General features: G+C 50.4%; 2 protein-coding genes across 2 annotated transcripts; one reads left to right on the top strand and one right to left on the bottom strand.

Moving 5' to 3' along the window:
* Positions 1 to 5312: 5312 nt before the first annotated feature.
* On the top strand, positions 5313 to 22214 carry CSF2RB (colony stimulating factor 2 receptor subunit beta). The gene is made up of 13 exons (XM_059934835.1): positions 5313 to 5548; positions 6523 to 6646; positions 9231 to 9421; positions 12924 to 13075; positions 13158 to 13326; positions 13880 to 14015; positions 14177 to 14334; positions 15492 to 15631; positions 16604 to 16766; positions 17800 to 17890; positions 18111 to 18168; positions 19044 to 19147; positions 19809 to 22214. The coding sequence occupies exons 1-13, from the start codon at positions 5473 to 5475 to the stop codon at positions 20935 to 20937; spliced, it is 2691 nt and encodes an 896-aa protein (XP_059790818.1). The 5' UTR covers positions 5313 to 5472; the 3' UTR covers positions 20938 to 22214.
* An 8512-nt stretch (positions 22215 to 30726) lies between these two features.
* Positions 30727 to 51913, bottom strand: LOC132373794 (cytokine receptor common subunit beta-like). The gene is given in 16 exon segments (XM_059937395.1): positions 30727 to 30794; positions 30797 to 31494; positions 32156 to 32259; positions 33136 to 33193; positions 33414 to 33504; positions 34538 to 34700; positions 35673 to 35812; positions 39413 to 39570; positions 39732 to 39867; positions 40421 to 40589; positions 40672 to 40823; positions 44527 to 44547; positions 44550 to 44695; positions 46412 to 46535; positions 47510 to 47736; positions 51833 to 51913. Coding segments are annotated over 15 exon segments (2304 nt in total). The 5' UTR covers positions 47586 to 47736; positions 51833 to 51913.
* Positions 51914 to 70422: the final 18509 nt, after the last annotated feature.

The following is a 70422-nucleotide window of genomic DNA, read 5'->3' on the forward strand; positions in this document are numbered from 1 at the left end:
TGTGTTGACTGAGTGGGGGGCGTCGGGGGGTGTCTGCCTCCGGGTGTGTGCACTTGCCCTGTGGATGGGAGGGCAGGTGTTTCTGTGGGTCCCCACGGGGGTACAAGCCTGTGGACACTCGCCAGACAGGCTCCAGTGACAAGTTGCAAATGTGTGATGTTAAGTCTTCAAAGGCCCCACTGTTATACTTTTGTATAAACAGATTCTAAGTTTCTCTACTTATCATCTTCCCTGTTTTCTAATGGTTTTATAATGAGTAAAACCTTTCCTATTAATTTTTGGTCACCCTTTTTTTCATTCATTAGTTTTACTTATGTTGTGCTATATCCACTAATACTACAGGATACTTCATGAGTTCTTTAATGAACGTATTTAATACTAACCAAGTAAATATATGGATATCTTCTTTGTTAAAAATTTAAAAATTGGGAGTACATAAATGAGATAATAACATACATATTGTTCTATGACTTAGTTTTCCACTTAATATTACATTTTAGACAACGTTCCAGAATAACACATGGAGATTTAACTCATAAATTAGCCCCAAGAGATGCATAGCATTTATTAGTATAGACACCCCACAGTTTACCCAATCCCATGTTGCTAGACCCTTACGTGATTTCCAATTTTTCCGCACCTGTGAAAGTATTTCTGCAGCCCAGATTCCTAGAAGCAGAATTGCTGGGCAAGAGATTGCACGTTTAAAATAGTAATAGATATTGTCAAACCATCCTCAAAGTAGCTGAACTAACATACACCTCACAGTCGTGCATAAAAAAGCTGATTTCTCTTTAGGGAAACAATCTTTTAATTGTGTCCAATGTAATGGATGAAAATTATCTGGTTCTTGCTCGGTTATGTCCTTTCCCTGATGATGGGTGCCATAGCCTTCAATGTTCCCTTCAATTCCTCATTTGCCAAGGTTTATTTCTTTGCCAATGTTCCCTTCAATTCCTCATTTGCCAAGGTTTATTTCTTTGTTTAATCAGGAATGGCTTTTGTATTACCAAAAATTTAGGAGCAACTGTCAAGATAGACTTATCCTTTTTTTCCTTTTAATCTGTTGATCTATTTCTTTTAATCATGAATAGAGTTGATGCCTTCTTAAAGTCTTTGTCAGATTGTCCTATGAAATTGTTTTTGTCTGGAGTGAATTTGTGCTTTGATTTTTTTTCCCTTTTCCAGTTTTTACTTTTATCATTAAATTTCTTCATGAGTTTGGGAATTTTTGTGTTACATGTTTATTTTATTTTGAGTGAGAAAGCTTTTGGCTTTTCTCACCTCTTTCTCCCTCTCCCTCCTTCTTCTTTGCCCCTCCCTACCATCCTCTTACTCCCATGTTTACCCCTCACTCTTAGTGATTTTTAACCCTTACATTTTAAATACACATATTTAACTTATATTTTCCATCAGCATTTGGGCTTACTTAGAATATATACGCTCCTCCAAAACCAGACAAGATCCTTAGCAAGCTTTCAGTTCTCCTCTGCTTTTCACCCTTAACCTCACAGCCAACTCCCATGTTAAAATCATCTTAGTTTTACTTCAATATTGTTACCATACATTTATTTATTTTCACTTTATACAGTAACAATTCTTCTTTACTTAACTATAAGTCTTATTGGTTTCTTCTCTCAACACTGGTTCCAGTATCACATGCTATCTTTCTTTCCTAGTCTGAAATCCACACTAGACTAATTTTCTTAGAAAACATCTGAAAAGCTTTCATTGTCCTTACATTTCCAAAATGTTGTGGGTTTTTGCCCTTGAACTTCAAAATAAGCTTGACTTTTTAAGATTCTAGGTTCAAACATATTTTCCTCTCAGTATTTTCAAGACATTACTATCTGTTTAGAGTTCCAGGTCACTTGTGAGAGAATCTTGCCAACCTGATCTTTTTTCATTGAAAATAACTTGTTTGCTTGTCTTTTTCCTTCTGGAAGCTTCTAGGATTACCCTTTTACTCTTTGATGACAGAAAGCTCATTAGCATGTGACTGAGTTTGGTGCTATTAAAAAAAATGAATGTTGCTTTTCACTTAGTGGATTATCGTCTCCTTTAAAGCCCTGTGAATTTTTCTTCTGTTTCCAAGTGTATCTCTTTGGTTGCACGTGGAAATCCCCAAATAACAATGGCATAATAATATAGAAGTTTATTTTTTCCCTCACATAGCAGATGTTCAGAGGTAGGCAGTCTCAGACTGGTATGGCTGTTCCACAGCGAGAAGAGGGATCGAGGTTCCTCTTTGTCTGTTGCATATGACTTCCACTCTCAAGATAATCTTATAATCCAAAATGGCTGCTGGAGCTCCAGCCATCACTTCCAAATTGCAGACTAGAGGAAAGAAAAAAAGCAGGAGGGCAAAAATGGATTCCTCCTACCTGAGCCAACTTCCTTTAAGCAGCCTTTCTTGGAAGAGACACCCAATGATTCCACTCACATCTTCTTGGACATTTTGTCACATGACCACACTTAGCAATAGGAGAGTGTAGGAAATATAATCTTTTATTCTGTGCAGCAATAAACCTAGCTAACACTTGAGCTTCTGTTACCAAGGAGGAAAGGGACAGCTAGGTAGCTGCCACTGTCTGCCATATCTGCCCTCAATTCTCTCTGTCTTCTGCTTCTAGATGTTGGAACTCCTGGATTTCTTTTCTAGGTCTCAACTTTTTTCTAAGACTTTCCATCTCCTCGCTTATTTGCTGTCTTCAATACCTACCTTTGTAACATGACGGTTTATAGTGTTAATTCTGTGATTTAGCCCATTATTGAGTTGTGGTGTTTGTTTCTTTGTTTGTTTGTTTTTTATGGATCTCATACCTTCAGATTCCAAGAACTCTGTTTATTTGTTCTTTGCATAGCAGTCTGTTCTTAAATGGCTATGATTTCTCAAATTTCCCTGAGGATGTTAATTAAGATGTTTTAAAGTTTTGTGTTGTCTTTGCTGTATCTGTGCATGTCTGTAGAAGTGTCTACTGGGTCAGTATATGTCAGAATAGACACATATGATATCAATATTGGGAAATACCACCACTATTGGCATAGTGGTTAAGAACATAAACTTTAAAGCCAACCTGCTGTGGGCTTCAATGTCAGCCTGTTCCTTACTCGCTGTATGATCATGGACCCTATACCGATTTCCTCAAGTACAAAGTGGAGATTTTAACCTACACATTGATGTATTAATATCTGTAAAGCCCTTAGTACAGTGCCTGGCTGATGGTAAGCATTTTATAATTGTTAGCCACTAATATGAATTCTCTGCATGTATGTGTCTTTTAGACGTGTGTCCTTTGATGCCATTAATTTGTTCGAACTATTTACAGTGTAAAGGTAGTCATCTGTTCTCCATACTTCTAACACATTTATTTTGTGATTTGTCCTCTGCTTTACGGCTCAGTTATTTTTATAAAATACAGAAGAGTTCACTTTTATGCACTTCTGTCAGCCTTTGTCTCTCTGATATCTTCTAGTGCTTTGAAGCTTAAATAGTTCAAAGATTCACTTCTATGGTTTGCAAATTTCATATGATTTAACTACATACATTTCATTGACCTGATATGTGGAGAATGGTGTGAGGTAGGGATTTAGGCTGATATGTTCTATGTTGTTATTCAATTGTCTCAACACTTTTTATTATTCCATCACTTCACACTGATTTGTGGTTCCTCCTTCATCAGAGTACATTCTCTGGTGAAATAGAGTTTGTCTGGTCAGTATGTCCATTGATTTATCATATGTGTGTGTGTGTGTGTATGTGTGTGTGTGTGTGTGTGTGTGTGTGTGTGTGAAAACCCATTGCTTTACTTAGACCTTTGCAATAGATTTTGCCATTAGGTGGAGACTCATTATTTTTATTGAAGTACAGTTGATTTACAATATTTTGTAGGTTTCAGGTATACAGCAAAGTGATTTGGTGGTACATATATATGTATATATCTATATTTTTTTACTTTCGATTCTTTTCCATTATAGTTTATTACAAGATATTGAATATAGTTCCCTGTGCTATACAGTAAATCCTTGTTGTTTATCTATTTTATATATGGTAGTGTATATCTGTTAATCCCATACTCCCAGTTTATCCCTCCCCCACGTGCCCTTTGGTAACCATAAGTTTGTTTTCTATGAGACTCCTTATTTTAAAAAATCTCATTAACTGTCCTCACATATATATATTTTTTCTTCTGAGTTCCCACACACAAAAAAATCTTGTTAATTTTTGATTAGAATTGTGTTAAACCTATAACTGACTTTCAGATGAATTGACCTCTTTGCATGTGCAGTATTTACATTTGTGCTAAGACCCAAAGAGAAGCTCTGAGTTTTTAGGCAAGTTACAGGTAGGCAGAGCAAGCTGCACCAGCTCACACAGACTCTCCCAAGCCTGCCATGGCATTGCCCCCTGCAGGACCTAAAGTGGACAATACTGTCCCCCAGCTCCAGACAAACCCGCTCTTCCTTCCTGAGCATTTCCTGGACTAACCACCCTGTAAACATCATTGAGTTTGGTTCCCCTCATGACCACCATGTGGGATACGTTGGGTTGTGCTTATTTTACAGATGCAGAGAGAAAGGTTCAGGGAGCATTGGTGAGTCAGCCAATGCATGGGAGGGGCACAGCCTGTGTTGAAAGTCAGTTTGGCTGAGCCCAGGGCCATGCTTTTCCCAGCAAGACAACTTCTGGTGTGCATGTGTACAGCTTGAGTGAAGTTTTAGACAATCTTACGGGCGGAAAAGGAGTCACAGTCGTCTCTGTTCTACTCTCCTGGTACTTCCCAGGGCTGGATGAAATGAAAAGAGGAAATCCCCAGTCTTCTGCGGAGAAAAGGGAACTGGCATTTCAGGGGGTGGTGTGGGAGGAATGAGGTAAATGGAAAAGGGCGGGGAGAGCCCCAGGCCCCTGCGTGTGTGTGAGCGAGCGTGTGTGAGCGTGCATGTGCTCACATCCAGAGGAGGACCACACTCCCAGCACCCAGTGACTCCCCCAAGCAGATGTGGGTCAGTTCCAGGGGGACCTGGGGACAAATCAAATACCAGGCCTCCCTCTTAGATTTTTCTCAACACCGGTGCACAGGGTACCCAATGTGCGATCCAGCAGGAACCCACATCTTCAGAGGCCATTAAGTGCATCTCCCTCACGGTCACGTCCCAGGCACTGAGGCCGAGGAGAAGGCACTGTCCCAGGTGCCAGGCTGAGGCAGCAGTGGGAGCTGGAGCCCAGGCCTCAGGGCCACTCCTGGGTCCGCCCCACCACGTGGGCCGAGTCCCAAGGGCTGACGCTTCCTTCCACAGGCCTAGAAGAGGCAGGGTCCTGGAGAGAGGATCCCCAAGGGCCGAGGACATGGGTCTGGCCTGGCCCCCAGCTGGGGAGGAACACAAGATTCTAAAGCAGTGAGGAGCCCAGACCCTACCCAGACCTGGACCCACCTGAGCCAGCCTCCTGCTCTTCCAGAGCCGACTCCAGAGATGGCGCTGACCCGGGGGCTGCTCCCCCTCGCCCTGCTGGTGCTCTGCTGGGGGCCCTGCGTGGCAGGGGCCCAAGGTGAGCCCGATCGCTCCCTCCCCCTCTCCCTCCCCCTCCCCACTGCTGGGCCCCATCCCAGAGGAAGCTCCAGACCCTATGCTCCAGCCTTCCCTCCCTTCCTTCCTTGCCCCCCGCAACCCCTGCTGGTTCTCTTCTCTCCTGGTCGTCCCCGGAGTCCCCTCTTCCCTCCTCCCACACTCCCGCTCATTCTTCCCTGGCCTCCTGTAAAGGCCCTCTCCGGTTGTGTGGCTTCTCTGCCCACATTTCTCCCTGCGGCATTTGAGGCCTCTGACCTCCTGGCTGGCCATTCCAGTCCTTTCCCTGACCCTCCTTCGTCCCCAGACACCAGCACCTAGACGGCCTTAACCAGTTCCCACCTGGGCGCCCTTGCTCCTGGGGACCCTCGACCTGGGGGTCTCTCCTCCTGCCTGGAGGCCCTGCTGAGATGCTCCCCGGGCTCTTCAGGCCCGTGAACCCCCCTCCCCAAGGGCTCGCTGAGAACTTGGCTCCCCTGATAGCGCTGGAGACCACGCTCCCTTTCCCAGCAGCTGACCACGAGAGCAGGGTGGGGACGGCCCAGAGGGGGGCCCTGCCACACCGCCCCTTAGGGGCGGGTCTGTGTCTCTGCTCCCAGGCTGCACGCACCCAGGGGCCCAGGGGCAGGGCCTGTGCCTGATGCACGTCCCCACCCTGGGGGGGGAGGGACCCTGTTCCAGGAGCAGGGCAAGGCGGGGGCTCAGGACGTATACTGTGAATCAACCAGACTATGTGTTTCTGTGCAGACAGGAGGGTCCGCGGCTGGCACCCTCACAGCTGCAGAGCCCCCAGCCCCGCCCAGGGCTCCTGGGGACCTCTGTCTGGCCTCCAGGAGCCTCTACGGGACTCTGGGAGATGCCTCCCCAGTGCCACACACCAGGAGGGGCTGGGAGGGGCGGTGACAAGGGACATCTGGAGGGGAGAGGTGTGACCCCCTTTCTGCCTGCCCCTGTCAGGGACCTTCCCCCTGCAGACCCTGCGCTGCCATAACGACTACACCAGCCGCATCGTCTGCAGGTGGGCGGACACCCAGGACGCCCAGCGGCTGGTCAACGTGACCCTCCACCGCAGGCTGAACAGGCGAGTGAGGTCGGGCCTGGGGCCGGAGGGCAGGAAGGGCCTCTGCTGTGGGGACTGTGCCGGGGTCAGGGCTGGACGGGGGGCGGGGCGGGGAGGCCCCTGCCCAGGAGCTGCTGCCCCACCAGGCGGCCTGCCAGGCCCGCGGGCTGGTGTCTGACGTCAGGTTTGGGGGAAGAGCCTCCTGTGTTAACATGGTTGTTATGACGGTGATGGTGATAATCTTCTCTTGTTTTGTCACAACTGAACAAGATCACCAGGCAGCAATCGATCTTGGTTCATCCTCCCTGTGAGGTGGGCAGAGATATGATGCCCAATTCACAGATGAGGAAACCGAGGCTGTGGAGGTGAGGTCCCTCTCCCAGGCCACACGGTGGGGAAGTGGCCTGAGCGGGACCAGTGTCCTGCGTCCAGCCTGCATGGCTGGGCTCCACGTGCCCCCTGGGCCCTGCCACCTCCAGAGTGGCGGCTTCTCCTCTCTCCTCACCTGGTCTCCGGGGCCTACCCCATTAGGGAATGTGCTCCCACCATTCTGGGATTTGGTGAGAGTCTGACTCACCATAACAGAAATAGTGAAACAGCTGGCATCACAGGGTCTGGGGTGTCCCCTGGAGGCCGCCCCTGGGAAGGCGCCGCTCTCACCCCACGGCGTCACTGCCCTTCCGCTCTCCCTCCTGCCCTCCCGGGAGCCTCAGTCTTCCTTGTCCGCTGTCCTCTGCCCCCACTCCACCTCCCACCCTTAGCTGTGACCCACTTCCTTCTGCTCGGGGACAGCAGATCCCCCCACCCCGACCCCTAGCCCCCCACCTCACATGTCTGCTGCCTTCCTGGCCCCGCCCTGCAGGATCTGCCCTGTCCCAGGCTGTCTGAGGCTGCAGTCGGGCTGCCACCTGGTCTTGCTGCTCAAGGACATTGCTGCCACCACAGTCTCCACTGTCCCCATGCCATTGACAGGCCGCTCCCAGGATCCACTTTCAGATGCCAACCAGGCTGCAGCTCTGGAGCCTCCTGAGCCCCATCTCCTGCAGCCGGGCCCTTCTCTCCTCTGCTTCCCTCTGAGGCAACCTCCTCTAAAGAGTTGTCTAGACCCCTGTAGCCAGTGTCTCTCAGTTACACCCTCCTGAACCCACTCCCCCAGGACTCTGCTGCCCCCACCAGGTCACTTAAACTGCTCCTGCTGGAGTCAGCGCTGCCCTTCCTGGTGCTAAATCAATTGTCAGTCCCGGCCTTCTCCCTACGGACCTGTAGGCTGCACCTGACTGGGACTGACTGGGCCTGAGCATGGGGTCCTGCTGAGGCACCTCCCTGCCCCAACCCCGGCCAGCATCCTGGTCCTTCCCCATGTCTCCCTGGCCCACCCTTTTCCATCTCCTAGTCTGTTCTCTTCTTGTGTCTCTTCCCTGAAGCGTGAGATGTCCCAGGGCTCTTGGACCTCCACTCTTGTATCTGGATCCAGTGGCAGAGATCCAGCCTCAGACTATGGCTATGACCCTTACGTGCTCTCTCCAGCCCAGATCTTCCCCCAAGTTCCAGACCCGTAGGTGCACTTGCCTCTCCACATCATCCCTTATAGGTGTCTTCAACCCCAAATGTCCCAAACCACATTCCTGCTCTGCCTCCCAAAGAAGGTGCCTGTTCCAGATCCTCATCTCAGTTCACTGGATGGGAGCTCCTAGGGGCTCAAGCCAGACAAATGGGAGGGTTTTTATTTTTTGGTTTTTGTTTTTCAGTCACCTTTCCCTCCTTTCCTTCTCCACCACAGCATTCAATCCATCAGCAAATGCTGTCAACTTTATCTTCAAATAGAATGTGAATCTGGCTAACACCATGGTTCAAAACACTTCCTATCACTGAGATAGTCCAAAAGCCTCCTAACTGGTCCCTCCACTTCCAATATTGCCACCCCCTGCAACCCAATCTATCCACAGCCCAGGAGCCAGAGGAATCCTTTCAAAGCATGCCAAAATGTCACTCCTTTGCTCATAACTCTGAGTTTTCCCCAGTTCCAGTGAAATCAAAATAATCAAATTTCCTTAAATTCCTTTTGAGCACTGGCCTCCCATCACCTCCCACAACTAGGCTTCTAGACCTCCCACCCTTACATCTCTACTCTGTGCACACTGGTTAACTGCTTAGTTATACAGCACTCCAAACCTGTGCCTACCCCAGGGCCTTTGCACTTGCTGTTCCCTTTAACTGAAATCCCCTTTCAGAATCCGCATGGAGTCCTCTCTCATCTCCTTCAAGTTTCTGCTCAGATGTCACCTTTTCTAAGAGACCTTTCCTGCCTCCCTTATTTCAGATTGTATCCCCAACCCAGACCTTCTGGCCTCTTCACACCTCTTTTCTTCTTGACTTGTCTATGCACAGTTTTCTCCATTTGACACATGACCTAGTTTCTTCAGTTGTTTCATGTGTGTCTCCCTCTATTAGGATGTCAGCTCTGTTGACAGGGATTTGTGTGTGTTTTGTTCCCTGCCAGGCCCCCTGATCCTAAACAAAGCCTTACACATGGGAACCACTCAATAATGTTTGTGAATGAGTGATTCTTCTTCTCTCTGGGCTAACCTGCGTCTTCTCCTGACAGGGGCCTTCCACAGCCAGTGTCCTGCGATCTCAGTGATGGCATGCCCTGGTTCGATGGCCATTGTCCCGGCTGTGTGCCCAGAATATGTGTCATTCCCTACGAAGTTTTTGTCATTGCTGACCATGACTACTTCTCATTCCGACCGGACCAGCCTCTGGGCGCCCAGCTCACCGTTACTCTGAGTCAGCATGGTGAGGCTTGGGGGCCCTGGCCGAGGGTGGTCCCCTGTGTGGACAGGGGTGTCCAGGCTGCAAGAGATGGGCCAGGAAGGGAGATCCCTCAAGGGGTGTAGACACCGGCTTGAGTTGGGTTTGGTTCTTCGGGGAAGAGGATACGGTCTCCTTAGATGGAGGCATTGGGGCAGGTTCAAGGTGAGGAGCCCCAGCCAAAGGTACCCACCCCCTCCCCGATGCTCCAGCACCTGCCAAGTTATTGCCTTCCAGACCTGAGACTTCCCCTCTAGAAGAACAGTCCTTCCTAGTCAGATACAAACTTTATTCTTTCATCAATTTGGTCTCATGGAACTTCTGTGACAACCCATTTAATAGATGAGGCATTTGAGGCCCAGAGCAATTACGTAACTTTTCCAAAGTGCCACCATGAACCATCATGACAGTGATGGGCCGGACTTCCCGAGTGCTCCCTGCACATTGGTGATGGAGGTCATCCCCTTACTGCCCTCGCTGCGTGGCCCCCACTGTGTGCACTGCGCGTCCACAGAGCCTAAGAAAGTCAATGGTCTTGGGTGGGAGTCGATGATCATTTTATATAAATAGTCGGGCTTCATTTAACTGTACCTCAGACAGAAATATAACCAGCACTTTCATCACTTTAATTCAATTATATTTGTGCTTAGAATGACCCTGAAATAAACATGGGGTCATTTTTTTTTTTAATTGATTGATTGATTGATTGATTGATTGCTATGTTGGGTCTTCGTTTCTGTGCTAGGGCTCTCTCCAGTTGCGGCAAGCGGGGGCCACTCTTCATCGCGGTGCGCGGGCCTCTCACTATCGCGGCCTCTTTTGCTGCGGAGCACAGGCTCCAGACGCGCAGGCTCAGTAATTGTGGCTCACGGGCCCAGCCGCTCCGCGGCATGTGGGATCCTCCCAGACCAAGGCGCGAACCCGTGTCCCCCGCATTAGCAGGCAGACTCTCAACCACTGCGCCACCAGGGAAGCCCGGGGTCATTTTTAAAAATTAGAAATCTGCAGGAAACATGACTTGATCTTATTTAATCATTACAATAATGTGTGGTGTCATGCACTACTTTTTACCCCATTTCACAGATGATGAAACAGGCTGAGAGAGCAGGAACTTGCCCAAGGTTAGGTACTCAGATGCTAGTGTCTGAATTTATTGTCCTGGATCCCAAACCCTGGGCCACCTGCTGCTCCTTGCAAGTGTCGGATGGGGAAGGGGCTCCAGCCTTTGTTTCCTGCCTCTGATCATCACAGCAGCACAGAGCTGTTGCCTGGAGGAGGGGATGGGTTAGGCTGTGATGAATTCACTCCAAACAATATCTCAAAACATGTGTCTGATGGATGAGAAGGAGTCCCGTCCCGGTGGAGCTCAGAGCGTACAGGGCAGGGCACACCAGATGTTGTCGGGTGTGATCACTTACTGAAGGTGGGTGCATGCCACGTGCCGAGGGGCAGTGGACAAGGAGCCCCTGGGAGGTCAGGACAGGCTTCCCCAAGCAGGGAGCTTTGCAGGGAAATCTGCAGGATGGGAGGGAGGAGAGTGGGAAGAGCATCCTTGGCAGAGCAAAAAGTATGTGCAAAGGCTGGGCGACTCGGGAGGACGAGGCAGGTTGGGAAAACCGTAAATAATTGTGTCTCAGAAGCATCAACTTCAAGAGGACTGGGCAGTGGTAAGGAGGGGGGCAGGGAAGGCAGGGGCCTGACCTGGAGAGGCTTCTGTGTTCTGCAAAGGAGTTGTTTAGGGGTCAACATTTAGGCAATGGAGAGCCACTGAAAGGGCATGTCATGATCAGATGTGGGTGTGAGGACGTCAGAGGTGGGTGATGTACAGTGTAGATGGCAGGGGACAGGAGGGGGTGGGAGGATGGAGCTGAGAATGTGGCCTAAGGTACCCATCCCAGAGAGAAGTGGTAGGGATTCAATTGCCTTATGGCCAAGGGATGGGAAATTGGAGGGATACAAATCAAAGTTAGGATATACAAGCAATTCATTCATTAAACTGCTCTTCAATAGAACACTTGCACATACAGGAAAGCAGTGAAAAAGTCGTCAGTGTCCCTGGCCCTGTGAAGCTTATGGGGTGATGACAGGTGTCATGGTTGAGATGGGGACCACTTAGAAATGGGGAGGGCAGTGTGGCATTTGCCTGCTGGAGCATATGTTGCGTGGGAAGTTCAGTTTTAGCCCAAACCATTTAGGCAATGAATCAGGGAGGCCTTGAGGTGCTGGGGAACGGAGAGATGTGCATCTGATCTGCTCTGAGGTTGCACATGTGGAGATCTGGATATTTCACTTCCTCTGTCACCTCCACCTGTGAAATGAGCTCGTGGACTACATCTCTCAGGTTGGATGAATAGGTTTTCCATTGGTTTCCCAGTCTGTTCTGTTGGGAGCAGCTTCCTAGAGCTTCAGGCTGACAAGGAGTCCCACTGCATGACAGGCTCAGGGGCTAGGAGTGCATGATTGATTAGGGATGCCTGCTGTGGCTGGGGCTGGGGCAGCGGTGCTCTGGATCTGCCATTCTGGGCTGAAGATTTTCTGAGGCTCCAGCTCTGACACGCTCTATCATGCCCTGTCCCCTGTCCGGCATAGAATATTGACATCTTGTTTGGCTCTTGTGGAATTTTTTGTGTTGGAAAGTCATCTCTCAGCATTCAGATATAGAAGCTTCAGGAAGTCTGCAGCCATGCCATTCATGGATGAATCTGCGCACCCAACCCTGTAGGTCCCAGCAGGTGTCTGCTTGCTGTTGGTGATGGAATGATTTCATGAAAAGTCTCTGAAGGTGGACCTACATGTACTCATTCATTGATTCCTTCATTGATTCATTCATTTTGTCCCCATATTCGATGAACCACTCATCTCAGGCCCTGGGGAGAGGCAAGGGGGTCAGGACCCCACCCCTGACATCCACAAGCTCCTGGACTACTTGAGGGGACAGATGTGGAACCATCTATATCCTCCAGGGTTGTTAAGGATCATACAAAGGGCTACAGTGGGGCAGGAAAAGGAGCAAGGGATTCTGCCTGGGGGAAGGGTCCAAGAATGTTCTAGAGGAGGAGACGTCTGCTGGGCACTGAGAAGTGCAGGATGACACTGGACACTGGAAATAAGAAAGTGTGGACAGGAGAGAGAGTAACATGAGTCACAGCGCCCTCTGCTGGGAAGGAGGCCACACAGAGCTCCTCAAGGGCAGCGGGGACAGAAGGAAGCCCCACTTGGAGTGTAACTGCCGGCACTTTGTACGGAGCTTATGTTCTGTGCGCCCAGCAATCTGCACATCTTCATTCACATGCACATTGAATCCTCACAATGTAGCAGATGAAGGTCTGAGGCCCACAGAGGTGAGGGGTCTGTCCAAGGTCGCTCAGTCCGTGGGGGCCGTGCTTGGCCTGGAGCCCAGGTCTGTCCACACGTGGGCCCTGCAGGCCCTGAACCTCCCACACAGTCGTCCAGCCCCTTAGGGACCCTCTCCTTCCTCTCCCTGCAGTGCAGCCCCCCGCACCCAAGGACCTCAACATCCGTGCTGCCGGGGACGGTTTCCTGCTGTCCTGGAGTGTGGCCCATGGGGGTTCCCAGAGCCACTGGCTGTCCAGCCTGGAGTTTGAGGTGGTCTACAGGCGGCTTCAGGACTCCTGGGAGGTAGGGACGCCACCAGCTGTGCCCTGCGCCCACGGGGACCTGGCCCAGCCGGCCCTGCTCCAGCAGCCCCTCTCTCCCCCAGGACGCGCCCACCATCTACTCCAGCTCCTCCCGGGCCATCCTGGGGCCAGAGCACCTCATGCCCAGCAGCACCTATGTGGCCCGAGTGCGCACCAGGCTGGCCCCGGGCTCGGGGCTCTCGGGACGGCCCAGCCAGTGGAGCACGGAGGTTCGCTGGGCCTCCCAGCCAGGTAACAGAGTCGGAATAGGGATGGCGCCCCCCTGTGGGGAGGGCAGCTCCTTACAGCTCCTGGACAGAAGGCGTCCAGGGGTCCGCACCGTGGGATCCACGGAGGCTCTGAGTCATGTGTTCAGAGTGACTTCCCTGGCCCACCCCGTCCCTGCTGTGACTCTGCAGAGGCAGCGGCCGCATCTTACTCACTTCTGGGCCCCAGTTTGCTGCCCACTTTCTGTGGAGGAACAATTACAATTTAATCACAATGGCATATGAGCATCTGTGTTTTCGTGAGAGCTGCACCATACGCAGACATATCAACGTGATTGTGTTAAATTCCCAAACCCTGAGGCTGACATGCCCTCCCAGCTTTGCACAGGGGGATGTGAAGGCTCACAGAATTCACTCTCTGAGCTGTGCTTACACAGCTGGCCCTTCGGGCTGAGTTTAACCCCTGGTCTTTTTGGCCCCAATGCCCATAATTTCTCTGTGATGAGCCTCATGGTGGGCCGACTGAGGGTTAGGGAATGACTGAATGAGGACTGAATGAGGGACTGTCTCCCTCCCAGGGAATGAGTCCCAGCCCCAGAACCTCCAGTGTTTCTTCGACGGGGCTGCCCTGCTCAGCTGCTCCTGGGAAGTGAGGTCCGAGGTGGCCAGCTCGGTCTTCTTCACCCTCTTCTACAAGTCCGGCCCCAGTGCAAGGTGAGTGTCCCCTGCCTCTGTCCCCTCTGCTCCTCTAGGCCTAGCCCTCTCCAGGCCTCCTCCTGCCCCTGGGGGCCCAGCAGATGCCGCAGTTCATCCGGAGGTGTCATCCCTCATGTGGCCCTGCCTCCCCCTGCCCTCGCCTGTGCCGTGATCCTCAGGGAGGAAGAATGTTCCCCAGTGCAGACGGAGGAGACCAGCAGCCCTTACGTCCGGCACTGCTGCCAGATTCCCGTGCCTGACCCCAGGAACCACAGCCAGTACATCGTCTCTGTTCGACCAAAGGAGGAAGAGAAACTTATAAAGAGCTCAGATAACAGTGAGTTTGCCCCCAGTCTTCTGCATGGAGAGTCTTGTGACAGCACTGTTTCCTTTGTGACCCGTAGAAACTCAGGGTTCCTCATGGCCCAGTCTTCATTTCTGTCACTTTCAGTGAAAAGTCCAGGGAGCAAATTGAACAAACATGATTCCAATCGGTCCTGGAAGTTCTCAAGTAGCAATAATGCAACAATGACAATGGTAAATAACATGAAGGAAGATGCAGTTGATATTCTCAAGAATATCAATATTAAAACCTTTGACCTCATTCTTTTAACTCTATTTTCCCTTCCAACTTTGCAGCTGCTCTGAAGTTCCTACTGTTGCCCATGGCCTCTTGGTCCTCCCACCACATTTTCCCTTTCTTTCCCTGATTTGATTTTTCTCTTTTAGGTTTCCAAAGTCCTCCCTTGACATATTTTCAGTCTTCAAGATAATTGATCTATGATTTACTTCTTCAGCTGGGGACTAGAGTGTGTGCAAATGGACGGTAGTTCCTTACAGGTTGATTTTCCTGATTCCTGGTACATAGCAAGGACCTTATGCAAAGGAATCTCCTGCATTACTTCATGATGATCAAGTTCTTCTACCCCGTCTCTAGCATGTGTCAGAGACAGCAGCCAATTTGCCCTAGTCACCTGGGTTTGAATTCACTACTTACTCTTTGGGATCGTCCAGGTTGCAATCTTTGTCTCTGCCACTTGTTAGCTCCTTGTCCTTGGCAAGTTACCTAGTCATTCTGGGACTCAGTTCTCTGTCTGAGAAGTGGACAAATTGAGTATTTACTACATAGGGCTGTTGTCAGAATTGAGAGAAATAATTCATGTAGGTTTACCATTAATAATAATGCTTAGAACACTGTCAATACTCTAGATTAGAAAAAATTAATAGTAATTTTATTTCTGCTTAAATACTAGGGGTAACCCACACTTCTGGTCACTTCACTACAAAACAAGTGTATCTCAGCATCTCCCAAGAGAAGGGTGGCTCAGGTCAAAATAGGTGACATGGTGAAGTGGGGCTGCAAAGACCCTGAGATGGTGAAACCTGGGGTCCTGGGTCAGTGGAGAGAGCACCTGTGACCAGCATGGAACACAAGGGATATTCCACTGGAGGAATGTTAGAAATGATGTTCTCTAACACTTTCCCTCCCTGCAGTCCAGATGGCTCCTCCAACCCTCAACGTGACCAAGGGCAGAGATGGCTACATCCTGCACTGGAAAGAAGGAAAAATGAACTATAAACACATAGCTTGCATCTTCCAGGTCCAGTACAAGAAAGAAGCTGCCTCATGGGAGGTGAGGGCCTGTGCCCGAGGAGTGGCCTGGATGGGGGAAGGGGGAAGCGAGAAAGACCAGGGAGAGTGCCACCGGCCAGGTTCCTGGCTCCCAGCAGGTGTCCAATCAGAGGGAGCCACTGGGACTTGGCGGTCATGCCCCTGTGCAGTCAGCAGGTCACTATCCTTCCCTTGGGGAAGGAACTGAGACTCACAGAGGTGATGCGAACTTGGCCAAAATGAACACGTGACCCTGAATTGCAAAAGAGGTGTAGACATCAGGACGAGAGACAGCTGGAGGAAGGGTTTTCAAAAGTCATAAAGGGGGCATTTCTTCACGAGAATCTCATCCAGAATGCAAATGTGCAGCTGCTAAGAGGAGAGCTGCTCCCTGCGAGGCGGGCAGGGCTCCAGCCTGGGACTCAGTATCTGGCCCCCACCCCCAGGTATCCATCAGGGCCTGTGGGCAGAACCTGGGGCTCCACAGAGGCCAGTTCAGAAACCTCGGAGCCAGCCCCGGACCTTCAGGCTGGAAATGGGGAAACTGAGGCCAGAAGGGGGTGTGTCAGTGGTGGAGCTGGAAGTGGCCCCTGGGCTCCTGAACATCTGTCTAAGGGTCCAGAGTCCATTCCTCCTGCACTGTACTCCTGGGAAGGCCATAATTAGGGTCCAGGCTGTCCCAAGAGGAGCTGGGAGGCTGAGTGGGGGACATGGTGACTGACTCCTCAGGGTTTCTGGGCCTCGGTGTTGTCATATGTCACGGGGCGCATTGCAAGAGGTGCTGTCCCTGATCCCGTCTGGGTGCCGCCCCTCTGTGGGCACTGAAGTGTGGTCCTCCGCGGTGGGAGTGATGCTGCCTCAGATCTGGGGATGTGACTACAAGGTGACGACTGATGGGCAGCAGGAGATCTGGGGTGCTGAGGCGGGAGGGCTTCATAGCTGTGCCCACGCGCACCAGACCTCAGCACACCTGCTCACACACCCGCACCCACAGGAGACCAAGACAGAGGACTTCCAGAACGCCCACAGCATGTGCCTGCCACCTCTGGAGCCTGCCACCAGGTACCAGGCCAGAGTGAGAGTCAAACCTGACCCCCAAGGCTACAACGGGATCTGGAGCGAGTGGAGTGAGGAGAGCTCCTGGGACACTGAGTGGGGTATGTCCTCCCGGCCCCCACTCACCCCTCCAGGCACAGCCCCACTGGGCAAGGGCGGGGATGATATGGACATGAGATGTAACCCCACCCCAGGCTAGCATCCTTCCCTGCCAGGTGTCATTAGAGATGAGAAAGTGACACCCGGTGTGCAACACAGACTGCAGGTGAGGTCTCGAGAGGGCAGAGGAGAGCACGTCTCACCAGCAGGTCTCCCTAAGCCTGGACCTTAGCCCTCTATTAATATGGCTATGCTTTCATTAGCTTTTGTGGCAGCTACTACCCAGGGACCACTCAGCCCAAGTTTTCTGTTACCATGAAGAACTACAGACTGGGGCCTGGGATTGGAAAGCTTTGGTCTGATTTCTCAACCTTCCCTCAATCTGCACTTGCTAATTTCATTTATCTGTCACCATCACCATAGCGGCCACCAGGAGACAAGTACAGAACAAGGTCCGGGAGGTGGTGGCAGAGAGAGGAAAAAGTGTTGGCAGCAAGGTCCCCAGTCTCAGCCAGCCGTAGCAGGGAAAGAGCACGAGGAAGAGGACCCCAGCCAAGCAGAAAGAAGGGCTGGGCCACTGGACCTAAGGGAAGGAGACCAGGGGAGTCCTGGAGGCGCCCGGCCTCTGAGGGGCTTGAGGTCAAGTGGAGAGTTGTGAGGGCCCCTGATGGGCCTTTACACCTTCTGGTTCCTCCACCATCACCCCTTTCCCCGTCTCGGCCTCTCCCGTCCTCCCTGTTCTTGACGACCACCTTGTATGCTGCCTCCTTCAGGAAGTGCCCTATGATTGCCTCTGGCTGCAGTCACTGCCCACCTACAGCAACACCTGCTACTGGACAGGATCTAACCCCCTGTGTCCGGCCAGCAATCCAGCACTGTGGGTGGCTCAGACAAATGCCCTCTTCTTCTTAGTCTGTTTCTGGCCTCTTCTTCCCCTCTGCATGCCAAGGCAGCAACTTCACCTCATCTCCTGAGCCCCCAGCCCTTTCCCTCCCCGAAAGCTAATGCGCCTTTTCCCTCCTGGCTGCCTGGAAGTGCTGCCCGTGTGGGTCCTGGCGCTCATCCTGGTCATCAGCACCTTGATCCTGCTCGTGTCCCTGCGCTTCTGTGGCGTCTACGGGTACAGGTAAGGCGACTCCAAGATGGGGGAGGGCGCTAGCCAGGGCCCCAGACGATGCCAGGGACCCCACAGCTGACTTTCTCCACTCTCTGCTCTGCAGCTCACACCCTGTGGGGCTTTGGTCAGAGCTGCCCTCTCCCTGGGCTTTAGTTTCACCTCGGTACTTGAGCACGAGGCAGCTGCCCTGAGGTCTTGGGCAGCGGTCACCTCCCTGCTGTCTTTCCAGGCTGAACCAGAAGTGGGAGGAGAAAATCCCCAGCCCCAGCAAGAGCCACCTGTTCCAGGTAGGGGCAGGCTGTGAGGGCGGCGGAGCTGCCGGGCCCCTGTGCTCCTGCGCCCACGTCCCCACGCCCGTGTCCTCCTCCCCTTCCGGTGGGCCCTGAGTAGGGGTGGTATGTGGCCAGGGCAGGGGCTGGGAAGCTCTAAGAGCCGGGCCGGCCCCTGCAAGCCCAGCACCGCGATCCCCTGGCCCCCCCGATGCACAGGGTACCCCGCCCGCGGGGACTCCCGTGGAGCAGCAGAGCGGGTTGGCGTGGGGTTGCCAGGACCCAGGGGGGCGCAAGGAGAGCCTTAGTCACATCGGGGGCAGGGGGGATGGCGGGAAGCCGCGTCGCTTCCCCAGGACAGGACAGCAGCGCTGAGCTCTGGAGGATGGAGGGTGGTGGCAGGTGGGAGAGGCCACTGCTGGCAGAAGGCGAGTGGAGGGTGGAGACAAGACGCCTTGGAGAAGGGACCTGAGGGGCGTGGGCGGTGAGTCTGGGGCGCAGCACGGGAGGCTGAGAGGACCCCGGGGAGGGTGCCGGCACGTGGGGAGCGGAAGCCCTTTGGTCAGGCAGGCGGGCCCAGGACTGCCTTGGGAGGGTCTCACGGCCAGTGCGGAGGAGACAGACGAGGGGTGAGCATGGAGACAGGGACAGCCCAGATGGGCGTCCTCGTGGGAACAGGCTGCCCGTCCTTGATGTCCCAGGGCCCCGGCAAAGTCCCAGCCCCTCTCTGGCCTTGCGTTCCTGGTGTCAGGAGGGCGTGGTCGGTCCTGCCCATGCTGAGATGCCGCCACGTCTGGGGGCTCCCGAACCCTCGCCACCCTCAAGGCCCTGCCCCCACCTCACCTCCTGGGGTGCCCCCACCGCACAGGCACGAACGCCCTCTCTCCCCCCAGAACGGGCGCGCCGGGCTCCGGCTCCCACACAGCATGCACGTCGTCGGCAGCGGGAGCCACGCACACAGGGGGCCCTGGGGCGGCAGCTGCCCTCAGCCGGAGGGGTGAGTGTCGGGCGAGGGATCCCTGGCAGGTGGCACGGTGGCTCCCTCCTGCACATCGGGGGCCCGGGGGAGGCGGCCTCGGCCTGGGGCTCAGCAGGAACAGGTCCTTGGAGGCTGGCTGCACTAAAGCAAGAGGTGCCCCGGCTGGATGGAGGGAACAGCTTTCCGATTCCCAGCTTAGGGAGGGTCGGGGCCAGAAGCAGGAGACTGGGGCAGATGACCTCCCCCGGCCCTGCTGCCCAGGGAGACGCCACGCTGCCGCGGCCCCACTGGGTGGCAGAGGATCTGCGAAACCTCGTGGCCTCAGCACCTGAGCGGCCGGCTCACCACTCACCCGCAGGTGGGGCAGGTGAAGGCCGAGGGCATGGCCGGGCCCAGGCTGGGCGCTGACGCTGGGTGACGGCAAGGAGCGGGAGGTGGGAGGGGCCACAGCTGGCACAGCGTGACCTTGAAGGAGAGCTCGGGGGCTGGAGGGGGAGACCCACAGGGAGGCTGAAGGAGCGCCCGTTGCCTGTTCCGGGCCGGCTCCCTCACCCTGCTCTGCGTTTTCTGTGAGCTCTGGGGGGAGCCCGGCCTCCATCCCACCCCAGGGCTCCCTGTGCACAAGCTGAGGCGTCTGTCTAGGGTGGTGCCAATGTCCCTGCCCTTGTCCTCCCCACAGGGCGTCCCCTGTAGACTTCGGGCACAGTGAGGTGTCACCTCTCACCACAGAGGACCCTAAAGATGCCTGTGACTCATCACCTGAGCCTGACATGACTCTGGTCACCTCGGACCTCCCCACGGAGCAGCCGCCCCGGTCCCCGCCAGAGCTGGCCACCCCCTCAAGCCGGCCTGAGAGCCAGGCTTCCGGCTTTGATTTCAATGGCCCCTACCTGGGGCCGCCCCACAGCCGCTCCCTGCCTGACATCGTGGGCCAGCAGGGGCCCCTACGGACAGGCACGAGCAGGAAGCCGCAGCCCCCAGAGTCCCCGAAGTACCTGTTTCTGCCCGCAGCGGGGCAGGTGCAGCTGGTCCCACTGGCCCAGGTGATGGGGCCGGGCAAAGCCCGGGATGCGGACCTGAGGTCCAGCCCAGGCACCAAGGGGAGCCCTTCCCTGGAGTCAGGGGCAGGCCCTGCTCCTACTGAGCCTGGGGTGATGGTGGGTGGTCAAGGCCCGAAGGACAGGGCCCCCCCAGGTCTGCCCACTGGCTCTCGGGGTCCTGAGGAAGGCACTGTGGCCACTGGTTACGTCACCACTGCAGATCTGACATTCACCCCACCCACAGGGGCCCCGTCTCCTTCCCAGAGTCCCCCTCTGGGCCTCCCCTCAGACCAGAACCCCAGCCTCTGTCCTGGACTGGCCGCTGGTCCCCCTGGATCCCTAGCCCCACTGAAGCCAGAGTTTGAGGGCTATGTGGAGCTCCCTCCAACCACAGGCCAATTTCCCCAGTCCCCTCTGGCCAGCCCCGCCCCTCCTGCAGCCAGCACTGCTGTCCTGAGCCCAGGGCCGCCCCGGGCAGATGTGCTCTCAGTCTCCCCAACCCCCGAGGGGCTCCTCGTCCTGCAGCAAGTGGGTGACTACTGTTTCCTCCCTGGTCCAGGCTCTGGCCCTCTCTCACCCCAGAGTAAGCCCACTTCCCCAGGACCCTGTCCTGAGATCAGGGACCTCAACCAGGTGTTCCAGGCCAAGAAGCCCCCATCTCAGGCCATTCCCCAGGTGCCGGCCATTCAGCTCTTCAAAGCCCTGAAGCAGCAAGATTACTTGTCACTACCCCCTTGGGATGTCAGCAGGCCTGGGGAGGTGCGCTGAGACCCTGTAGACGTTGAGGGAGGGGAATAGAAGGAGAGGGTCTGCCTTTCCTCCGGCCCTGCCTTTCCCTCCTGCCAGCCCCTGGTCCCTTCCATGGTCCTTTCCGCAAAGCCAAGAAGAAGTTTCCATGTTGTAACATGGAGACCAGAAAAACAAGTCAACCATCTACCTCCTCCCTTGACCTTCAGCAAGGTCAAGCTCCTCTTTCTCTCCCTCCCTCTCTGCCACACACGCGCGCGCGCGCGCGCGCGCGCACACACACACACACACTGTTCTTTCAAATTCACTTCTTTTCGGTTCTGAATTATTAGAGCTTTATACACATACTCATTTCATTTGCCCCCGTTTTCCTTTTTTCCCAGTTTCCCTGCTTTTCCTATTGTCTTCTCTTTCCACTGATTTATCATTAGAGTGAGTTTGAGGTCTGGGCTAAGCCTATTCTGAGATGCCATGTCTCAGTCAGAACCTATTCAGATGCTGACATATCTGGTTTCGTGGAGGACTTCTGTCTGTCCCTGGCAGGCATGAATGCACACGACAAGATTCCAGCCCGGGGACTTCCCTGGCGGTCCAGTGATTAAGACTCCGCCCTTCCAATGCAGGGGGCACAGGTTTGATCCCTGCTCAGGGAACAAAGATCCCACATGTCACACCCTGTGGTGTGGCCCAGTGCGGGGAGGGGAAGAGATTCCAGCCCTGAGGCAGGAGGCAGAAGGCATGGGGTGAGGGCTTGGGGGTTTCAGGCTTGGAAGAGCAGCTCTGGACTCAGCATTTTTCTGTCGGGCGCTGCAGGCCCAGACATGGTAGCAAAGCACCAACCTCCATTGTCACTCCAAGAAATGGGCATGGCGTGAGAAGCACTGTTCTGAGCTCACAGGAAGCCCTGCTAGTCTCACGGAGGTGACCGGGGAGCCTCAGGGACCTCAGGCCCTGCATCTTGTAGAGGCCACTGACCTGAGCAGTGGGCAGTGCCACTCCTGGTTGAAGTGATCTCCTTCCTACATCCAGGCTGGTGGGGCCTGGAGAAATTCACGAGGGGAGGGGAGTCCAGAACCCACGTCGACTGCAGAAAAGTTGGAAAGAACTGCTCAACAAGGGAAAAAGGAAAATGACCCAAAGGCATGTACTCTTAGGCTTATAGTCCAAATCTCGCAGCTGCCCTCCCTCCAGAAAGACCTTACAAATCCCATGCCCACCAGCCACGTACGAGGGGCTTTTGGTCTATGGCTTGGCTTACGCTGGGGATCATGGTTCTTTGAAATTCAAATTTCATAAATCTTTGCCTTTCTGATATGCAAAAAAAAAAATGGCATTAAATTGTTTTAATTTGCATTATTTGAGAACTAGCATGTTTGCACATATTTTCATATTTCTTGGGTGTTTGTATTTTTTTTACTGATCTAAGCCTGTTAAGATCTTCGTTGTGTTGGATGTCCCCTTTTTTCTGATTAAGCTTTAAAAACTATTTAGCTCCTGCCTTTCATAGATGGTGTAAATTTGTTTTCCTCGTTTGTGGTTTGTCTCTTAATTTTGTACATGACGCTTTTGGGTGTATTCAATGTAGACTTGTCTGGGTGATCAGATAGATCTACGGGTGAACTTCTTCACGCTTCCACTTTGGGTGTCAAATTGACAAAGCCCTTCCCCACTTCAAAATTGCATTTGTCCAAAGTTATATTTTTTTCTGGTTCTTTTTGTGTTTCAAGCTTTTCATGTGACATTATAGTGATTTTGGAATATATGCATGTGAAATGGAGAGCCAGTTTTATGTTTCCCCTAAACGAGTCGCCTGGGTGTTCTGGCATCATTGATTGAATTGCCCATTCTTCGTCCATGTATCTGAAAGGTCACATTTATGATATAGAAAATCCATGTGTATGCTTAGTCAGTTTCTAGGCTCTCCTTTTTATTGTTGTCCTCTCCATGGCACCCCACCATTTTAACTGTTCTAGCTTTATAATATGTTTTAATAAGTGGCAGAGCAAATGTTCTTGTTCCTTTTGTCCACAAATCCCTGTTCATTACAGCATTGTCTGTGGTCGAAGAAAATGATAAACAATTTAAATCCTCACCAATAGTGAAATTAATCACAACATTTGAGTCCATTCTGAGGTGGAATCCTGTGTTCAAAATGAATGAGGTGGGGGACTTCCCTGGTGGCGCAGTGGTTAAGAATCCGCCTGCCAATGCAGGCGACACGGATTCTAGCCCTGGTCCGGGCAGATCCCACATGCCGCGGAGCAACTAAGCCGGTGCGCCACAACTACTGAGCCTGCGCTCTAGAGCCTGCAAGCCACAACTACTGAGCCCATCTGCCACAACTACGGAAGCCTGCACGCCTAGAGCCAGTGCTCTGCAACAAGAGAGGTCACTGAATAAGAAGCCAGTGCACCACAACTAAGAGTAGCCCCCGCTCGCTGCATAGAGAAAGCCCGTGTGCAGCAACAAAGACCCAACACAGCCAAAAATAAAAATTAAATAAATAAATTTTTTTAAAAAATGAATGAGGTGGACCTACATGCATTAGAAAGAAGTCCAAGATATGAATTCCAAAATGTCTGGACATTGTTAACTGAAAAAATTTCAATAAAATATTTTTATTATAAAACATTAAGGTGTGTATATGTGCTGGGATAGATGGGCAGGGTTGCTGTTTGAAAGCACAGTTGCCCTAAAGAGGATGGATTCTGTTCAACAGAAGGGCTTTCGGTCTGCTACAGTGAGTTAGGAGCAGTTTTGATCAGAACAGAAATGCTGGGGGTAAGAGAGTGAGAAGCAGGTGGTGCTCCCTGGACAAGCCAGGAGGGAGTGAGGAGAGGAGAAATACAGGCTGGGGGAGAGAAGTACAAAAGACACACTCACTCTAAAAAGAAGTATTCATTGTAATCTGAAATTTGAATCTAACTGGGCATCCTGTGTTTGGTCTCTAATGAGAGTGGAGAAATAAGAAAGAGAACGAATTCCCTGTAAAAATAGATGAGAATTAGTAAGAGCTTATGCCTGTCAGACCCTGCTCCATTGATTTAGGGGACCACAACCCTCTGAGACAAACGCTACCTTTATGATACTCTTTTTTGTTAAGTGGGGAAACTACAGCACAGAGAGGTTACATAACTTGCCCCAGGTCAACAAGTTGGTGGGTGGCAGAGGCAGGATTCGAACCTTGGCCCTGTGGTTCAGAGCCTGCCCTCGAAAGCAAGGTCTCCCACCAGAAAATCCACTCTTGAATGCAAGATGATCCACGTTGCTTGGCAAGACAGAAAAGATTATAAACCGAGCAGGTTTGGTGGTGGGAGCAGATGGAGCCAGAGGTGAGCAGAAAAATTGTTTTTATTTCTTTGGGAGCTAAATATTAAGGATGTGGGTTCTCACTCACTGATGTCCTGAGAGACCTTGCAGGTAGGACCCCGTCTCCCTCACCTGTCTGCCCCTGGGAACCCAGCCCAGAGCCACGCATGTGGCAAGGGAAAATTGAGGGGTTGTCATGGCTTGAGGGCTCCAGGAAGCTCTTCCCGAGATGGAGGGAGACATTCAAAGGACACACTGGGGATGACAGCACAGGGGAGGAAGCAGAGCTGAACAGGAGAAGCTGTCAGCGCTTCCAGACCCGGATAAACATCCGCCAGCCCACGGGGAGCTCCGGAGCCAAAAGGGCCCCACGATGGACAGAAGTGGCCAGGTCCTAGGGCCCTCATAGTGTCAGTCATCAGCTGGGGTGCCCTGAGAAAAAGAAAGGAGCCAATGCTGGAGGCCGTCAGCAGCTGGGCTGCTGGTCCTTTCCTGATTGGGAGGCTGAACAGTGTCTGAATCTTTCAACGATTATTTATTACACAGAGTCATTGCCCCAACAGATTATCTGCTCCCAAAGGAAACCTTTCCATTGTTTTGAAACATTCATTTCCCAGCCGGACAGAAGTGGCCTGCACGCCACTCACTCAATCAATCAAGGTTGGGCAGCCAGGGGAGGTGGTGTGGCCAAAGGGTTGAAATGCAGGTGATTTGGGCAACGTCATGGGCCCTGTGCTGCGGTGACCTCATCGCCCATATTGTTAATTTCTTGCTTATATCTTTGTGTCTCGATGAGACTGAGACCTCCCTGAGGCCCAGCCACCATCTGACTCATGACAGGCTTCACGCGGGACTCAGGATCCGACACAGTGTTTGTTGCTGGGGACACTCCAGAAACGTGCCACTCTTTCTCCTCCTCCCCATTGGGGTGACTCAACTATTCCACTAAGGGCTGTGGAGGATGAAGAAAGTTGACTAGTTGCTGGGTGCCAAAACAAATACATACACCTACAGCCTGAGTTTCCATAAAGACCATGCAACAGCCAGCAAGAGGGGAGGTGGTTGGGTCTTTTCAACATTGTTTACAGCCTTGGGAGAGACACCAGGATACTCTAGTGGCCTGGGAGGGATTATGCCTAGGGTGTAGAATCCACTTCCCCTAAATGATTGCCAGACTTAGTAAATAAAAAAATACAGATATCCAGTTAAATTTGAATTTCAGATCATCAACAAATAGTGTAAGCTGTTGATCTGAAATTCAAACTTAACTGGGTGGCCTGTACTTTATCTGGCAACTCTGTTCTCAGCTCACGTTTGCACAAGGATGTTCATTACAGCATTGCTCACAACTGAAAAACCTAAGAGACCATCCAAATGTCCATCAACAGGGGAATGGTTTGAATAAGTTTAATTAATTAATTAATTAATTAATTAAGGGGTACATTTACATGGGGGTGAATACTAGGAAGCCACTAAAATGAGGAAGGTCTACTTATAACAAGCTTTTCAAGAGGCACCACGTGAAAGCAAGCAGCAAGTTGCAGGCAGCACCTGAATGATGACCCCGTGCTGTGTGTCCTTAGAAGTCCTCTGGGGTGGGGTGGGGGGAGCAGGCAGGGTCTAGATCTTGGTGCCTTATTAGTTAAATCACTGTCTCCCATAGACCTGTGGGTGCTGACAGCGCAGGTAAAGTTCCCGAATTCTTACAGACCCAGGAGGAGGGTTGATTCAAAGCCACCCCAAAATAAATTTGGAAAGCAAGTGATAAAGTATGAGTAAAGGTTTTGACGTCTATGTCAAGATATAAAAGCAACTGTAACTCAAAAGCCCCCAAAGATGGATTTGATAAGCCTTTTGGGTTGGAGGGTGAGTCCCAGAAGAGCACATAGAAGCAAAATGATATCCTCCCTTAACTACGGCATTGGGAGAGGCAAGATGATTCTCTTGCTCCTGAAAGTCAAAAGAAAGGAAAGATGGAGAAGAGGAGAAGGGGAAAAGAGAATGAAGGAACCATGGGTTAGTGGAACGCTCTGTGACCCTACTTATCACTGAGGTTGACAGAAAACTTCACACAAGTGGTGTGGGCTATCAGTGGGGCCGGGGGGCATTGGGGAGAGATTGGGTCCAAGTCTGGATTGCACTGGATGTGAGATGAGGCAGAGTCCGTGTGCACAGCTGGGAAGGCCTGAAGGCAGAGGCTCCAGGAGGCTGGGTGCCTCTTGGAATGTAGAGAATTGGAGAGATGGGGCACGGGGATTGGAAGCAGGAGCGATAACTTCACTGTACTCAGGAGTGGGGCTTTGAGGCAATTGTACCCAAACAGCTCAGGACAGTGTAGCTCCAGCCAACACTGGGCTAGAGATGGTAGAAAAGGGGTTAGCAGCCATAATAAAGAGGCTCCACAAATCAATAAGAACCCAGTAGGAAAAATGGCCAAAGTACCTGAATGAGTAATTTACAAAAGAAATATAGATAGCCAATAAAAAAAAAGAAAAAACTTACCCTCACTAATAATCAGGTATATTCAACTTAGAATGAGATACAGTTTTTTAGTCACTAGATTGGCAAGTACTAGCAGGGAACTTGACTGGCAATATCCAGAACTGGGAAGGGTATGAGATATAAGTACTCATGCTGTTTTTAATAGACTTTATTTTTTAGAGAAGTTTTAGGTTCACAGCAAAATTGAGCAGAAAGTACAGAGATTTCTCATATATTCCCTGTCCCACATATGCAAATCCTCCACCACTAGCCACATCCCGCACCAGAGTGGCACATTTGTTACAATCGATGAACCTACACCGACACATCATTATCATTCAAAGTCCAGAGTTTACACTGGGGTTCACTCTTGGTGTTGAACATTCTATGGGTTTGGAAAAACATGTAATGACATGTATCCACCATTAGAGTATCATACAGAGTAGCTGCACAGCCCTAAAAATCCTCTGTGCTCCGCCTATTCATCCCTCCCTGCCCCCTGACTCTTGGCAACAACTGATCCTTTTACTGTGTTCATAGTTTTGCCTTTTCCAGAATGTCATATCGTTGGAATAATATAGTATGTAGCCTCTTCAGACTGGCTTTTTTGACTTTGCAATATACGTTTAAGTTTCCTCCATGTCTTTTCATGGCTTAATAGATCAATTTCTTTTAGCATTAAATAATATTTTATTACCTGGACGTACCACAGTTTATTATCCATTCACCTACTGAAGGATACCTTGGTTGCTTCCAAGTTTTGGCAATTAGGAATAAAGCTGCCATAAACATCCATGTGCAGGTTTTTTGGTGAACATAAGTTTTCAATTCCTCTGGGTTAAATACCAAGGAGCATGACTGCTGGATCATATGGTAAGAGTATAGTTAGTTTGATAAGAAACTGCCAAACTGTCTTCCAAAGTGGCTGCACCATTCTGCACGCCCACCAGCAATGAATGAGAGTTCCTGTTGCTCCACACCCTCGCCAGCATGTGGCGTTGTCGGTATTACGGATTTCAGCCATTCTAATGGGTGTGTAGTAGTATCTCATTGTTGTTTTAATTTGTAGTTCCCTAATTACATTTGATGTGGAGCATCTTTTCATATGTTTATTTGCCATCTGTACACCTTCTTTTGGGAGGTGTCTGTTCAGGTCTTTTGCTCATTTTTCAGTTGGGTTATTCATTTCCTTATTGTTGAGTTTTAAGAGTTATTTGAACAGTTTGGATAATGGTCCATGATCAGATATGTCTTTTTCAAATATTTTCTCTCAGTCTGTCGCTTGTTTTTTCATTCTCTTGAGCAGGTACTCTTATACTATTCTGGTGAGAAGTAGTTTTTTAGACAATAGGGAGCAAAATGAAAAATGCATACCTTTTGACCTTGCAATTTTGTTTCTAAATATATTTGGGAAACATGACCAAAAAGATAGGTATATAAAAGTTTATTGCAACATTGTTTGACTTTCAGAAACAGAAACCACACGAAGGCAACAGTGTGTTCCCTTAGCCTGGGGTAGGGAGAGATGTGGATGTATGTATTACACCCCATGGAATACTATGCAGCCATTAAAAAGAAAGAATATTATGGAAAGATCTCAAAGATACATTAACTGGAAAAAGCAAGGTCCAGAACAATCTGTTGAGTAGAATCACATTTTGTAGGTGGGGGGCCTGGAAGGAAGTAGTCAATCTAAGCTCAAGTTTATAAATGCAAGGGGGCACTTTGCAAGAGCACAGAGCAACCCACAGCAGGGGTTTCCTCTGGTGAGGAGATGGAATCAGGACAGTTTTATTCTACACCCTTTCAAACTGACTTTTTAAAGTTTATGTGTTACCTGTGTAAAATAAAACCATTATTTTAAAAAATCATATTATTGTATCAAAAGCAAGGGAAGTGAAAAAGAAAAAAAGAAAGAAAATCAAATATCTATTTGTTATCACCATAAAAGCAGAGAGCCATAAGGTCAGGATTCTCAGATTGGATTACATGTGTTTTAATGCAGCTCTAGCCTGTTTTCAAGACACACACCCACACAAAGGGATTGAAAGTTGAAAATAATAGGATGGAAAAGGCAAATGCTAATAACAACAAGAAAATGCAGATGGCAGTGTTAATATCAGATTAAACAATATTTAGGGCCAAGTGTATTAAATAGGACAAAGAAGGATACTTACAATAAAAATAAATAACAACCTTGAAGATACAATGATCACAAACCTTTTAAAACTGAAGGGCAGGGCTTCCCTGGTGGCGCAGTGGTTGAGAATCTGCCTGCTAATGCAGGGGACACGGGTTCGAGCCCTGGTCTGGGAAGATCCCACATGCCACGGAGCGGCTGGGCCCGTGAGCCACAACTACTGAGCCTGCGCATCTGGAGCCTGTGCCCCGCAACGGGAGGGGCCGCGATAGTGAAAGGCCCGCGCACCGCGATGAAGAGCGGTCCCCGCACCGCGATGAAGAGTGGCCCCCACTTGCCGCAACTAGAGAAAGCCCTCGCACGAACCGAAGACCCAGCACAGCCAAAAATAAATAAATAAATAAAAAAAAAAAAAAAAAAAAAAAAAACTGAAGGGCATGGGATAATCCATAAGGCAAATCCTTATAAATTTAAGACAATCTGATAAAACTAAAATCTCAGTTGGCAAATGTAATATACTTGCTTCATATTTGGCAGATCACATAGATAAAATATACTTACAAGGATTCAAGGAACTAGCCCGGTACAAGGCACAGAGTAGACACTCAACAAATATGGGTGAGTGAATGAGAGAAATTATTTAAGAGCTGACACTTAGATAACATTTGATTTTATACCAGGCACTTTACTCTCTTAATCCTCCTGGGCACCTTGCGAGACGTGTATGATTATCGTCCCATTTTACAGATGAGGGAGCAGAGGCACAGAGAGGGTTGGGAACTTGCCTAAAGGTACTAAGTTGCTGAGTTGGGGGTTGAACCCAGGCAATCTAACTATAGAATCAGAGCTATTTCCCTCTACTGCCTCTGGATATAACTTATATAAAACAATAATTAATAAGTGAGATTATATAGGTGAATAAGTATATTTGTAACTGTATAATATACAATATGTATATAATATATAAATAAAGATGATTTTTTCTTGCTTTTTTCTTTTATTCCTAGGGAATAGATAAATAGATGAATGATAGATAGATAGGTAGATAGATAGATATAGATGAATCAATCTACTTAGCCACAAGGAAAGTTTAAAGAAATTCCAGAGAGGAGGAATTCTGTATTGTATCATGGCTACATTTTCTGCCACAATACAATAAAACTAAAAATCAGTAACAGAGGGGAACAAAGAAGAATCTTGATTAGTTGCTCATAATTAATCTTAATTGCAAGCAGTTTCTGCCCACTAATGGGCAGAGGTATAGCTCTTGTTTGAGCCCTTGCTTCTACACCAAGGTCCTCAAAGTACCGTCCCCAGACAAACAGCATCAGTATCACCTGGGAACTCCTGAGAAATACAACCTAGGGGTCGCACCCAAAACCTACTGAATCAACAACTATTTTGCTGTAACAAGCTCTGCAGTTGATTCTGGTGTATGATAAAGGTTGGGAACCACCGCTCTTTACTACGGTGTCTCCTCTGACACACGGAAAGTTCTGGGGAAGGAGCCAGGGGATGAATGGCAGATGCAGAGCCTCAGCTGAGTCAGAGGAAGCAGCTAGACCTCTCCAGGCATGCTGTCACTCCTCAGTGGTGCTGGATCCTGCAGTGGCTTCACCCTTTGAAGATCTGAGTTATACTTTGTCCCTCACACTCAGCCTGGCATGGGCATCTTGACCATGGTAACTTAGTTCCAGGAGTTTGCCCTGGAGAGGTACCTGGCATACTCCAAAGCTGGAGGGGAGGGAAGAGTCACCTACACACTTCAGGATGAGGAGCCCCTTGGGTGGGTGGGAAGGCTGGGCACACATCTCCCTGGGGTCCCCTGGGAACAGGATAGGGCTGTTGACTGCAGGAGGCACAGGACTGGCCAGAGGGGGCTAGCGAAACTGGTCCATACTTAGAGGGAGATCCACATAGCCCTCAAACTCTGGCTTTAGAGGGCCGAGGATGCAGGGAGCCCATCACTCAGTCCAGGATGGAAGTAGGTGTACTCGTCTGAGGGGAGGCCCAGAGGGGGGGCCTGGGAGGGAGATGGGGCCCCTATGGGCAAAGTGAATGTCAGATCTGCAGTGGTGACGTAACCAGTGGCCACAGTGCCTTCCTCAGGACCCCGAGAGCCAGTGGGCAGACCTGGGGGGGCCCTGTCCTTCGGGCCTTGACCACCCACCATCACCCCAGGCTCAGGAGGGGCAGGGCCTGCCCCTGACTCCAGGGAAGGGCTCCCCTCGGTGCCTGGGCTGGACCTCAGGTCCGCATCCCGGGCTTTGCCCGGCCCCATCACCTGGGCCAGTGGGACCAGCTGCACCTGCCCCGCTGCGGGCAGAAACAGGTACTTCGGGGACTCTGGGGGCTGCGGCTTCCTGCTCGTGCCTGTCTGTAGGGGTCCCTGCTGGCCCACGATGTCAGGCAGGGAGCGGCTGTGGGGCGACCCCAGGTAGGGGCCATTGAAATCAAAGCCGGAAGCCTGGCTCTCAGGCCTGCTTGAGGGGGTGGCCAGCTCTGGCGGGGGCCGTGGCGGCTGCTCTGTGGGGAGGTCCGAGGTGACCAGAGTCATGTCAGGCTCAGGTGATGAGTCACAGGCATCTTTAGGGTCCTCTGTGGTGAGAGGTGACACCTCACTGTGCCCGAAGTCTACAGGGGACGCCCTGTGGGGAGAACAAGGGCAGGGACATTGGCACCACCCTAGACAGACGCCTCAGCTTGTGCACAGGGAGCCCTGGGGTGGGATGGAGGCCGGGCTCCCCCCAGAGCTCACAGAAAACGCAGAGCAGGGTGAGGGAGCCGGCCCGGAACAGGCAACGGGCGCTCCTTCAGCCTCCCTGTGGGTCTCCCCCTCCAGCCTCCGTGCTCTCCTTCAAGGTCACGCTCTGCCAGCTGTGGCCCCTCCCACCTCCTGCTCCTTGCCGTCACCCAGCGTCAGCGCCCAGCCTGGGCTTGGCCATGCCCTCGGCCTTCACCTGCCCCACCTGCGGGTGAGTGGTGAGCCGGCCGCTCAGGTGCTGAGGCCACGAGGTTTCGCAGATCCTCTGCCACCCAGTGGGGCCGCGGCAGCGTGGCGTCTCCCTGGGCAGCAGGGCCGGGGGAGGTCATCTGCCCCAGTCTCCTGCTTCTGGCCCCGACCCTCCCTAAGCTGGGAATCGGAAAGCTGTTCCCTCCATCCAGCCGGGGCACCTCTTGCTTTAGTGCAGCCAGCCTCCAAGGACCTGTTCCTGTTGAGCCCCAGGCTGAGGCCACCTCCCCCGGGCCCCCGATGTGCAGGAGGGAGCCACCGTGCCACCTGCCAGGGATCCCTCGCCCGACACTCACCCCTCCGGCTGAGGGCAGCTGCCGCCCCAGGGCCCCCTGTGTGCGTGGCTCCCGCTGCCGACGACGTGCATGCTGTGTGGGAGCCGGAGCCCGGCGCGCCCGTTCTGGGGGGAGAGAGGGCGTTCGTGCCTGTGTGGTGGGGGCACCCCAGGAGGTGAGGTGGGGGCAGGGCCTTGAGGGTGGCGAGGGTTCGGGAGCCCCCAGACGTGGCGGCATCTCAGCATGGGCAGGACCGACCACGCCCTCCTGACACCAGGAACACAAGGCCAGAGAGGGGCTGGGACTTCACAGGGGCCCTGGGACATCAAGGACGGGCAGCCTGTTCCCACGAGGACGCCCATCTGGGCTGTCCCTGTCTCCATGCTCACCCCTCGTCTGTCTCCTCCGCACTGGCCGTGAGACCCTCCCAAGGCAGTCCTGGGCCCGCCTGCCTGACCAAAGGGCTTCCGCTCCCCACGTGCCGGCACCCTCCCCGGGGTCCTCTCAGCCTCCCGTGCTGCGCCCCAGACTCACCGCCCACGCCCCTCAGGTCCCTTCTCCAAGGCGTCTTGTCTCCACCCTCCACTCGCCTTCTGCCAGCAGTGGCCTCTCCCACCTGCCACCACCCTCCATCCTCCAGAGCTCAGCGCTGCTGTCCTGTCCTGGGGAAGCGACGCGGCTTCCCGCCATCCCCCCTGCCCCCGATGTGACTAAGGCTCTCCTTGCGCCCCCCTGGGTCCTGGCAACCCCACGCCAACCCGCTCTGCTGCTCCACGGGAGTCCCCGCGGGCGGGGTACCCTGTGCATCGGGGGGGCCCAGGGGATCGCGGTGCTGGGCTTGCAGGGGCCGGCCCGGCTCTTAGAGCTTCCCAGCCCCTGCCCTGGCCACATACCACCCCTACTCAGGGCCCACCGGAAGGGGAGGAGGACACGGGCGTGGGGACGTGGGCGCAGGAGCACAGGGGCCCGGCAGCTCCGCCGCCCTCACAGCCTGCCCCTACCTGGAACAGGTGGCTCTTGCTGGGGCTGGGGATTTTCTCCTCCCACTTCTGGTTCAGCCTGGAAAGACAGCAGGGAGGTGACCGCTGCCCAAGACCTCAGGGCAGCTGCCTCGTGCTCAAGTACCGAGGTGAAACTAAAGCCCAGGGAGAGGGCAGCTCTGACCAAAGCCCCACAGGGTGTGAGCTGCAGAGCAGAGAGTGGAGAAAGTCAGCTGTGGGGTCCCTGGCATCGTCTGGGGCCCTGGCTAGCGCCCTCCCCCATCTTGGAGTCGCCTTACCTGTACCCGTAGACGCCACAGAAGCGCAGGGACACGAGCAGGATCAAGGTGCTGATGACCAGGATGAGCGCCAGGACCCACACGGGCAGCACTTCCAGGCAGCCAGGAGGGAAAAGGCGCATTAGCTTTCGGGGAGGGAAAGGGCTGGGGGCTCAGGAGATGAGGTGAAGTTGCTGCCTTGGCATGCAGAGGGGAAGAAGAGGCCAGAAACAGACTAAGAAGAAGAGGGCATTTGTCTGAGCCACCCACAGTGCTGGATTGCTGGCCGGACACAGGGGGTTAGATCCTGTCCAGTAGCAGGTGTTGCTGTAGGTGGGCAGTGACTGCAGCCAGAGGCAATCATAGGGCACTTCCTGAAGGAGGCAGCATACAAGGTGGTCGTCAAGAACAGGGAGGACGGGAGAGGCCGAGACGGGGAAAGGGGTGATGGTGGAGGAACCAGAAGGTGTAAAGGCCCATCAGGGGCCCTCACGACTCTCCACTTGACCTCAAGCCCCTCAGAGGCCGGGCGCCTCCAGGACTCCCCTGGTCTCCTTCCCTTAGGTCCAGTGGCCCAGCCCTTCTTTCTGCTTGGCTGGGGTCCTCTTCCTCGTGCTCTTTCCCTGCTACGGCTGGCTGGGACTGGGGACCTTGCTGCCAACACTTTTTCCTCTCTCTGCCACCACCTCCCGGACCTTGTTCTGTACTTGTCTCCTGGTGACCGCTATGGTGATGGTGACAGATAAATGAAATTAGCAAGTGCAGATTGAGGGAAGGTTGAGAAATCAGACCAAAGCTTTCCAATCCCAGGCCCCAGTCTGTAGTTCTTCATGGTAACAGAAAACTTGGGCTGAGTGGTCCCTGGGTAGTAGCTGCCACAAAAGCTAATGAAAGCATAGCCATATTAATAGAGGGCTAAGGTCCAGGCTTAGGGAGACCTGCTGGTGAGACGTGCTCTCCTCTGCCCTCTCGAGACCTCACCTGCAGTCTGTGTTGCACACCGGGTGTCACTTTCTCATCTCTAATGACACCTGGCAGGGAAGGATGCTAGCCTGGGGTGGGGTTACATCTCATGTCCATATCATCCCCGCCCTTGCCCAGTGGGGCTGTGCCTGGAGGGGTGAGTGGGGGCCGGGAGGACATACCCCACTCAGTGTCCCAGGAGCTCTCCTCACTCCACTCGCTCCAGATCCCGTTGTAGCCTTGGGGGTCAGGTTTGACTCTCACTCTGGCCTGGTACCTGGTGGCAGGCTCCAGAGGTGGCAGGCACATGCTGTGGGCGTTCTGGAAGTCCTCTGTCTTGGTCTCCTGTGGGTGCGGGTGTGTGAGCAGGTGTGCTGAGGTCTGGTGCGCGTGGGCACAGCTATGAAGCCCTCCCGCCTCAGCACCCCAGATCTCCTGCTGCCCATCAGTCGTCACCTTGTAGTCACATCCCCAGATCTGAGGCAGCATCACTCCCACCGCGGAGGACCACACTTCAGTGCCCACAGAGGGGCGGCACCCAGACGGGATCAGGGACAGCACCTCTTGCAATGCGCCCCGTGACATATGACAACACCGAGGCCCAGAAACCCTGAGGAGTCAGTCACCATGTCCCCCACTCAGCCTCCCAGCTCCTCTTGGGACAGCCTGGACCCTAATTATGGCCTTCCCAGGAGTACAGTGCAGGAGGAATGGACTCTGGACCCTTAGACAGATGTTCAGGAGCCCAGGGGCCACTTCCAGCTCCACCACTGACACACCCCCTTCTGGCCTCAGTTTCCCCATTTCCAGCCTGAAGGTCTGGGGCTGGCTCCGAGGTTTCTGAACTGGCCTCTGTGGAGCCCCAGGTTCTGCCCACAGGCCCTGATGGATACCTGGGGGTGGGGGCCAGATACTGAGTCCCAGGCTGGAGCCCTGCCCGCCTCGCAGGGAGCAGCTCTCCTCTTAGCAGCTGCACATTTGCATTCTGGATGAGATTCTCGTGAAGAAATGCCCCCTTTATGACTTTTGAAAACCCTTCCTCCAGCTGTCTCTCGTCCTGATGTCTACACCTCCTTTGCAATTCAGGGTCACGTGTTCATTTTGACCAAGTTCGCATCACCTCTGTGAGTCTCAGTTCCTTCCCCAAGGGAAGGATAGTGACCTGCTGACTGCACAGGGGCATGACCGCCAAGTCCCAGTGGCTCCCGCTGACTGGGCACCTGCTGGGAGCCAGGAACCTGGCCGGTGGCACTCTCCCTGGTCTTTCTCGCTTCCCCCTTCCCCCATCCAGGCCACTCCTCAGGCACAGGCCCTCACCTCCCATGAGGCTGCTTCTTTCTTGTACTGGACCTGGAGGATGAGATTTATGCGTTTGTCCTGCATTTTTCCTTCTTTCCAGTGCAGGGTGTAGCCATCTCTGCCCTTGGTCACGTTGAGGGTCAGGCAAGCCATCTGGACTGCAGGGAGGGAAACTTTTAGAGAACGCTGTTTCTAACATTCCTCTGGTGGAACATTCCTTGTGTTCCAGGCTGGTCACAGGTGCTCTCTCCACTGGTCCAGGACCCCAGGTCCCACCATCATGGGTCTCTGTGCCCCTACTTGGGGTGCCAGCATCTATCATGGCCAGACCAGCTCCTCCCTGGGAGGTGCTGAGATAAGCTGCAGTCTGTTGATCAGTAATGAGGTGGCTGGGTTGCTGGTTACTCACAGTAGCTGAAGAAGCCGCATTTGACAATCTGTGCCTTTTACCTGAAACTGACGTGGGCTGAGTCAAAGTCACCACTTTGATAGCATTTGTTCCAGGCACCTGCCTTTTATGCTGCCTTGAGAAGGGAAGGTGAACAGAGTTTCAGGCCCTGGAACGGTGCCCTTCTCCACCCGTGGCTCCAGCCTGTCTTCGCTTGGCTGCCCCTCATGAGGGTTTGCCGGGCATGGGACAGACCCCTGTCCTCCAGAGACAGGACACAGGTGCAGACTGCCCATCTCGAGAGGGAACTCGGAGGTGCTCACTGCGGACACACCATCCAGGCTCTGAGAGGCCCATCCCCTCATTAGTACTGGACACAGGCCAGGCTGTTCCAATGGCCCTGTGCCCACCCCTCCCTGAGGTTGACCCTCGGGGCAGGATTTGGAGCTGCCATGATGAAAAGACCAGAGAGAGGCTGTGGAAGAATAAACAAGGACCCCCGAAAGTATCCAGGTCCTGCCCTGGAACTTGCTACCTTACATGGCAAAATGGACTTTGCAGGTGTGATTAAGTTAAGGATGCTGTGATGGGGACACGATTATCCAAGTGGGCTCTAAATGTAATCACAGCGGGGGGAATTCCCTGGCAGTCCAGTGTTTGACTGTGCACTTCAAATGCAGGGGGCAGGGTTTCAATCCCTGGTCGGGGAACTAGGATCCCACATGCCCTGTGGTGTGGCCAAAAAATTTAAAAATAAATAAATAAAATTAAATTTAAAAAAATAATATAAATGTAATCACAGGGGTCCTTATATGCTGGCGGCAGGAGGGAGATTTGACTACAAAGAGAAGGCACTTGGCAGGAGCAGAAAGAGATTCAAAGGTGCTCTCCTGCTGGCTTTGGAGATGCGGGAAGGGCCAGGGGCCAAGGGATGCAGATCTAGAAGCTGAAAAAGGCCAGGACATGGATTCTCCCCCAGAGCCTCCTGAGGGACTGTGGTCCTGCCGACTCCTTGACCTCAGCCCAGTAAAACCTATTTCAGTCTTTTTTATTATTGTGGTAATTTGTTGCAGGAGCAATGGGAAACTAATACAGAAGCCGAGGATTCCAGCCCAGGCTCTGCATTTGATGTGTCAGTTTATCCAGTTACCACCGGTCTCAGCGCCAGTTTCCTCATCTATGAAACAAAGACCACGGTCATCGCTCTTCCTCCTGCTCAGGACCGGGGTGAGGGCCACGGGACAGAATGGTGAGTCTGAGCTTTCTACCAGCTCACCACTGGCCCATAACTGGGATGAATGGTATCAGATGGGGAAATAGCTTGTTTACTGGGTCCAACAGGACAGCGCCAGCCTGATTTATCCCAGGACAGTGGATCTGAGATCTCTTAGGGTTCAGGCTATACAGAAACTGAAGGATCATCTGGCTTTTGCAGGAGGAAGTGCTCCCAGATTTTTTTGGAAGGGGGAGGGGAAGAGAGGCAGGATCTCAGAAGGGGGAAGAATGCAGCCTCCAGAGTCAGACCTGGGCTTGAACCCCTGATCTCCTTCTTTCCATTGTGTGACTGGGGCCTCCCTTTACAGACATAGAAACTGGGCATTAGCAAATCCATCCACTGGGGAAGCCGGAGACTTCAAACTGGGTCTACCTGGCACACCTGCTGCCCTTAACCAGGGGCTGTGTCTCTCACAGTTAAAAGGACAGAGCACGGAACACTCTGCGATATTGAAGTGTTAGGCAATATGTACATGCACAACTGAATCACTTTGCTGTACACCTAAAACTAACACAACATTGTAAATCAACTATACTCCAATGAAATTAAAGTATTTGTTTAAAAAGTGCTAAGCAAATACAAGAGATTGCTTTTCTTTGGAGTCATCAAAGTACAGCAGGGACAAAAATAATTATTATTGTTACTATTTAATTTTTAAATAATTAATTTAATAATTTATTATTATTATAAGAAGAAGAAAAAAAAGAAGATCCTATTTAGCTACATTGTTATTTTTTATCCCTGTTTTGCTTCAAAGGCCTCAAGAAGAAGGAACTCCTTCCTCCTACCCCTCACCCCTTCCCACACCAGCCCTGGCCCCTCCCTTCCCCATCCCCATCCTAAGAAAATCCATGGGGGGTAGATTGAGGCAATGAGGGAGGGGGGAGCCTTGGAGGAAGGGGGTGGGGCAAAGGACAGAGAGCGGACAGGAGGTGGGGAGAGACCTGTACTGTCAGGCAATGTTTGTACCTTGATTCAACACACTTTGAGGGCCTACTGTGTGCCAGGTGCTGCTCTGGGGAACAAAGCAACGTCCCTGTCTTGACAAAGCTGACACGATAGATAAATATACGTCAGGTGGTGATAAGTACTGTGGGAAAAGAAAGTGGGGTGACCCATGATTTCTGGGTTGGGTGCTATTGTAAATAAACTTTTCAGAGAAGGTTTCACACAGATTGTGACATTTGGGCAAAGGCCTGAAGGAGGTGAGGGAGGAAGCCATGCAACTTGAGAGAACAAAGGGAAGCAGGTGCAAAGGCCCTGAGGCAGGGGTGTGCCCAGAGAGTCTCCCAATGTGGAGGAGGCCATGAGGCTGAAGTCAAGGGCCGAGGGGAGTAGGTCAGAAAGGTCTTGTGGGCTGTGACAGGGATCTTGTTATTTCCTCTGTGCAGGAGGGGAGCTCTTGGAAGGTTTGGGGTAGAGGAGGGGCATAATTTGGTTATGTGTTAACAAAATCAGATGGGCTGCTGATTGGGAAGAGACTGAAGGGACTGCAAGGATGGGAGAGGGAGACCTCACTGCACTAAGGCCTGCAGTAGACACATGGTCCAATTCTAGGTGTATTAAAAAGATCGAGGTGACAAAATTTGCTGGGAGACTGGATGTGGCATTTGAGAGAAAGCTATGACGAGGAGGATCCCAAGGTTTCTGGGTAAAGCAACTAAAAAAGACTTACCATTTAGGGAAGTGGGGAGGATATGGAAAAGCAGGATAAGAGAGACAAGGGACATTCATTATGGAGCATGTTAGGTGTAAAATAACACTGGACATCCCAATGGACATGCTGAGAGGGCAACTGAGACTGAGTGGTATCAGTTGCCAAAGGTCTGGAAACTCAGATTGAGAACACAGAGCAAACGAATGGGGAAAGTATTTTCAGAATTGGACTGATATGTTATCAACCGCATCATTTATATATTTTTTGAGAATTTAAACATTAGACTTGCTCCTGTTCAGTTTGGGTTGCTGGACTGCATTTCATGCAAAGTGACAGACATGAAGACTGGGCCATGAGGAACCCTGAGTTTCTACGGGTCACAAAGGAAACAGTGCTGTCACAAGACTCTCCATGCAGAAGGCTGGGGGCAAACTCACTGTTGTCTGAGCTCTTTATAAGTTTCTCTTCCTCCTTTGGTTGAACAGAGACGATGTACTGGCTGTGGTTCCTGGGGTCAGGCACGGGAATCTGGCAGCAGTGCCGGACGTAAGGGCTGCTGGTCTCCTCCGTCTGCACTGGGGAACATTCTTCCTCCCTGAGGATCACGGCACAGGCGAGGGCAGGGGGAGGCAGGGCCACATGAGGGATGACACCTCCGGATGAACTGCGGCATCTGCTGGGCCCCCAGGGGCAGGAGGAGGCCTGGAGAGGGCTAGGCCTAGAGGAGCAGAGGGGACAGAGGCAGGGGACACTCACCTTGCGCTGGGGCCGGACTTGTAGAAGAGGGTGAAGAAGACCGAGCTGGCCACCTCGGACCTCACTTCCCGGGAACAGCTGAGCAGGGCAGCCCCGTCGAAGAAACACTGGAGGTTCTGGGGCTGGGACTCATTCCCTGGGAGGGAGACAGTCCCTCATTCAGTCCTCATTCAGTCATTCCCTAACCCTCAGTCGGCCCACCATGAGGCTCATCACAGAGAAATTATGGGCATTGGGGCCAAAAAGACCAGGGATTAAACTCAGCCCGAAGGGCCAGCTGTATAAACACAGGTCAGCGAGTGAATTCTGTGAGCCTTCACACCCCCCTGTGCAAAGCTGGGAGGGCATGTCAGCCTCAGGGTTTGGGAATTTAACACAATCACGTTGATATGTCTGCATATGGTGCAGCTCTCACGAAAACACAGATGCTCATATGCCATTGTGATTAAATTGTAATTGTTCCTCCACAGAAAGTGGGCAGCAAACTGGGGCCCAGAAGTGAGTAAGATGCGGCCGCTGCCTCTGCAGAGTCACAGCAGGGACGGGGTGGGCCAGGGAAGTCACTCTGAACACATGACTCAGAGCCTCCGTGGATCCCACGGTGCGGACCCCTGGACGCCTTCTGTCCAGGAGCTGTAAGGAGCTGCCCTCCCCACAGGGGGGCGCCATCCCTATTCCGACTCTGTTACCTGGCTGGGAGGCCCAGCGAACCTCCGTGCTCCACTGGCTGGGCCGTCCCGAGAGCCCCGAGCCCGGGGCCAGCCTGGTGCGCACTCGGGCCACATAGGTGCTGCTGGGCATGAGGTGCTCTGGCCCCAGGATGGCCCGGGAGGAGCTGGAGTAGATGGTGGGCGCGTCCTGGGGGAGAGAGGAGCTGCTGGAGCAGGGCTGGCTGGGCCAGGTCCCCGTGGGCGCAGGGCACAGCTGGTGGCGTCCCTACCTCCCAGGAGTCCTGAAGCCGCCTGTAGACCACCTCAAACTCCAGGCTGGACAGCCAGTGGCTCTGGGAACCCCCATGGGCCACACTCCAGGACAGCAGGAAACCGTCCCCGGCAGCACGGATGTTGAGGTCCTTGGGTGCGGGGGGCTGCACTGCAGGGAGAGGAAGGAGAGGGTCCCTAAGGGGCTGGACGACTGTGTGGGAGGTTCAGGGCCTGCAGGGCCCACGTGTGGACAGACCTGGGCTCCAGGCCAAGCACGGCCCCCACGGACTGAGCGACCTTGGACAGACCCCTCACCTCTGTGGGCCTCAGACCTTCATCTGCTACATTGTGAGGATTCAACGTGCATGTGAATGAAGATGTGCAGATTGCTGGGCGCACAGAACATAAGCTCCGTACAAAGTGCCGGCAGTTACGCTCCAAGTGGAGCTTCCTTCTGTCCCCACTGCCCATGAGGAGCTCTGTGTGGCCTCCTTCCCAGCAGAGGGCGCTGTGACTCATGTTACTCTCTCTCCTGTCCACACTTTCTTATTCCCAGTGTCCAGTGTCATCCTGCACTTCTCAGTGCCCAGCAGACGTCTCCTCCTCTAGAACATTCTTGGACCCCCTCCCCCAGGCAGAATCCCTTGCTCCTTTTCCTGCCCCACCATAGCCCTTTGTATGATCCTTATAGCCCTGGAGGATATAGATGCTTCCATATCTGTCCCCTCAAGTAGTCCAGGAGCTTGTGGATGTCAGGGGTGGGGTCCTGACCCCCTTGCCTCTCCCCAGGGCCTGAGATGAGTGGTTCATTGAATATGGGGACATAGTGAATGAATCAATGAAGGAATCAATGAATGAGTACATGTAGGTCCACCTTCAGAGACTTTTCATGAAATCATTCCATCACCAACAGCAAGCAGACACCTGCTGGGACCTACAGGGTTGGGTGCGCAGATTCATCCATGAATGGCATGGCTGCAGACTTCCTGAAGCTTCTATATCTGAATGCTGAGAGATGGCTTTCCAACACAAAAAATTCCACAAGAGCCAAACGAGATGTCAATATTCTATGCCGGACAGGGGACAGGGCATGATAGAGTGTGTCAGAGCTGGAGCCTCAGAAAATCTTCAGCCCAGAATGGCAGATCTAGAGCACCGCTGCCCCAGCCCCAGCCACAGCAGGCATCACTAATCAATCATGCACTCCTAGCCCCTGAGCCTGTCATGCAGTGGGACTCCTTGTCAGCCTGGAGCCCTAGGAAGCTGCTCCCAACTGAACAGACTGGGAAACCAATGGAAAACCTATTCATCCAACCTGAGAGATGTAGTCCATGAGCTCATTTCACAGATGGAGGTGACAGAGGAAGTGAAATATCCAGATCTCCACATGTGTAGCTTCAGAGCAGATCAGACACACATATGTCCCCTCCCTGACTCACTGCCAAGCTTTGGGGGCCTAGAACTGACATCTTGACTTTGGGCATGCTCTAGGAGGCCAAGCACTATGGTGCCCCATCCCTGAGTTGTCTGGTCTCCTCCACCATGAAGCCTTCTCTGGTTATCAGACTGTAAGCCCAGTGGGGGCAGGGATACTGCCTGAGCACTTCAATGCTCTCCTGGCCTATGTAGGTGCTCAGTGAAGGAGCAAATTAATGAATGAATCCCTTCTACTCCCTATGATTTGCACTTCCATCTTCTTTTTATGGTCTGCTCACTCCAACCTTGCTCTCACCTCCCACCTTAAACCTCACCCCCATGGCGCACTTACCCTCACCTCTCCTGGCTTCCTCACTCATCTGACCTGTGATGCTCTCTCTCCACTATTATTTGGAGCAAGGATTGTTAAATTTTGGCCCGAGGGACAAATCTGGCCCCACAGCTTGTTGGGAGCTGAAAATGGATTTTTACAGTTTTTTTTTAATCAGAAAAATATTGTGCCACACATCAAAATTCAATGAAATTCAAATTTTTGTCTATGAAAAAAATTTTATCAGAACACAGCCAACATATTTTTTTAATTTTTAAATTTAATTTTATTTTTTATACAGCAGGTTCTTATTAGTTATCTATTTTATACATATTAGTGTATATATGTCAATCCTGATTTCCCAATTCATCCCATACCACCACCACCCCAGCCAAGCCAACGTATTCACTTATGTGTTTTCATGTCACAATGGCAGAGTTGAGGATTTGCTGCTGAGACCATTTGGCTGCAAAGCCTAAGATATCTCCTCTCCGGCACTCTATAGGTGTTTGCCCGCCTTGGATAGAGGGTGACCCCTAAACTCCTTTGCAGGACACAGAAGCCCGTCCTGGTCAGGCCTCTGTCTCCCTTGCCCCTCTCCTTCCTACCTCTGTCCAGTCCTCTTGAAGCTGATGCTCTGGAGACACAATTATTAGCAGTTTTCCCAACCAGCCTCACCCTCTAAGTCGCCCAGCCTTGGCACACACTGTTTCCTTAGCCAGGGATGCTCTTCCCACTCTCCTCCCTCCCACCCTGCAGATCTCCCTGCAAAGCTCCCTGCTTGGGGAAGCCTGTCCTGACCTCCCAGGGGCTCCTTGTCCACTGCCCCTTGGCACGTGGCACACACCCACCTTCAGTAAGTGATCACACCCGACAACATCTGGTGTGCCCTGCCCTGTACGCTCTGAGCTCCACCGGGACGGGACTCCTTCTCATCCATCAGACACATGTTTGAGACATCGTTTGTAGTGAATTCACCACTGCCTAACCCATCCCCTACTCCAGGCAACAGCTCTGTGCTGCTGTGATGATCAGAGGCAGGAAACAAAGGCTGGAGCCCCTTCCCCATCTGACACTTGCAAGGAGCAGCTAAGTCATACCTTCCTGGGTCTGAATTTCAGCTCTGCCCACAGCCCCTGTGAGGCTGTGGGCATACACTGCCCTCTGTCTGTTTTATCCCCAAATAGCAGTAACAATACTATCTACTTTTTTTTTTTTTTTTTTTTAATTTTTTGGCCACTCCACATAGCATGTGGGATCTTAGTTTCCCAACCAGGGATCAAACCCACGTCCCTTGCACTGGAAGCGCAGAGTCTTAACCACTGGACTACCAGGGAAGTCCCAATACTATCTACTTTGGTGTTGTTTTGGGATTGAAATAAGAACCAACAGTGTCTGCTGAAAGCCCGGATAGGCATAGTTTTGGCCACGTGAATGTAAATTTTCATAATAGGACTTTTCATTTTCTATTTAGCCTCATTCTCAGAAATAATTTCCCCGAATGCATGAGTTCAAAGTGTTGGTTATATTTCTTTCTAATATATAGTTAAATAAAATCTAACTATATGAAACCGTCATCAACACCCACCCAAGACCATTGACTTTCTTAGGCTCTGTGGACACGCAGTGCACACACTGGGGGCCACGCAGCGAGGGCAGTAAGGGGACGACCTCCACCTCCAACATGCAGAGAGCACTTGGCAAGTCCGGCCCATCACTGTCATGACGGCTCATGGTGGCCCTTTGGAAAAGTTAGGTAATTGCCCTGGGTCTCAAGTGCCTCATCTATAAAATGGGTTGTCACAGACATTGCAAGAGACCAAACTGATGAAAGATTTGCAAGCTATAAAGTTTGTATCTGAATAGGAAGGACTGTGCTTCTAGAAGGAAAGCCTTCAGGGTTGGATGGCAATGGCTTGGCAGGGCTGGAACATCAGGGGCGGGGGAGGTACCTTTGGCTGGGGCTCCTCACCTTGAACCTGCCCCAACGCCTCCATCTAAGGAGACCGTATCCTCTTCCCCCAAGAGCCAAACCCATCTCAAGCCGGTGTCTCCACCCTTTGAAGGCTCTTACTTCCTGGTCCGCCTCTCGCACCACTGTCCACACAGGAAGCCCAGGTCTCACCGTGCTGGCTCAGAGTAACCTCTGGGTACCCAGATGCCGGTCTGGTCGGAATGAGAAGTAGTCATAGTCAGCAAAGGCAAAGCTCCAGTAGGGGATGATGAAACTTCGGGGCACACAGCGGGGACAAGGGCCGTCACTGAGATCGCAGGACACTGGTTGCGAGGCTGTCCTACCAAGAGGGGACACAGAATGAAGAAAAATCACTCATTCACAAACATTGCTGAGTGGTTCCCATGTGCGAGGTTTTGTCCAGGGCCAGGGGCGGGGCGGTAGGGGGAGCTGGTAGGGAACAAAACACACACAAATCTCTGCCTTCAGAGCCAACATTCTGGTAGAGGGAGACACACCTGAAACAACTGGATAAACTATGTCATATGTCAAACGGAGGAAACTTTACATAGGTCCGGCAGGGAAGGGGCAGATGGCGTGCAACGTGCAGTGCGCAGTCAGGGAAGGCGGCCTGAGCAGGTGATGTTAGCGCTAGAGCATCCTGCCGTGCGGAGCGTGGGGTATCAGGATGAGCGAGCAAAAGAGATCAAGAGGCTAGGGAGGCACAAGGCACACCTGGGAGTGGACTGTCTTGGAGGTCAAGGGGAGCACGGTGGGGTCACCTGTGCCAGGTGATGTGGATGGGTCAGGTAAAGAAGGCTGACAGATGACCTTAGGCTCAGCTACACGAGGACACAGATGATCTTGACCAGGGGGGTTGATTGACGTGGTGAGAGGGAAATCCTTACTGGAGCAGGTTCTAGGGACCCAATGGGAGAAGGCAGTAGAGTGCTGATGGGAAGGGAAGCAGAGGAGAGAAGGGCCCGGCTGCAGGAGATGGGGCTCAGGAGGCTCCAGAGCTGCAGCCTGGTTGGCATCTGAAAGTGGGTCCCGGGAGAGGGTCCGTTGACAGCACGGGGACAGTGGAGACTGTGGTGGCAGCGACGTCCTTGAGCAGCAAGACCAGGTGGGAGCCCGACTGCAGCCTCAGACAGCCTGGGACAGGGCAGATCCTGCAGGGCGGGGCCAGGAAGGCAGCAGACGTGTGAGGTGGGGGGCTAGGGATTGGGGTGGGAGGATCTGATTGGGGTGGGAGGATCTGTTGTCCCCGGGGTGGGAGGATCTGTTGTCCCCGAGCAGAAGGAAGTGGGTCACAGCTAAGGGTGGGAGGTGGAGTGGGGGCAGAGGACAGCGGACAAGGAAGACTGAGGCTCCCGGGAGGGCAGGAGGGAGAGCGGAAGGGCAGTGACACCGTGGGGTGAGAGCGGCTTCTTCCCAGGGGCGGCCTCCAGGGGACACCCCAGACCCTGTGATGCCAGCTGTTTCACTATTTCTATTATGGTGAGTCAGACTCTCATCAAATCCCAGAATGGTGGGAGCACATTCCCTAATGGGGTAGGCCCTGGAGACCAGGTGAGGAGAGAGGAGACGCCACCACTCTGGAGGTGGCAGGGCCCGGGGGGCGCGTGGAGCCCAGCCATGCAGGCTGGACGCAGGACACTGGTCCCGCTCAGGCCACTTCCCCACCGTGTGGCCTGGGGGAGGGACCTCACCTCCACGGCCTCGGTTTCCTCATCTGTGAATTGGGCATCATATCTCTGCCCACCTCACAGGGAGGATGAACCAAGATCGATTGCTGCCTGGTGATCTTGTTCAGTTGTGACAAAACAAGAGAAGATTATCACCATCACCATCATAACAACCATATTAACACAGGAGGCTCTTCCCCCAAACCTGATGTCAGACACCAGCCCGCGGGCCTGGCAGGCCGCCTGGTGGGGCAGCAGCTCCTGGGCAGGGGCCTCCCCGCCCCGCCCCCTGTCCAGCCCCGACCCCGGCACAGTCCCCACAGCAGAGGCCCTTCCTGCCCTCCGGCCCCAGGCCCGGCCTCACTCGCCTGTTCAGCCTGCGGTGGAGGGTCACGTTGACCAGCTGCTGGGCGTCCTGGGTGTCCGCCCACCTGCAGACGATGCGGCTGGTGTAGTTGTTATGGCAGCGCAGGGTCTGCAGGGGGAAGGTCCCTGACAGGGGGAGGCAGAAAGGGGGTCACACCTCTCCCCTCCAGATGTCCCTTGTCACCGCCCCTCCCAGCCCCTCCTGGTGTGTGGCACTGGAGAGGCGTCTCCCAGAGTCCCGTAGAGGCTCCTGGAGGCCAGACAGAGGTCCCCAGGAGCCCTGGGCGGGGCTGGGGGCTCTGCAGCTGTGAGGGTGCCAGCCGCGGACCCTCCTGTCTGCACAGAAACACATAGTCTGGTTGATTCACAGTATACGTCCTGAGCCCCCGCCTTGCCCTGCTCCTGGAACAGGGTCCCTCCCCCCCCAGGGTGGGGACGTGCATCAGGCACAGGCCCTGCCCCTGGGCCCCTGGGTGCGTGCAGCCTGGGAGCAGAGACACAGACCCGCCCCTAAGGGGCGGTGTGGCAGGGCCCCCCTCTGGGCCGTCCCCACCCTGCTCTCGTGGTCAGCTGCTGGGAAAGGGAGCGTGGTCTCCAGCGCTATCAGGGGAGCCAAGTTCTCAGCGAGCCCTTGGGGAGGGGGGTTCACGGGCCTGAAGAGCCCGGGGAGCATCTCAGCAGGGCCTCCAGGCAGGAGGAGAGACCCCCAGGTCGAGGGTCCCCAGGAGCAAGGGCGCCCAGGTGGGAACTGGTTAAGGCCGTCTAGGTGCTGGTGTCTGGGGGCGAAGGAGGGTCAGGGAAAGGACTGGAATGGCCAGCCAGGAGGTCAGAGGCCTCAAATGCCGCAGGGAGAAATGTGGGCAGAGAAGCCACACAACCGGAGAGGGCCTTTACAGGAGGCCAGGGAAGAATGAGCGGGAGTGTGGGAGGAGGGAAGAGGGGACTCCGGGGACGACCAGGAGAGAAGAGAACCAGCAGGGGCTTCGGGGGGCAAGGAAGGAAGGGAGGGAAGGCTGGAGCATAGGGTCTGGAGCTTCCTCTGGGATGGGGCCCAGCAGTGGGGAGGGGGAGGGAGAGGGGGAGGGAGCGATCGGGCTCACCTTGGGCCCCTGCCACGCAGGGCCCCCAGCAGAGCACCAGCAGGGCGAGGGGGAGCAGCCCCCGGGTCAGCGCCATCTCTGGAGCAGGGGCCGGCTGGCCGGCACACGTGGGGTCTTCTGTGGCCGAGCTGAGAGTCAGAGATTCTGTCCAATTTCCTTCTCCTGGGAGCCTCCATCCAACAGTGGGGATATTATCCTTCCTTTACCAGCCAGGTTTGTGAATGCTTCTAGTTTCCAAAATTAGATTAATAGTATATTGTTTAGCAATACATGGCAAACGTTTAAGGAAAAACCAAGGAAAGATTAACATAGAATTCAGTCTAAAAGTTACCTCCCACTTTGGGAAGCGGTAGGAAGGAGGACCCGATTGAGATGGGGTTTGCAAGGAGGCAGCGGTGTTTGTAAGTACAGAAAATGATCATGTTTTATACGCCCTCAGCATCCACCTTCAACTCTGTCCGCCTATTTCTCTACTTCTGGGCTAATCCACAGTCTTGGCTAACTCTAACCCTTCACCTACCCACCACCCCCGGCACAGCTGGACAAAACCACAACAATTAGTCTCATTTTAAATATTTGACGATGGGGAGGAGGGATAAGTTGGGAGTTTGAGATTGACATGTACACACTACTATATTTAAAATAGATAACCAACAAAGACCTACTGTATAGCACAGAGAACTCTGCTCAATATTCTTTTTTTTTTTTTTTTTTTTTTACTTTTTTTGGCCATGCCATGTGGCATGTGGGATCTTAGTTCCCTGAACCTGCACCCCCTGCATTGGAAGCGTGAGTCTTAACCACTGGACCACCAGGGAATTCCCTCTGCTCAATATTCTGTAACAACCTAAATGGGAAAATAATTGGAAAAAGAATAGATACATGTATATGTATAACTGAATCACTTTGCTGTACACCTGAAACTAACACAACATTGTTAATCAACTATACTCCAAAATAAAATTTAAAAATTTTAAAGTATATTTGACTATGATCCAGCAGTGCTGCCAGACCCCCATCCCACACTTACCCAGTCCATTATCTCTCTCCCAATCCTAGGAGGTTATTTCATACCTTCTCCACTCCCCTTACGCCTCCAGTTCCACTATACCCACTCCCACTCTCAGCCTCCACCTGCTTTCTCCCTCACTAGAAAAACTGATCAGAAAAGCCTCCTCCCCCACCCCACAGACTCCCATCACCAGCGTCTGCCCTCACACACAATGCGCCCTTGCCTATTGCCACCAATGGACTCTTCGTGCTCCTATCTAAAGCCAAGCCCCCAACTAGTGCACAGGATCCGTCCATGCTTGCCTAGGCAGAGACATGGCTCCAAGAATTCTCCCTCCCTCTCTCTCTCTCCTACAGCATCAGTTTGGGTCTCACTACTGGATCACTCCCATCAGCTCACAACATGCTGTAATTTCTTCCATCTTAAAAAAAAAAAAAGCCTTTTTCTTGGTCCCACTTTCCCCCACCACTTACACCTTATTTGTCTTCCCTTCTTTGCAATGAAACTCATTCAGAGTTGTCTGCATTCAGCATCCTTACTGCTCTCCATCCATTCTGTCTTTAATCAGGATTTTGCCTTGATTTTGTCCCATTGCCAACATCTTTGGCTAAGTCTTCATCAGATCTCATCTGGAATTGTGGGAAAGCCTCCTAAAGTTTCCCATTTCCATCCTCGTCTCCCCTCATTATTTATTCACAATATGGAAGTCATAAGCAGATGTCAGTTCTAATAAAAATTAGCCAATGGCTCCCCTGTTACAATTAGAGTTAAAGCAAAGTTCTTCCAAAGGCTCACAAAATCTGCCCTCGCCCATTACCTCTTTGATCTCCTTTCCTACTATTCTCTAGATGCTTTCCTAGATCACTGTGCTCCAGCCCCACTGCCCTCCTGGGTATTCCTCAAATACTCCAAGCTTGCTCTTCCCTCAGAACCTTAGCACTGGCTGTTCCCTCTTATTGGAATGTTTTTCCCTTAGATATCCACATGGCTAACTGCCTCACTTCTTTCAAGTTTCTGCTCAAAGAGCACCTTCTCAATGAGACATGCCTCGACCCACTTCCTCCCTCCTCCAAATTCTGGTGTCTCTTACCCTGACTAGCACATGTTATTTTCTAGCACACTATACGATATACTAATTTAGTGTGTTTATTGATTCTCCCTCCCCACTAGCTCCATTTCTTTCCATCATTTTCTCTCCCCACATGTTCTGTAAGGGCAAATTTCTTTTGTCTTCTCTTTTCACTGATGCATCCCAAGTACCTAGAACGATGCTCAATACATATTTGTGGGATAAATAAATTTCTTAGTATGAATGATGGGTAGCCAGGTGTTCAATTTTATCATTTTTTCTTAAACTGTACTTACAAGTTTTCATACTCTTCTGTATGTACAAAATAAGATGTTTAACTTAAAAAAAAAACTAGAAAAAAAAGAAAGAAGTTGCTAACTAACAAGTAGTAAGTAGCTAAATTGCTGAAAACCAGTGCTAAAAGGAAAATCTTCAAAGCAGCCAGAGGAAAAAGACACATTACAGGACTTCCCTGGTGGCACAATGGGTAAGAATCCACCTGCCAATGCAGGGGACATGGGTTCGATCCCTGGTCCAGGAAGATCCCACATGCCGGCCACAACAACTAAGCCCATGAGCCACAATTACTGAGCCCTCGTGCCACAACTACTGAAGCCCATGTGCCTACAGCCCATGCTCTGCAACAAGAGAAGCCACCGCAATGAGAAGCCCACGCACCACAAGTCATCAATACTCTTACAGCAAAACCAAGCAAAGACAATACAAGAAAAGAAAATTACAGACCAATACCTCTTATGAGCATAAACACAAAAATCCTTAACAAAATATTATCAAGTTGGAACCAACAATATATAAAGAAGGTAATACACCATGACTGTGTAGGGTTTATACCAGATATGCCAGGTTGGCCTGACATTTGAAAATCAGTCAGTATAATTTTACCACGTTAACAGACTAAAGGAGAAAATCATATGATTATCTCAATACACACAGAAAAAGCATTTGACAAAATTCAACACCCATTCATGATACAAAATAATTTCGTCAAGCTGATAAAAGGCATCTATGAAAAAGCTACAACAGCTTCCCCCCACCAAGATCAGCAACAAGACAAGAATGTTATACTTCCATTGCTATTCAATATGTTGCTGGCGGTCTTAGCCAATGCAATACATCAAGAAAAAGAAGTAAAATGCATACAGATTGGTAAGGAAGAAATAAAACTGTCTTTATTCACAGCTGATACTCATGCACACAGATAATATTAAGGAAACTATCAAAAAATAAAAGTTATTAGACTGGGCTTCCCTGGTGGTGCAGTGGTTAAGAATCCGCCTGCCAATGCAGGGGACACGGGTTTGAGCCCTGGTCCGGGAAGATCCCACATGTTGCGGAGCAACTAAGCCCGTGTGCCACAACTACTGAGCCTGTGCTCTAGAGCCTGCAAGCCACAACTATTGAGCGCATGAGCTACAACTACTGAAGCCCACATGCCTGGAGCCCATGCTCTGCAACAAGAGAAGCCACCGCAATGAGAAGTCCACGCACCACAACGAAGAATAGCCCCCACTTACCGCAACTAGAGAGGGCCCGCGTGCAGCAACAAAGACCCAATGCAGCCAAAAATAAATAAATAAAATAAATAAATTTTTTTAAAAAAGCTATTAGACCAAGTGAATTTAGCAAAGTTACAGGATACAAGGTTAATCACACAACATTTGGGGGAAATGAATGGTTGGTGCTCAAGAAGAGTCAATGTCTTTACACAGCTCTGGGACAACCCTTGCAACTCCTAAATTGAGCTCACCACACCACACTGAGCTTTGAGCCTGCATAGAGAGAATCTCCAGCTTCCACCTTTTATATCCCTCTTCCTCTGCCCTCACATTCCTCATATGTACACACGCACACTTCCACACAAACACACACTTCTAAATCTATGTGTCAGAGCTGGAAAGGGTCTCAGAGAGTGTCAGCTCCAATACTCCTATTCTAAAGATGAAGAGACAGAAGCCCAAAGTGGGGAGAGAATATTCTCACTGTCACCAAGGCTTTAGTGGCAAAGCAAGGGACAGAACACAGATATCTGACTCCAGAGCTCTCTCCTCCAACCCCTCATTCCAATGCCTGCTTGAGAGATCAAGCCTTAACCTCTCAAGTCCCCAGAGCATGCCTACCCGCTCAACATCCCCAGGCTCTCCCTGTCCTTTCTATCCCAGACTCCCACACTTGCCCTGCTCTCCACCCCACCCTTCAGCCTGCCCCTGAAGCCGGGCCATACCTCCTTGTGCCGGGACAGTTGGGCCTTCTGCTGGAATCTCCTGGCAGCAGCCAACGAGCCTCTCAGTCTTCCTATTTATGCTGACGTCATTAGGAACCAGAGAAGCAGAAAGAGGAAGTGGGGCTGGCCCTGGCCTCCTTCCACACAAGTGACTCTTCACGAGATTGCCCAGCTTCTTAGAATTGTGGACACCAAGATATCAATTTTTTTTCTGAGCCTTACTTACTTTGCAAATGTTGTTCCTTCTGCCAGAAGTACTTCTACCTTCTGTACTTTGTTTCCCTGTAAACTTCTAAACATCCTCTGTCAGCCCAATGCACAGTTCCTTCATGCAGCTTCTGACACCCACAGGGGGATGCAGGGGGAGGTGGCTGCAATACCCAGAGCAGGTGAGAGCCCAGAGACACAGGGTCCTGGCCTCGATTCCCACCTCCACCTGCTCAGAGTGTGAGTACTGTGAACTGAATTGGGTCCCCCACAAATTTATATGCTGAAACCCTAACAACCCCAATGCAACTGCATTAGAGATATGACCTTATGGAGGTAATTAAGGTTAAACGAGGTCATAAAGATCCTGATTCAATAGGATTAATGTCCTTATAAGAAAGTGCACCAGATGGACTTCCCTGGTGGTGCAGTGGATAAGACTACGTGTTCCCAATGCAGGGGGCCCAGGTTCGATCCCTGGTCAGGGAACTAGATCCCACATGCATGCTGCAACTAAGACCTGGCACAAACAGATAAATAAATAAATAAAATTTAAAAAAAACAAAAAGAAGGTTCACCAGAGAACTCTCTCTCTATCTCTTTATCTCTATCTCTCTTTCTCTCTCTATGAACCTCGAAGGGGTTTTGAAGGAATCAAGTGAGATGACGCAGGGTGCATGATAACCCAGTCAGTGGTAGCTGAAAGTGCTTTTATTCTCCTTAGTAGTTCTCCTTCCCTGCACCCTCCCACACTGTCCTATAGTCCTCAGTTTTCATGTCCAGCCCCCAACCTTGTTAATATCTCTTTCCTTGGCTGTCTGCACATGTCCTGTCACAGAGGTGGCACTCAGGACTCTGTGTGTGGAATGCATGAACAAACGAACAAGTAAATGAATGAGTAAATGAATGAGTGACTCCTTGAGGACAGAGACTCCAGAGCCCACACCTTCTCCCCTCTCTCTGGTTCTATCCAGCCAGACCCTGGGCTGGGCCCATGAACTGGGGAGCCTCACTTGATGATAGAATGAGCTGGGTGTTGTGTGTAGACCATAGTGATGGGCACACTGAGTCCTGATGTTCAGAATTCAGACCCTGATATCCTGCCTTCTTCCTGGGATGGGGAGAAGGGCAGGGACGAGGAGAGGGAAAGAGTGGGCACTTGGCATTCTCTTCTGATGATTCTTTGTTTCCTTTCTGCCAGGAAGGGCACGTCTGGCCAGAGCACTCTCTGGCCCTCCTGCATGTGTGCGATCACCATCCTGGCATGGAGAGAACATTCCGGGCTTCAGTGCAGGACACGCGGTATCTGAGCTGGAATCCCAGAATCCTGTCCCCAGGATTTTTTTTTCCTGCTGAGCACTCTCCCTGAGCTTCCTGGAACCCCTAGGCTGCCCTGGGAGCCCAGGAATGTGCCATTCACAGAGCTGACCTGAAGGAGCTCAGTCTGGAGGTGTGTAAAGCAGAAGTAGGAAGATGTTCCTCAAAGCATGTTTGCTCCTCTACGTTCTCCCCCTCCCGCCACCCCCGAAACATCAGGGCCCGGGAAGACCAACACGGGGGCAGGGTCTGCCAGGGATTTCTGCTGCCTGGGAACTTAGGAAGCTCCATCGCTACCCCCGTCACCCACCAAGAGAACACTGAGCCACTCACACTGCTGGTGCCTCGCCTGGTGGGCGAAGGTGTCTCTCAGCCTCCCGACTCCCTGTGTACCAGGAGCTGAGTCCCCTGGCCAGGCTGCAAAGAAGTGGGAAGTGGGAGATGGAACACAGGAAGTTATCACAGCAAACTTTAAAATATTCCCTTTTAAAGATACATTAAAATATTAAACAATAAAATATCTAAAAATTGAATAATGATAATGGAGCCTTGTGGGAGGTCCTGGGTCTGACTACGAGAATCAACGGTTGTAAAGGGGCAAAAGGCTTGTGTGTTTGAACATTTAGGCTTAAGATAGAGCCATAGCAATTCTTTGTGGGAAAATCAACTTGAGGTCTCCTTACATGTGGGCAGGTGGGTGGAGGTGAATTCAGGCTGACAATTAAACGATGAGATTTACGTGGATTCACGACAGAAATGGTGAGCTGCAGAGAAGGCTGGTTGGAAAGTCAGGACCTGAGAAGTCGCAGGGAGAAGCATGTACTCTTTCCCGGGTCTCAGGGCTGCAGTGTGAGCCTGAGCTCCTAACTGGCTGCCGCCTGTGCTCCAGGAAGCCCTCCTGGGATTGGAGCCAAGATCAGAGCTCCAGCCTCGACTTAACCTCTACCTGGCTGTGCCACCTTGGACGTGCCGCTCACCGTCTCTGAGCCTCGCTTTGAGGTCTCCTCGCCTGTAAAATGTGGGTGTCAGACAGCATTCACCAGTCTGAGCCCTGAGCCCAGCCACCGCGTGCCTGGGGGCCCTCCAGCCCTCTCTGATATCCCCACAAGCAGAACCCAGGGCCCTGAGGAGGCCCAAATCAACCATTACCATCCTAGAACACGCTTCTGGAATCCAAGAATAAATCTGAAACGTTATCCACCGAAAATGAAACATTTCTACAATTTTATTATTACAAATGTGAGTCTCCAAATTTTAAACACTGACATTTTTCTGGGTAATAAAAACAATTTCTCAGCACTGTCAACCTCAGATCACTCCTGGGTTTCCTCGCCTACACGCCTGTGATGCTTAATAAACACTCCTTTGGATAATATCCAACTGTTGGAAAATAGTCCTCATCTTTCAGTGCAGATGAACATCAGTCAGGTAAAAGTTTCGGGCAATATGTTTCCAGAAGGAATTCTATACCCAGGAATAATTGCTCAGGCAGATCCCAGAGCCTTCATCTTTAACTTCTGAAAATGGTTGGCAGTCTGGAACAGTCATTTCTACAAGCATTTTGTTTAGATTTTAGCCTCTGAGGACTCAAAACTATGAGGAATGGCCTTCCTAAGGCATTCTTGTGAAGTGTGTTGTTCTGAGGTTTGAATAATGAGGACAAAATGTGTCTGGGTGCCTTGCTTATGTGTAATACTGGATTCCTTTCTTCCTTGCTACATCGTCTTCAATGTGTCTGCCTCAAAGATAATTTATCGTGGACCTGGAACTCAGTTTTGAACTCTTTTCCTCTTTGTGAAATATGGACGGGGCTAAGTTGACATTTCACTTCTAATTTATTCACACAAGATATGAACAATTCTCACACTGGAGCTTTTCTTGAAGGGTATATGGCCTAAATGGAATTAAACCACTAAAAAATGAAATAAAATTCTTAAAGAGATTCTGTTCCATGTAAGGAATGTTACTACTCTAAAATTTCTACAGCGATGAAAATTATAATTAAATCTCCATTCTCTGCCTTTTATTGTTATTTATATTTTATAAGCTCAAACCATCTATAATAGTCTTCCTGAAATTATCAAGCAAATACACTCTTTCAATATTTGTATTAACCATCAATCTAGTTCCCTAGTCAATGCTTTAAAGCCCTTAATTATTGTTTTTCTTCAGAAAATTAACAGCTTTCACCACCATTAATTAGCACAGCCTTTTACTCTTGAAATAATAAATATGTGTTTATACTTCAACTGACTGGCTCAATTTTAACATAAAAATTGCATAAGCAAACACATTGCAAGGAGAAAAAAGAGAAGTAGATGGAGTAGCTACAGATTTAAAAAGGCAAAACTATGATATAATGTTTGGAGATGCACCTTAGATGATAAAACAATAAAGAGAAATTAGGAAATGATGGGCGCTGCCATAAAAGTCGGGATGCTGGTTTTGGGGGGCTGAGAAGTGTGTTTGGGGGCAGCCTGTGGAGGGCTCTGGGTGGCTGTCAAGTTCTGTTTCCTGTGCTGGGGGGTGCAATTACAAGGATGTTTACCTTACAATAATTTATTAAGCTACACATGTTTCGTGTGGTTTGGGGTACTATGTTGTATTTAACGATAAAGCAGGTTTGTTTGTTTTTTAATATTCTTTTTTCTTTTTCTTTTTCTTTTTTTTTTCTTTTGGCTGCACTGGGTCTTCACTGTGGCGTGGGCTCTCTAGATGCAGTGCGTGGATTTAGTTGCCCCGCGGGCATGTGGGATCTTAGTTCCCTTACCAGGAATCGAACCTACGACCCCTGCATGGGAAGGTGAATTCTTAACCACTGGACCACCAGGGAAGTCCAAAACAGGATTTAAAAAATGATATGGACTTCCCTGGTGGTCCAGTGGTTAAGACTCCGTGCTCCCAACGCAGGCGGCCCAGGTTTGATCCCTGGTCAGGGAACTAGATCCCACATGCATGCCACAACTAAGGAGCCCACGTGCCACAACTAAGACCCAGCACAGCCAAATAAATAAATAAATAAATAAAAAGATGGGAGTGTTGGAGAAGATTGCTCTGATTTGCTGAGAAAGAAAATCTAATATAGATATATATATTTTAAAAAGGATAAAATTGCAATCTGGAAATAAGAAAAACAAAAACTTGGGACATAATATGTAACATCAAAGGCCTTCTATAAATTTCCTTTTCCACCTGCATACTTTATTCATGCTTTTCCCTTTTCCTTCTGGCCCCAGTGCAACCCTGTTTGTGTTTTGACCCTCTACTCAGAGGTCATCATATATAAGAGAAACTCATCCTGTTTCTCCTCCTGTCTCCCCCTCCCCCTGCCCACCCCACGGACCCGAGGCCTCCCCGCATCCCTCTGCTGTAGCTCTCACCACAATAAATAGAAACTCTCTTTTCATTCATCCATCTCTCCCATTCTGCTGTGAGCAGCTTGGGAGTGGGAGCCTAGCATACTCCCAGACATATAGAAGACATCCTAATTTACTAATTAGGTTTAAACTTCACAGCCCCCTCTGTTCCAATAACATTTGGTTTCACATCATCATTTTGCATGATGATTCGAGGAGAGCAATATATCTTCTAAGAATTTTAATTGTCAGAAGAGGGGTTTCTAGCTGAAGGTATTACAGGTTGAAAGTCAGTCCAAAAATCTTCAGGGTTATTCACCTACTGTGCATTTTCTTCAGGGAATGGGATTACAAGTGAATTTCGTTTTCCCTTTTTGTGAAACATTATTTTGTCATTTTCCCATAATCAATGCACATTTATGTAATAAAAGAATAAAATACAATGTTCATTTAAGACGGTTTTTTTTCATTTAACTTGCATTCACTGAGCAGTGAAAAAAACACATAAGATATTTTGACTGCACATTAAATCTCAAATGCTTGCCCATGCGTGAAAATGAATGTTCAGCTAGAACGCTGACTCCTGAGACATGCTGTGGTCAGTTGTTTCCAAAGATGGCAGCAACAGTCCCTCCCACCCCCATGCCCTTCTATGCCGTGACTTTGCAGCTCTTTTTATCAACAGGGGGAATCTATTTCTCCTCCCTTTGGATCCGAGCCACCTGTGACTCACGTCAGCCAGTAGAATGCAGTGGGAGTGAAGCCGTGTGGCCTCTGGGACTAGGCTTTACCAAGCCCTGCAGCTCCTTTTGCCCTCTCTGAAGGCAGCCACTGGGCAAAGCAGCCCGGCTCTCTTGCTGTAGAGGCCTTGTGGACAGAGAAGGCCTGGAGGATGAGAGGCCATGTGGAGGGAAGTGAGACTCCCAACTGACAGCCAGTGAGGCCATCCCTCCCCTTCCAGCCCCAGCGAAGTTCCCAGCTAAATGCTGCCCATGGAGCGAAGAACCACCCGGCTGAGCACAGCCAACACATGGGACAGCGACAGCCAGTAAGCGTTTGTTGTTTTCAGCCACCAAGTTCGGGGTAGTTTGTTACACGGCAGTAGAGTGTTTGTTCTTTTTTTTAAATTAATTTATTTATCTTTGGCTGCGTTGGGTCTTCGTTGCTGTGCACGGCTTTCTCTAGTTGTGGCGAGCGGGGGCTACTCTTCGTTGCGGTGTGCAAGCTTCTCATTGCGGTGGCTTCTCTCATTGTGGAGCACAGGCTTAGTTGCTCCGCGGCATGTGGGATCTTCCCGGACCAGGGCTCGAACCCGTGTCCCCTGCATTGGCAGGCGGATTCTCAACCACTGTGCCACCAGAAAAGGCCAGAGTGTTTGTTCTTAAGGCAGACATTGGCTTGCTGGTTAGATTCAGTGTAACCTCTGGGATCCTGGGGTCACGTTGTTGGCCCCACAGAAGCAATGTCAGAAACGTCTCCAAGGCAGGCGCTTGGCCATTTGGCCTTTCCAGGCCCAACTTCAGAGCATCCCTATTTCCCAGCCATTGTCTCCCTCTTCCCTATACTGTGCCAGGCTGGAGTCCATCCCTCCCATCTCCCTCATCCCATCGGTTGATCCCCTCTTTGTCTTGTATCTAATAAATTTCTGGGATGTTCCTCAGACCTGAAAACATAATCAACTCTCTTTCATCCTCAAAAAAAAAAAAGTCCTGCCCCTCCCGCCAACCAAGCATCCACGTAAGGCTTCCATGCCATCTCCCCTCCCTTTCCAGCCAAGCTTTTCCAAACAGCTGTGTTCATCCTGTTCACTACAGTCTAGCTCTGCCCCCATGCACCCCGGGCTTGTCTGTCATCAGTATCGTCCAGGAGCTTCCTGACCCCTTATCCCAGGGGCTTACCTCCTCCCTGACCTCTCGGACACACGTCCAACACTGTTCCACCCCTGGTGCCTAACACATCTCTCCCTTTTATGCCTTCCACCACTTTCCCTCCTCCCCCTCTGACTGTCCCTTCTCTTCAGCCACTCCCCGCCCCCCATCGGCCATCATGTCCCCAGGGGTTTAATGCTCCATTTCTCACCCCACTCCCCATGAACGACCCCCTGCTTTGTGCCCTGCCTTCAGGTTCTCAGGCTCTCTCAAGCTTCTCCCTGGATGTTTCTCAGGCCAGTTCTTTCCTCCAAACCTGACAGCCACAAATCCAGCTACATGTAGGGCACCTCCTGAAACTGAGCAGGACCCTGTGGGGCTCCTGGGCACGGAAATCTTTCAAACAGTTGCTAATCAGGGAAGGGAGGGGATGCAGAAACAGGGGAGAAGCAGCCATGAAACAATAGTGCAGCCTTGGGGCAGGGTCCCGGTTCTGCCTCAAGGGATACGCATAACAATATCATTGAGCTCTTTACAGAACTAAACCCCCAACAAATGGAAGATGTTAGCATTCTTCATTCCAGAGAAGATCACAGTTTGATAACCTTGAGAAGCTCAATAGGAGACCATCTGAGGCCCTGCACACACCCTAATACTTATCAGCAACCCCACCCTTGAACCATTGCTATAAAACTCCTCACCAAATCCTCCCGGGTTGGGACACACAGTTTTGAGAGGCACAAACCCACTGCATCCCCCTTTGCCTGGTAAAGCGATAAAGTTATTCTTTTCTACTTCACCCCAAACTCTGTCTCCAAGATTCGATTTGGCATGGTGCACAGAGACCAGTTTTCGGCATCACTACTCTTAGAGGTTCCAGAGACGCCTCGAATTCAACATCCTGACCATGACCCCTCAGCCCCCGACCACTTCTCCTTTTATAAGTGGCCTTGCCCTGGGCCACTGGTTCTGCTAAGGCCACAGAAGTACTGGACATGGGCCAGGGTGGCCTGATCCAAAAATGAGGAACTAGAGAGGAGGCACCACACCCCTCCCCAAGCCACCTGCCTTTATCAAGGGCGGGTCAAAGGAGATACCAGGAACTACTCTGCAGTCGCAAGGAAGATGAATCTCTCAGTGCTCATTATCTCCAAAGACAGAGAAGAAGCAGCTCCCATGTGATGACAGAGGGAAGAGTCTAGGGCTCAGAAACATGGTAGCCTTCCCTCTCCAATGATGGGACTACGCTTATGAAAATCCCTTGCATGGGAACCCCTGGCCAAGAAACTCATGCCTGGGTTCGCAACCTGGATCTGTGGGAGGAGTGACTTTGCAGTCACATGGGAGGTTGAATCCTGCTGTATGGTCAGGTCACTCAAAATGACTGTTCTCTTGCTCTCTGTACATCCCCTGCCCAACCAGCGCTTGCTTCACCTACACCCTACTCATATGATTGACCTTCCTACATACTTGCCCCAGGCCCCAGCTAGAGATTGTTCTTATCAAAGGGACAGTGAGGGGCATGCCCCTCTGCTGGTTTCCCTGGTAACTAATGAGCCAACCTGACGTAATTCCCCCTTAAAATGGGTAACCTCTTCTTACCCCCAGGAGTGAGGACTGCCACCGTGTCCTGCCCACCATCACCGCACACGGTGGGGTGTTGCTTCAGACGTGTAAGCTTCCCCCTGTCCATTAAACCACTGATGTCTCTGTTGCTGACTCCCGGATCTTTCTTCGGTCTTAAAACTGGGCAAGTGCAGGCCTCATAGGCCTGTGGGATACAGCCCAACACCTGCTCTGCCACTAAGCTATGTGAACTTGAACAAGTTACCTCATCTTTTTGAGTCTCAGTTTCCTTATCTGTAAAATGGGAACAATCATAGCTGTTCCTCTACTTCATAAAGTTATCATGAGGATTACTGAGTTTAGGGTAATCATCCTTCCACAAGGCCTTGAACTGTTCTTGGCGGGGGAGGTGGGGGGGCCCTCTTGAGAATGAGAAGAAGCCGAGGAACAAAGGGGCTTTTGTGTCTGCAGATCATGGAGGGTGCTGTGGGAGCCTGGGTCAAGAGGCCCTGTGTCTGGTCTATATGCCTGCACCTGTCCTTTGTCAATGAAAAATTAATCAGTCAGTCTAAAAAAGAAATGGAAAATTTTATTCGAGCCAAATTTGAGAATTGTAACCTGGGAAGAGCATCTTAGAAAGCTCTGAGAACTGTTCTGCCCATTAGAAGTCAAGGCACAAATATATAAGTTTTTTGAGACAGAGGGCTGTACATCAAATTGTTACCAAGTCCAAGCTTGCTCTGCTCACTGCACGACCCGCCAATAAATTGGGAGACGAGGTGCTGAGGCAAAGAATAGCGACTTTATTCGGAAAACCCACAGACAAAGAAGATGGCGAACTAGGATCCCCAAAAAACAATCTTATCAGGGTCTGGATGCCAGTTTCTTTTATAGAACAGAGAGGGGGAGGAGGTGAGGAAGTAAAGTAAAAGGGCCATTTATCTTGCAAAATAGGAAGGGATGTGTTAATTTCTTCTCTTCTGCAGCCATTCACAGGTGGGCAGGGTCAGAATGTCTCTCTCTGTGAGGGCTTCCCTGGTGGTGCAGTGGTCAAGAATCCAACTGCCAATGCAGGGGACACGGGTTCAAGCCCTGGTCTGGAAGATCCCACATGCCGCGGAGCAACTGAGCCTGCACACCACAACTACTGAGCCTGCGCTCTAGAGGCCGCAAGCCACAACTACTGAGCCTGTGTGCCACAGCTACTGAAGCCCGTGCACCTAGAGCACGTGCTCTGTAGCAAGAGAAGCGACCGCAATGAGAAGCCCGTGCATCACAATGAAGAGTAACCGCCCCCCCCTCACCGCAACTAGAGAAAGCCTGCACGCAGCCAAAAATAAATAAATAAATAGGAAAAAAGTTTTTAAAAGAAAAAAAAGAATGTCTCTCTGTGAGCTGAACAAAGGCACTTTAGCTTAACAGTCAGGCAGAGAGGCAGGGTTCCCTGTGGCAGGCCATTATGTATGCTTACAGCTATAGACAGTGATTATAATAACAAAAGCAACAAAAAGCAAGGGTTAAAGTAAAAGAAAGAGATCCAACATGGAGTCAGAATTGGCTCTTCCCTGTTACAGAATGACGTATTATTGACAGTATACACAATCTAGAGTTAAGCGTCCTTACAAGATCGAGAGGAATGCTCTCTTTTGTTGTCTTGTCGATGCTGGGAGAATGTTGCTCTTTGTAGCTGAGCAGGTATTGCTGCTGATGCACAAGGCAGATACACAGTGCGCAGGGCGGGGGAGAGAGGAGGCCGAAGGGCAGAGAAAAAATTTTATGTTTACATTTTCTTCTCTTGCCATAAAATATGAATTTTATTTCACACCTTGAATGTGACGATTTGGAGGGTGCCAGGGGGCTGGAGGTGGATGATTATACTACCCTTGGGCCAGTGCCCAGGAGCCATGCTGGGTCAGGAACCAGTCCAGAACCCTCCAAGGGGCAGGCCTCCCAGGACCCTGGGAGCTCAGCCTGAGCTGAGAGGGATCCACGTGCCACCTGTGCCTGGAAGCTTCCACGGAGATGCTTCAGTTCCCAAGTGGGGTCACTGCCTCCCTACAACACTCAGGATATTTATAAGCCCCAGAGGGACCAGCAGGCACCCACCCTATGGGCCAGGTGGAGGTGCTCCTCTCCAAGTCCCCTCTATCTTGAGCTGGGAACAGAGGGGAGAGAGCCACACCACCACTTCTGCAAAATCTTTTAAACAGAGTTGGGTGGTAGAGATTGCCAGGAAGGCTCTGAAAGTCCTTAGGCACATATTTGTATTATCACTAAAGTCAAAGATAAAGAGAGCCCGTGAGATAAGTTGAACACCATGACACATCTGACTTATGAATGATGGCTGCAGTACAATTTATATCTTGCCCCTGGCTGGCTAGAAACTCTACATCACCTTTAACCAGATACTTAAAATTTCCTCTTGTCTCTTAAGGAAAGTTGGAATAAACAAAAAAAAGTTTTCTCCAAGGGAAAATGACACCTTGTTTAGAGCACACCCGCGTAGGAAGAGGGGAGATATGATCCTAGCCTTTTACTGCCTTTGAGCTATTTTAAACTCTATAAATGGTACATAATCGATAGCAATACAAAATAATCCTTGCCTATAGACGTGCAAATAAATTCTGTTCAGCAGAGGAACACCCAACCTCAACACACACACACACACACACACACACACACACACACGCACACACACTTGGTTTATTTCAACATTCTCAATCTGTAAATGTAAATATGTCTGTTCTTTGGACTCTCCTTTGAACTGGATGTAATGTCTACTTGGTTTTCTCATTAATAATGAATTAAATGAAATCTTTAACTTGTGTTCATTTTAAATCTGCATGATTTTGTCCTCCTTGAAGATTCAGCAGCATTCAGTGGAGGATCAGATGGAGGAAAAAAAATGTCATCTGTAACTTGGAGGCAAAGGCCCTGAAAGTTGATCCCGCCCAAGGAAGTGGTCCCAGAGTCAGACTGACCGACTTTTACTGCAGCTGAGGGGCTGGCATGTCAGCCACAGCCCCCAACCCGAGCCCCTCCCACCTTGGGGTACCTTGAGGAGACCTGGCAGTTCTTCCATCAGGCTGGGGTGACGGGTGTGTTCATTACCTTGATTGTGGAGAAGGGACCGTCCAGGACCTGATGGTCTCAGGCAGCCTGGATCTACTTGACTCCCCGAGTCACCCCCAAGCCCCAACCCCTTATCTCCTTGGGACCCTTCTGGTGTGAGTCAGCCCTGTGTCTAAGCAACCTCTGTCCTAATCTCTCAAGGCACAAGCTGACCACCTCCTCTGCCTCATTCAAAGCTATTAATTCAAAAGAATTAAATTATACAGTGGAGAGGGAGCCATGGACAGGTCTGGAATAACTGTAGTCCAGAGAAAGGCAGGCTCGGACGCTGACCCCCAAGGTCTGTGCGTTTGAAGCTAGGAACTTGGGATGCAGAAACCTGGGCAGGTGTCTGCCAGTGGTGATTTGTGACTTGGGGGATTCCCAGGACAGGAAACGAGCCAGCTCCCCCTGACCAGGGCCAGGGCCACAGGCTCCCCATGGCTGGGCAGGGCCCCAGCTCAGGAGCCCAGCCCTCCACTCCCGCCTCCCACCTCCCCCCTCCTCCATCAGCACTCCGCCCACTGGCCCTGCATCAGAGGCAGCTCTGTGCCCTGGGCTACACTTGCAGGATTTGTCCATCCAGGTCTCTCTGTGCTCAGCAGGGAGTCCTTCTCTCCCTTTGACTGAGCCACCTGTGCCCCACCCTCCCATCCCCTCTCTCCCCGCCTCCACTGCCTAGCTGGAGGCAGAGAGCCATCCTCAGTCCTAGGACCAACCCTGGCCCTAGGCAGCAGGGATGCCCAGGACCAGAGCAGTTTCTGACCCCTGTGCACTTTTGTTCTCATCCTTGGGTCCAGTCTCATTCCTGAGAGCTGGGGCAACCCGGGGCCAGCCTCTGACAGCTGAATCCCTGCCTTCTTTCTCATGCTGGAGTCTCTGTCCTACAAGACTCAAGAGTCAGACCTGTCCTGTTCTGTCCCTCCCCAGCTCCTGATGGGCTTCTGGTCCCATACCCTGGGTCCTGCAAGTGGGACCCCTTGTACCAGAGACTTCCTCTTGGCCCCCCTGATTAGTGAGTGGGGACTTGTTTCCTCCTCTGTTACTGCTCACCCCTCTTCTCTGCTTTCCTATCTCTCTCTACATAGGTGGTTTCCAAGCTTTGCGTTTTCACTGATACTCGTGAGTAAAAAAAAAAAAAAAAGAAAGAAAGAAAGAAAGAAAAAAGAAGAAGAGAAGCAGTACCAACTTTTTTTTTAAAATCAGACCAATTAAAAAGAAACCATCAAGGACTTGCCTGGTGGCGCAGTGGATAAGACTCCGCACTCCCAATGCAGGGGGCCCGGGTTTGATCCCTGGTCAGGGAACTAGATCCCACATGCATGCCGCAACTAAGAGTTCGCATGCCGCAACTAAGGAGCCCGCCTGCTGCAACTAAGACCCGGTGCAACCAAATAAATAAATATTTAAAAAAAAAAAAAAAAAGAAAGAAACCATCGTTTGGGACTTCCCTGGCTGTCCAGTGGTTAAAACTCTGTGCTTCCACTGCAGGGGGCGAGGGTTCCATCCCTGGTTGGGGAACTAAGATCCCACATGCCGTGCAAAAAAAAGGGAAAAAGAAAAGAAGAAAGAAACCATCATTTACTAAACCTTAGACCAGCTTCTTGACCCTAGGCTCTGACCTCCCTTTTCTTAGAGCCTTTTCTTTAGAAAACTTGTAAACTCTTTCTCTGCCCCTTTGAGATATCACATCGTTTTTAAAAGCCCCTTTCCACTTTTACAACCCAGAACTGCCTTTCTCAAGGACCTGGCTGCCATCCCTTTGAAGTGTCATCATCAAAGAAAATGGGTCTCTCTCTCCCAGTTACGGTGCAGAGGTAGGTGCCTAACCACGGTGGGCACATTGCTCCAAGTTGTAAAACTACCTCCTGACATGAGATAAGACAACGTTTGCTTCTTCTTTGCTAAAGCCAGTTAGCAAACACAGAGAGCCCGTGAGCCTCCTCTCTGGTAAGCTCTTGAAAACCCTCCTGCTCTTTTTGTTTCAGGCAAGTTGAGTTTAAACTTGGTTCTAGTCTTTCTCCCCTGTTGCAGTAGTCTTAAATAAAGTCTCCCTTGTTTTATTTTGCTGGGTACAATTTGCTTTGGCAACGGAAGCCACAGTGGTGGGACAATCCCTTGGAGTCCCAAACCCACCAGGGATTATGGCTTATGGAGCGATTTCTAATGTTATGGGACCTACTGGTAGGGCCCCTCCTTTAATTTATTGTGCTGATTGATTTCCTAAGTTGGCACTATCACTGCCTTGTGGGATTGAATTCTATTCAGTCAGATATTCCTTTAAAACACTGCTGGAGGGCTTCCCTGGTGGCGCAGTGGTTGAGAATCTGCCTGCCAATGCAGGGGACACGGGTTCGAGCCCTGGTCTGGGAAGATCCCACATGCCGCGGAGCAACTAGGCCCGTGAGCCACAACTACTGAGCCTGCGCGTCTGGAGCCTGTGCTCCGCAACAAGAGAGGCCGCGATAGTGAGAGGCCCGCGCACGGCGATGAGGAGTGGCCCCCGCTCGCCGCAACTAGAGAAAGCCCTCGCACGGAAACGAAGACCCAACACAGCCATAAATAAATAAATAAATAAATAAAATTAAAACACTGCTGGATCTGATTTGCCAATATTTTATTGATGATTTTGCATCTGCATTTGTAAGTCAGGTTAATCTATAGATCTCTTTTTATGTTAGCTTTATCAAATTTTGGGAACATGAAAGAAAAACTTAAAAAGGATGATAAGTTAAAAAACATTGCTTCCACGTTTGGATTTCAGGAGAAAAAAAGCTGTCAAGTATCAAGTATTTTAAAATTCTGTTACAGTAAAAAAGAAAACAGAAGGCTGTCTCCCTTAATGCTGCAATCATCCATTGAGGTGTCATGCTCTCTGAATATCACGCTGCTTTAAGAAATTTGCTGAGCTTGCTGTTGAATCATTTATGTATACTGACATAATTTTTGAACCATCATCAGTTTTCATGAATTATATAATTTACCCTGAACAATGTTTCAGAAGCCTTTGAAACAACTGAATTTTTCAAAGATTCTTAATATGAGCAATAAAAAGTAAACGAACGTGTTTATTAGCATCAGAGGAATTCATTTTTTTCTGGGAGGTGAGTTCGAGTTTAGGTAAAGCAGGTAAAGCAAAACTGCATTGGTTTTGAGGCTTTTTCTTTAGTTTTAAACTCTACCCTGCAAGCCTGTTTCTGATTAGCAGCTGGCCGACCTCCATTCATCTTCCTGATCTTAAGTTTTCTTTCTAAAGAGGGGCTTATGTGCTTTCTCCCCACAGTTCAGGGATGTGACAGCTGCATTGAACTAATTGGGAAGTTTTCTTTCCATCTTTACCTTTCCTCTGGGATCATTTAAATAACACAAGGACTATCTGTTGCTTAAAAGTAACTTGTCTTAAAATAACTTAAAAACTTAAATGAATTTAAAAATTTAAAAGAACTTGCTTGTTAAACTGTCTAGACCTGATACATTTATAAGTGTTTAATTATTAAATATGCTTTTCCATTTGTTTCTATGATTATTGTATTATTTTAAAACTTAAAAGGAGACTTGGTATCTGAAAAATACTCTTTCTACATTCACATCTCGAGGATCTGTGTCCAAAGCAAAAGGCCCTGCAAGAGCTATGTCTGTCTTATGTAGCATAGTATTAATTTAATATGCTTCTGTGGCACATTTACTTTTTAAAAATTTTATTGAAGTATTGAAGTATAGTTGATTTACAATGTTGCGTTTAATTTCTGCTGTATAGCAAAGTGACTCAGTTATACATATGTATTCTTTTCATATTCTTTTCCATTATGGTTTATCACAGGGTATTGAGTACAGTTCTCTGTGCTATACAGTAGGGCCTTGTTTTTTATCCATCCTATGTATAATAGTTCGCATCGGCTAATCCCAAACTCCCAATACTTCCCTCTCCCCCCACCCCCTCCCCCATGGCAATGTGGCATATTATTAAACTGAGCATCAGATTAAAACCAACATCAGAAAGATTCTCATCTTTTTTCTCTCTCATTAGCATTTCTGCTTCTTTTTGAATTGGTTTGGGTGCATTATAGTTTACAGGATAATTAGGCATTTCATCCAGATCTTCCAAATTATTGGCACAAAGTTGCACATAGTATTTTCTTATACTCTATTAATTTTCTCTATCTCTATGACAATATCTACTTTTCTCATTTAAACATTACACACTTTTGTTTTCTCTTTTAAAAATTAGATCTAGGCCAGGACAGCATTAAGTCTTCCAAAATACTCAGAATAAAATTATTGATATAATCTGCATATGCTAGATGAGATCATTAATGCCCTTAGTGCAAAATGTTTTCTAACCCAGAAGCAGAAAAAGTCCTAGTTACAACTTCATCAGTATTAACGTTTCACCTTCGGTGGGTCGTTATCAGGTTCCTTCAAGAAAATTCTTTACATGGAACCTAAGACCTCGTGATACCAGAGCATCAAAACTTTCTTCTTCTGGTGGGAAGAAAGAAGGGAATTATTCTTCCTCCTTTCATCTCTCCCTCCCTTCTTTCCTTCCTTCCTTCCTTCCTTCCATCCTTCCTTCTTGTTAGCTCTTGCCTCTTTTTCTTAAGTAGGCTATGCCAAGGGCTTCATGTCCCTCCAGGCAAAGCTTGCTTATCTCTAAAAAGAAGGAATTACACCATGTCTGCAAGTTCTTCATTCTCAATTGCCTTCTCAAAATTATGTTTAAAAATAATTCAGAGTTGTGGTTGGAATTCCACTTGCTTGCTGTCTCTGTACGTATATGCTTCTCTTAAAAATTAGAGAAAAGTGAGTGATTGCATCATTATCCCAAGCGAGATAAAAGGAACGTGTGATTGAATGTCACATGGGCCCTGGTAACTTCATCTGGCCATTGCAGGGGGTCTCTTGGCCACAGGCAAACCCCTCTGGTGTTGCCACCATTGCAAAGAGAACTGGTAGAAAGCCAGACTCTAAGACTGCCCCAGAGGTTGAAGAACCCTGTCTTCAAGCGGAGGGCTGGGAATAGGGCCAGGGTGCTTGGCTTAAAGCAATACCACATATTATCTCACGGTCTCTGGGTCAGACCAGATGTGGCTTAGCTGGATGGTCCAGCTCAGGGTCTCTGGCAAGGACACAGTCAAGGTGTCAGCTGGGGCCACAGTCATCTCAGGGTTTGACTGAGCCAGGATTTGCTGCCAAGTTCACTCAGTGATTGTTGGAGGGATTAAGTGTCTCGTGTACTGGAGGACTGGGAGCCTCGGTGCCTTTCTGACTATTGACCAGAGCCTGACATGCTCGGTTTCGTAGCACGTGAGCTGTTCCTCAGGCAATTTGCACCATGGCAGCTGGCTTCACCAAAGTTAGCAAGAGAGACCAAGAGAGTACTAGTAGGAGGAAGTCACGGCCTTTTACAACCTAATCTCAGAAGTGAGGTCCCATCGCTTGTGTGGTGTTCTATTGGTTAGAAGCAAGTCACTAGGTCCATCCCATACTCCCGGGGAGGAGACATAAGGGCATGACTTCCAGAAGGCAGGGATCATTGGGAATCGTTTGAGAAGGCTGCCAACCACAAGAGTCTGAAACAAAACCAGATATGTGTGGGAATTTACTATCAGACAAGGTGTCATTTCACATCCTGGTGAAAGGGTGGATGACTCACCCCAAAACTGTTGAGATAATTAACTCTCGTTTGGAAGTTAGGTTCCCTACCTCATATTCTTCACAAATATAATTTCCAAATGGACTAAAAATCTAAAAACAAAACAATAGGGACTTCCCTGGTGGCACAGTGGTTAAGAATCCACCTGCCAATGCAGGGGACACGGGTTTGAGCCCTGGACCGGGAAGATCCCACATGCCACGGAGCAACTAGCCCATGCGCCACAACTACTGAGCCCACGTGCCACAATTACTGAAGCCCACGTGCCACAATTACTGAAGCCCACATGCCACAACTACTGAAGCCCACATGCCTAGAGCCCGTGCACTGCAACAAAGAGTAGCCCCCGCTCGCCACAACTAGAGAAAGCCCGCACACAGCAACGAAGACCCAACACACCCAAAAATAAATAAATAAATAAATTTATGAAAAATAAATAAATAAATAAATAAAACAATAGAATACCATAAAAATAGTAGAAGAAAATACAGGCAACTGTTTTTATGATCTGCAGATAGGAATGTCCTCTAAACCTGATTAGTGGGAACAATTCATGAGAGAAGGAAGTTCCCTAGCATTGTTATGATTGTTGTATTCCCAGGACTAGAAACAGGTACCTGGCATGTTACAAATGCTTAAGTAATACTTGAAAAATGACTGAAGGAATGAAACCCAAAAGCCCTAACAGAAAATACTGACAGATTTGACTGTATACAATTTTTAAAGGTGTATGTGGTGGTGAACACTAAAAGTAAAGTTAAAAACAAAACCATATGCAGTCACTATGGAAAGCAATATGGAAGTTCCTTGAAAAACTAAAAATAGAGATGCCATATGATCCAGCAATCCCACTGCTGGGCATATATCTGAAGAAGACTATAATTCAAAAATATACATGCACCCCAACGTTCATTGCAGCACTATTTACAATAGCCAAGACATGGAAGCAACGTAAATGTCCACTGACAGATGAATGGGTAAGGAAGCTGTGGTATATATATATATATAATGGAATATTACTCAACCATAAAAAAGAATGAAATAATGTCACTTGCAGCAACATGGATGGACCTAGAGATTGTCATAGTAAGTGAAGTAAGTCGGACAGAGAAAGACACACATCATGTGATATTGCTTATATGCAGAATCTAAAAAATGATGCGTATGAACTTACTGAATGTATTCCAAACCAAAGATGTCTCTGAGGAATTTCTTAAAAGACATTTATATCAATCAAGTGTCAGAGCACAGATAAAACTGACTTTAGTTTGTGGATGTTGAAGCTTCAGGGTACACTTAGCAATTCAATCACTAAATAATAAAATGAAGTATAGAGTTTTTTCTTTAAAAAAAAAAGGGGGAGAAAAAACTGAATAGCACTTAACAGTGCTCATTTCTGCAACTGGCCACGTGGACATAACTAGTGTTAATAACTTTCCTTTCACCACCCATTCTGTGTTTTCCTTGCCCTCAACCAGCACTTCCAGACTCCTGGTTCTTTACCTGCTGGGG

This window comes from Balaenoptera ricei, chromosome 10 (genome assembly GCF_028023285.1).
Source record: "Balaenoptera ricei isolate mBalRic1 chromosome 10, mBalRic1.hap2, whole genome shotgun sequence".
NCBI lineage: Eukaryota > Metazoa > Chordata > Mammalia > Artiodactyla > Balaenopteridae > Balaenoptera > Balaenoptera ricei.

Bases quoted from the DNA above. Each gene is read 5' to 3' on its own strand.
- CSF2RB (XM_059934835.1), top strand. From the start codon at position 5,473: ATGGCGCTGACCCGGGGGCTGCTCCCCCTCGCCCTGCTGGTGCTCTGC. The intron at 15,632-16,603 runs GTGAGGGCCTGT...CCGCACCCACAG, and splicing joins AAGAAGCTGCCTCATGGGAG to GAGACCAAGACAGAGGACTT. The intron at 18,169-19,043 runs GTAGGGGCAGGC...CTCTCCCCCCAG, and splicing joins GCAAGAGCCACCTGTTCCAG to AACGGGCGCGCCGGGCTCCG.